The sequence below is a fragment of the Scyliorhinus torazame genome, chromosome 25 (assembly GCF_047496885.1).
Source record: "Scyliorhinus torazame isolate Kashiwa2021f chromosome 25, sScyTor2.1, whole genome shotgun sequence".
Taxonomy (NCBI): Eukaryota; Metazoa; Chordata; class Chondrichthyes; order Carcharhiniformes; family Scyliorhinidae; genus Scyliorhinus; species Scyliorhinus torazame.
Genome location: NC_092731.1, coordinates 292,692 through 360,829, shown reverse-complemented (window position 1 = coordinate 360,829; position 68,138 = coordinate 292,692).

The window sequence follows — 68,138 nt, the reverse complement described above, 5'->3', positions numbered from 1 at the left end:
TGCTCTCTTTCACCCTCCTTTGTATCGCTTCGCCCTCTTTCGCCCTCCTTCGTCTCGTTTTGCTCTCTTTGACCCTCCTTCATCTCGTTTCGCTCTGTTTCACACTCCTCCGTCTCGTTTTGCTCTCTTTCACCCTCCTTTGTCTCGTTTCGCCCTCTTTCACCCTCCTTTGTCTTGTTTCGCTCTCTTTCATGCACCTTCATCTCGTTTCGCTCTCTTTCACCCTCCTTCATCTCGTTTCGCTCTCTTTCACCCTCCTTCGTCTCGTTTCGCTCTCTTTGACCCTCCTTCATCTCGTTTCGCTCTCTTTGAAACTCCTTTGTCTCGTTATGCTCTCTTTCTCCCTCCTTCGTCTAGTTTCGCCCTCTTTCCCCCTCCTTCGTCTCGTTTCGCTCTCTTTGACCCTCCTTCATCTCGTTTCGCTCTCTTTGACCCTCCTTCGTCTCGTTTAGCTCTCTTTCATCCTCCTTCGTCTCGTTTCGCTCTGTTTCACACTCCTCCGTATCGTTTTGCTCTCTTTCAACCTCCTTTGTCTCGTTTTGCCCTCTTTCACCCTCCTTCGTCTTGTTTCGCTCTCTTTCATGCACCTTCATCTCGTTTCGCTCTCTTTCATGCACCTTCATCTCGTTTCGCTCTCTTTCACCCTCCTTCATCTCGTTTCGCCCTCTTTCACACTCCTTCGTCTCGTTTTGCCCTCTTTCACCCTCCTTCGTCTCGTTTCGCTCTTTTTCACCCTCCTTCGTCTCCGTTCGCTCTCTTTCACCCTCCTTCGTCTCCGTTCGCTCTCTTTCACCCTCCTTCATCTCGTTTCGCTCTCATTCACGTTCCTTTGTCTCGTTTCACTGTCTTTCACCCTCCTTCGTCTCGTTTCGCTCTCTTCCACTCTCCTTCATCATGGTTCGCCCTCTTTCACCCTCCTTCCTCTCGTTTCGCTCTCTTTGACCCCACTTCGTCTCGTTTCGCTCTCTTTCACCCTCCTTCGTCTCGTTTTGCATTCTTTCACTGTCCATCGTCTCGTTTCGCTCTCTTTGACCCTCCTTCCTCTCATTTTTCTCTCTTTCACCCTCCTTCGTCTCCTTTCGCTCTCTTTCGCCCTCCTTCAACTCGATCTGCTCTCTTTCACCCTCCTTTGTCTCGCTTCGCCCTCTTTCGCCCTCCTACGTCTCGTTTTGCTCTCTTTGACCCTCCTTCATCTCGTTTCGCTCTGTTTCACACTCCTCCGTCTCGTTTTGCTCTCTTTCACCCTCCTTTGTCTCGTTTCGCCCTCTATCACCCTCCTTTGTCTTGTTTCGCTCTCTTTCATGCACCTTCATCTCGTTTCGCTCTCTTTCACCCTCCTTCATCTCGTTTCGCTCTCTTTCACCCTCCTTCATCTCGTTTCGGTCTCTTTAACCCTCCTTCGACTCCTTTCGCTCTCTTTCACGCTCCTTCATTTCGTTTCGCTCTCTTTCACCCTCCTTCCTCTCGTTTCGCTCTCTTTTACCCTGCATCATCTCGTTTCGCTCTCTTTCATCCTCCTTCGTCTCGTTTCGCTCTCTTTGACACTCCTTCATCTCGTTTCGCTCTCTTTGAAACTCCTTCGTCTCGTTGTGCTCTCTTTCACCCTCCTTCGTCTAGTTTCGCCCTCTTTGACCCTCCTTCGTCTCGTTTCGCTCACTTTCACCCTCCTTCGTCTCTGTTCGCTCTATTTCACCCTCCTTCGTCTCGTTTTGCTCTCTTTCACACTCCTTCGTCTCGTTTTGCCCTCTTTCACCCTCCTTCGTCTCGTTTCGCTCACTTTCACCCTCCTTTGTCTCGCTTCGCCCTCTTTCAGCCTTCTTCATCTCGTTTCGCTCTCTTTGACCCTCGTTCATCTCGTTTCGCTCTCTTTCACCCTCCTTCCTCTCGTTTCGCTCTCTTTTACCCTGCATCGTCTCGTTTCGCTCTCTTTCATCCTCCTTCGTCTCGTTTCGCTCTCTTTGACCCTCCTTCATCTCGTTTCGCTCTCTTTGAAGCTCCTTCATCTCGTTGTGCTCTCTTTCACCCTCCTTCGTCTAGTTTCGCCCTCTTTGACCCTCCGTCGTCTCGTTTCGCTCACTTTCACCCTCCTTCGTCTCTGTTCGCTCTATTTCACCCTCCTTCGTCTCGTTTTGCTCTCTTTGACCTTCCTTCGTCTTGTTTCGCTCTCTTTGACCCTCCTTCATCTCGTTTCGCTCTCTTTCACACTCCTTCGTCTCGTTTTGCCCTCTTTCACCCTCCTTCGTCTCGTTTCGCTCACTTTCACCCTCTTTCGTCTCGCTTCGCCCTCTTTCACCCTCCTTCATCTCGTTTCGCTCTCTTTGACCCTCCTTCATCTCGTTTCGCTCTCTTTGACCCTCCTTCGTCTCGTTTCGCTCTCTTTGTCCCTCCTTCATCTCGTTTCGCTCACTTTCACCCTCCTTCGTCTCGTTTCGCCCTGTTTCACCCTCCTACACCTCGTTTCGCCGTCATTCTCAATACTTCTTCTCGTTTCGCTCTCTTTCACCCTCCTTCATCTCGTTTCGCTCTCTTTCACCCTCCTTCTTCTCGCTTCGATCTCTTTCACCCTCCATCGTCTCGTTTCACTCTCTTTCACCCTCCTTCGTCTCGTTTCGCTCTCTTTGACCCCACTTCGTCTCGTTTCGCTCTCTTTGACCCTCCTTCATCTCGTTACGCTCTCTTTGACCCTCCTTCGTCTCGTTTAGCTCTCTTTCATCCTCCTGCGTCTCGTTTCGCTCTGTTTCACACTCCTCCGTCTCGTTTTGCTCTCTTTCACCCTCCTTTGTCTCGTTTCGCCCTCTTTCACCCTCCTTTGTCTTGTTTCGCTCTCTTTCATGCACCTTCATCTCGTTTCGCTCTCTTTCACCCTCCTTCATCTCGTTTCGCTCTCTTTCACCCTCCTTCATCTCGTTTCGGTCTCTTTAACCCTCCTTCGACTCCTTTCGCTCTCTTTCACGCTCCTTCATCTCGTTTCGCTCTCTTTCATCCTCCTTCCACTCGTTTCCGCTCTCTTTTACCCTCCATCGTCTCGTTTCGCTCTCTTTCATCCTTCTTCGTCTCGTTTCGCTCTCTTTGACCCTCCTTCATCTCGTTTCGCTCTCTTTGAAACTCCTTTGTCTCGTTATGCTCTCTTTCTCCCTCCTTCGTCTAGTTTCGCCCTCTTTCCCCCTCCTTCGTCTCGTTTCGCTCTCTTTGACCCTCCTTCATCTCGTTTCGCTCTCTTTGACCCTCCTTCGTCTCGTTTAGCTCTCTTTCATCCTCCTTTGTCTCGTTTCGCTCTGTTTCACACTCCTCCGTTTCGTTTTGCTCTCTTTCACCCTCCTTTGTCTCGTTTCGCCCTCTTTCACCCTCCTTTGTCTTGTTTCGCTCTCTTTCATGCACCTTCATCTCGTTTCGCTCTCTTTCATGCACCTTCATCTCGTTTCGCTCTCTTCCACCCTCCTTCGTCTCGTTTCACCCTCTTTCACCCTCCTTTGTCTTGTTTCGCTCTCTTTCACCCACCTTCATCTCGTTTCGCTCTCTTTCACCCTCCATCGCCCTGCTTCAGTGTCTTTCATCCTCCTTCGTATCGTTCCGCTCTCTTTCACCCTCCTTCGATTCCTTTCGCTCTCTTTCACCCTCCTTCGCCACGTTTTGCTCTCTTTCACCCTCCTTCGTCTCGTTTCGGTCTCTTTAACCCTCCTTCGTCTCCTTTCGGTCTCTTTCACCCTCCTTCGTCTCGTTCCGCTCTCTTTCACCCTCCTTCGACTCCTTTCGCTCTCTTTCACCCTCCTTCATCTCGTTTCGCTCTCTTTCACCCTCCTTCCTCTCGTTTCGCTCTCTTTTACCCTCCATCGTCTCTTTTCGCTCTCTTTCATCCTCCTTCGTCTCGTTTCGCTCTCTTTGACCCTCCTTCATCTCGTTTTGCTCTCTTTGACACTCCTTCGTCTCGTTATGCTCTCTTTCACCCTCCTTCGTCTTGTTTCGCCCATTTTGACCCTCCTTCATCTCGTTTCGCTCACTTTCACCCTCCTTCATCTCTGTTCGCTCTATTTCACCCTCCTTCGTCTCGTTTCGCTCCCTTTCGCCCTCCTTCGTCTTGTTTCGCTCTCTTTGACCTTCCTTCGTCTCGTTTCGCTCTCTTTGACCCTCCTTCATCTCGTTTCGCTCTCTTTGACCCTCCTTCGTCTCGTTTAGCTATCTTTCATCCTCCTTCGTCTCGTTTCGCTCTGTTTGACACTCCTTCGTCTCGTTTAGCTCTCTTTCACCTTCCTTTGTCTCGATTCTCTCTCTTTCACCCTCCTTTGTCTTGTTTCGCTCTCTTTCATGCACCTTCATCTCGTTTCGCTCTCTTTCACCCTCCTTCATCTCGTTTCGCTCTCTTTCACCCTCCTTCATCTCGTTTCGGTCTCTTTAACCCTCCTTCGACTCCTTTCGCTCTCTTTCACGCTCCTTCATCTCGTTTCGCTCTCTTTCACCCTCCTTCCTCTCGTTTCGCTCTCTTTGAAGCTCCTTCATCTCGTTGTGCTCTCTTTCACCCTCCTTCGTCTAGTTTCGCCCTCTTTGACCCTCCTTCGTCTCGTTTCGCTCACTTTCACCCTCCTTCGTCTCTGTTCGCTCTATTTCACCCTCCTTCGTCTCGTTTTGCTCTCTTTGACCTTCCTTCGTCTTGTTTCGCTCTCTTTGACCCTCCTTCATCTCGTTTCGCTCTCTTTCACACTCCTTCGTCTCGTTTTGCCCTCTTTCACCCTCCTTCGTTTCGTTTCGCTCACTTTCACCCTCCTTCGTCTCGCTTCGCCCTCTTTCACCCTCCTTCATCTCGTTTCGCTCTCTTTGACCCTCCTTCATCTCGTTTCGCTCTCTTTGACCCTCCTTCGTCTCGTTTCGCTCTCTTTGTCCCTCCTTCATCTCGTTTCGCTCTCTTTCACCCTCCTTCGTCTCGTTTCGCCCTGTTTCACCCTCCTACGCCTCGTTTCGCCGTCATTCTCAATACTTCTTCTCGTTTCGCTCTCTTTCACCCTCCTTCATCTCGTTTCGCTCTCTTTCACCCTCCTTCTTCTCGCTTCGATCTCTTTCACCCTCCATCGTCTCGTTTCACTCTCTTTCACCCTCCTTCGTCTCGTTACGCTCTCTTTGACCCTCCTTCGTCTCGTTTAGCTCTCTTTCATCCTCCTGCGTCTCGTTTCGCTCTGTTTCACACTCCTCCGTCTCGTTTTGCTCTCTTTCACCCTCCTTTGTCTCGTTTCGCCCTCTTTCACCCTCCTTTGTCTTGTTTCGCTCTCTTTCATGCACCTTCATCTCGTTTCGCTCTCTTTCACCCTCCTTCATCTCGTTTCGCTCTCTTTCACCCTCCTTCATCTCGTTTCGGTCTCTTTAACCCTCCTTCGACTCCTTTCGCTCTCTTTCACGCTCCTTCATCTCGTTTCGCTCTCTTTCATCCTCCTTCCACTCGTTTCCGCTCTCTTTTACCCTCCATCGTCTCGTTTCGCTCTCTTTCATCCTCCTTCGTCTCGTTTCGCTCTCTTTGACCCTCCTTCATCTCGTTTCGCTCTCTTTGAAACTCCTTTGTCTCGTTATGCTCTCTTTCTCCCTCCTTCGTCTAGTTTCGCCCTCATTCCCCCTCCTTCGTCTCGTTTCGCTCTCTTTGACCCTCCTTCATCTCGTTTCGCTCTCTTTGACCCTCCTTCGGCTCGTTTAGCTCTCTTTCATCCTCCTTCGTCTCGTTTCGCTCTGTTTCACACTCCTCCGTATCGTTTTGCTCTCTTTCACCCTCCTTTGTCTCGTTTTGCCCTCTTTCACCCTCCTTCGTCTTGTTTCGCTCTCTTTCATGCAATCTCATCTCGTTTCGCTCTCTTTCATGCACCTTCATCTCGTTTCGCTCTCTTTCACCCTCCTTCATCTCGTTTCGCCCTCTTTCACACTCCTTCGTCTCGTTTTGCCCTCTTTCACCCTCCTTCGTCTCGTTTCGCTCTTTTTCACCCTCCTTCGTCTCCGTTCGCTCTCTTTCACCCTCCTTCGTCTCCGTTCGCTCTCTTTCACCCTCCTTCATCTCGTTTCGCTCTCATTCACATTCCTTTGTCTCGTTTCACTGTCTTTCACCCTCCTTCGTCTCGTTTCGCTCTCTTCCACTCTCCTTCATCATGGTTCGCCCTCTTTCACCCTCCTTCCTCTCGTTTCGCTCTCTTTGACCCCACTTCGTCTCGTTTCGCTCTCTTTCACCCTCCTTCGTCTCGTTTTGCATTCTTTCACTGTCCATCGTCTCGTTTCGCTCTCTTTGACCCTCCTTCCTCTCATTTTTCTCTCTTTCACCCTCCTTCGTCTCCTTTCGCTCTCTTTCGCCCTCCTTCAACTCGATCTGCTCTCTTTCACCCTCCTTTGTCTCGCTTCGCCCTCTTTCGCCCTCCTTCGTCTCGTTTTGCTCTCTTTGACCCTCCTTCATCTCGTTTCGCTCTGTTTCACACTCCTCCGTCTCGTTTTGCTCTCTTTCACCCTCCTTTGTCTCGTTTCGCCCTCTTTCACCCTCCTTTGTCTTGTTTCGCTCTCTTTCATGCACCTTCATCTCGTTTCGCTCTCTTTCACCCTCCTTCATCTCGTTTCGCTCTCTTTCACCCTCCTTCGTCTCGTTTCGCTCTCTTTGACCCTCCTTCATCTCGTTTCGCTCTCTTTGAAACTCCTTTGTCTCGTTATGCTCTCTTTCTCCCTCCTTCGTCTAGTTTCGCCCTCTTTCCCCCTCCTTCGTCTCGTTTCGCTCTCTTTGACCCTCCTTCATCTCGTTTCGCTCTCTTTGACCCTCCTTCGTCTCGTTTAGCTCTCTTTCATCCTCCTTCGTCTCGTTTCGCTCTGTTTCACACTCCTCCGTATCGTTTTGCTCTCTTTCACCCTCCTTTGTCTCGTTTTGCCCTCTTTCACCCTCCTTCGTCTTGTTTCGCTCTCTTTCATGCACCTTCATCTCGTTTCGCTCTCTTTCATGCACCTTCATCTCGTTTCGCTCTCTTTCACCCTCCTTCATCTCGTTTCGCCCTCTTTCACACTCCTTCGTCTCGTTTTGCCCTCTTTCACCCTCCTTCATCTCGTTTCGCTCTTTTTCACCCTCCTTCGTCTCCGTTCGCTCTCTTTCACCCTCCTTCGTCTCCGTTCGCTCTCTTTCACCCTCCTTCATCTCGTTTCGCTCTCATTCACGTTCCTTTGTCTCGTTTCACTGTCTTTCACCCTCCTTCGTCTCGTTTCGCTCTCTTCCACTCTCCTTCATCATGGTTCGCCCTCTTTCACCCTCCTTCCTCTCGTTTCGCTCTCTTTGACCCCACTTCGTCTCGTTTCGCTCTCTTTCACCCTCCTTCGTCTCGTTTTGCATTCTTTCACTGTCCATCGTCTCGTTTCGCTCTCTTTGACCCTCCTTCCTCTCATTTTTCTCTCTTTCACCCTCCTTCGTCTCGTTCCGCTCTCTTTCACCCTCCTTCGACTCCTTTCGCTCTCTTTCACCCTCCTTCATCTCGTTTCGCTCTCTTTCACCCTCCTTCCTCTCGTTTCGCTCTCTTTTACCCTCCATCGTCTCTTTTCGCTCTCTTTCATCCTCCTTCGTCTCGTTTCGCTCTCTTTGACCCTCCTTCATCTCGTTTTGCTCTCTTTGACACTCCTTCGTCTCGTTATGCTCTCTTTCACCCTCCTTCTTCTTGTTTCGCCCATTTTGACCCTCCTTCATCTCGTTTCGCTCACTTTCACCCTCCTTCATCTCTGTTCGCTCTATTTCACCCTCCTTCGTCTCGTTTCGCTCCCTTTCGCCCTCCTTCGTCTTGTTTCGCTCTCTTTGACCTTCCTTCGTCTCGTTTCGCTCTCTTTGACCCTCCTTCATCTCGTTTCGCTCTCTTTGACCCTCCTTCGTCTCGTTTAGCTATCTTTCATCCTCCTTCGTCTCGTTTCGCTCTGTTTGACACTCCTTCGTCTCGTTTAGCTCTCTTTCACCTTCCTTTGTCTCGATTCTCTCTCTTTCACCCTCCTTTGTCTTGTTTCGCTCTCTTTCATGCACCTTCATCTCGTTTCGCTCTCTTTCACCCTCCTTCATCTCGTTTCGCTCTCTTTCACCCTCCTTCATCTCGTTTCGGTCTCTTTAACCCTCCTTCGACTCCTTTCGCTCTCTTTCACGCTCCTTCATCTCGTTTCGCTCTCTTTCACCCTCCTTCCTCTCGTTTCGCTCTCTTTGAAGCTCCTTCATCTCGTTGTGCTCTCTTTCACCCTCCTTCGTCTAGTTTCGCCCTCTTTGACCCTCCTTCGTCTCGTTTCGCTCACTTTCACCCTCCTTCGTCTCTGTTCGCTCTATTTCACCCTCCTTCGTCTCGTTTTGCTCTCTTTGACCTTCCTTCGTCTTGTTTCGCTCTCTTTGACCCTCCTTCATCTCGTTTCGCTCTCTTTCACACTCCTTCGTCTCGTTTTGCCCTCTTTCACCCTCCTTCGTTTCGTTTCGCTCACTTTCACCCTCCTTCGTCTCGCTTCGCCCTCTTTCACCCTCCTTCATCTCGTTTCGCTCTCTTTGACCCTCCTTCATCTCGTTTCGCTCTCTTTGACCCTCCTTCGTCTCGTTTCGCTCTCTTTGTCCCTCCTTCATCTCGTTTCGCTCTCTTTCACCCTCCTTCGTCTCGTTTCGCCCTGTTTCACCCTCCTACGCCTCGTTTCGCCGTCATTCTCAATACTTCTTCTCGTTTCGCTCTCTTTCACCCTCCTTCATCTCGTTTCGCTCTCTTTCACCCTCCTTCTTCTCGCTTCGATCTCTTTCACCCTCCATCGTCTCGTTTCACTCTCTTTCACCCTCCTTCGTCTCGTTACGCTCTCTTTGACCCTCCTTCGTCTCGTTTAGCTCTCTTTCATCCTCCTGCGTCTCGTTTCGCTCTGTTTCACACTCCTCCGTCTCGTTTTGCTCTCTTTCACCCTCCTTTGTCTCGTTTCGCCCTCTTTCACCCTCCTTTGTCTTGTTTCGCTCTCTTTCATGCACCTTCATCTCGTTTCGCTCTCTTTCACCCTCCTTCATCTCGTTTCGGTCTCTTTAACCCTCCTTCGACTCCTTTCGCTCTCTTTCACGCTCCTTCATCTCGTTTCGCTCTCTTTCATCCTCCTTCCACTCGTTTCCGCTCTCTTTTACCCTCCATCGTCTCGTTTCGCTCTCTTTCATCCTCCTTCGTCTCGTTTCGCTCTCTTTGACCCTCCTTCATCTCGTTTCGCTCTCTTTGAAACTCCTTTGTCTCGTTATGCTCTCTTTCTCCCTCCTTCGTCTAGTTTCGCCCTCTTTCCCCCTCCTTCGTCTCGTTTCGCTCTCTTTGACCCTCCTTCATCTCGTTTCGCTCTCTTTGACCCTCCTTCGGCTCGTTTAGCTCTCTTTCATCCTCCTTCGTCTCGTTTCGCTCTGTTTCACACTCCTCCGTATCGTTTTGCTCTCTTTCACCCTCCTTTGTCTCGTTTTGCCCTCTTTCACCCTCCTTCGTCTTGTTTCGCTCTCTTTCATGCACCTTCATCTCGTTTCGCTCTCTTTCATGCACCTTCATCTCGTTTCGCTCTCTTTCACCCTCCTTCATCTCGTTTCGCCCTCTTTCACACTCCTTCGTCTCGTTTTGCTCTCTTTCACCCTCCTTTGTCTCGTTTTGCCCTCTTTCACCCTCCTTCGTCTTGTTTCGCTCTCTTTCATGCAATCTCATCTCGTTTCGCTCTCTTTCATGCACCTTCATCTCGTTTCGCTCTCTTTCACCCTCCTTCATCTCGTTTCGCCCTCTTTCACACTCCTTCGTCTCGTTTTGCCCTCTTTCACCCTCCTTCGTCTCGTTTCGCTCTTTTTCACCCTCCTTCGTCTCCGTTCGCTCTCTTTCACCCTCCTTCGTCTCCGTTCGCTCTCTTTCACCCTCCTTCATCTCGTTTCGCTCTCATTCACGTTCCTTTGTCTCGTTTCACTGTCTTTCACCCTCCTTCGTCTCGTTTCGCTCTCTTCCACTCTCCTTCATCATGGTTCGCCCTCTTTCACCCTCCTTCCTCTCGTTTCGCTCTCTTTGACCCCACTTCGTCTCGTTTCGCTCTCTTTCACCCTCCTTCGTCTCGTTTTGCATTCTTTCACTGTCCATCGTCTCGTTTCGCTCTCTTTGACCCTCCTTCCTCTCATTTTTCTCTCTTTCACCCTCCTTCGTCTCCTTTCGCTCTCTTTCGCCCTCCTTCAACTCGATCTGCTCTCTTTCACCCTCCTTTGTCTCGCTTCGCCCTCTTTCGCCCTCCTTCGTCTCGTTTTGCTCTCTTTGACCCTCCTTCATCTCGTTTCGCTCTGTTTCACACTCCTCCGTCTCGTTTTGCTCTCTTTCACCCTCCTTTGTCTCGTTTCGCCCTCTTTCACCCTCCTTTGTCTTGTTTCGCTCTCTTTCATGCACCTTCATCTCGTTTCGCTCTCTTTCACCCTCCTTCATCTCGTTTCGCTCTCTTTCACCCTCCTTCGTCTCGTTTCGCTCTCTTTGACCCTCCTTCATCTCGTTTCGCTCTCTTTGAAACTCCTTTGTCTCGTTATGCTCTCTTTCTCCCTCCTTCGTCTAGTTTCGCCCTCTTTCCCCCTCCTTCGTCTCGTTTCGCTCTCTTTGACCCTCCTTCATCTCGTTTCGCTCTCTTTGACCCTCCTTCGTCTCGTTTAGCTCTCTTTCATCCTCCTTCGTCTCGTTTCGCTCTGTTTCACACTCCTCCGTATCGTTTTGCTCTCTTTCACCCTCCTTTGTCTCGTTTTGCCCTCTTTCACCCTCCTTCGTCTTGTTTCGCTCTCTTTCATGCACCTTCATCTCGTTTCGCTCTCTTTCATGCACCTTCATCTCGTTTCGCTCTCTTTCACCCTCCTTCATCTCGTTTCGCCCTCTTTCACACTCCTTCGTCTCGTTTTGCCCTCTTTCACCCTCCTTCGTCTCGTTTCGCTCTTTTTCACCCTCCTTCGTCTCCGTTCGCTCTCTTTCACCCTCCTTCGTCTCCGTTCGCTCTCTTTCACCCTCCTTCATCTCGTTTCGCTCTCATTCACGTTCCTTTGTCTCGTTTCACTCTCTTCCACTCTCCTTCATCATGGTTCGCCCTCTTTCACCCTCCTTCCTCTCGTTTCGCTCTCTTTGACCCCACTTCGTCTCGTTTCGCTCTCTTTCACCCTCCTTCGTCTCGTTTTGCATTCTTTCACTGTCCATCGTCTCGTTTCGCTCTCTTTGACCCTCCTTCCTCTCATTTTTCTCTCTTTCACCCTCCTTCGTCTCGTTCCGCTCTCTTTCACCCTCCTTCGACTCCTTTCGCTCTCTTTCACCCTCCTTCATCTCGTTTCGCTCTCTTTCACCCTCCTTCCTCTCGTTTCGCTCTCTTTTACCCTCCATCGTCTCTTTTCGCTCTCTTTCATCCTCCTTCGTCTCGTTTCGCTCTCTTTGACCCTCCTTCATCTCGTTTTGCTCTCTTTGACACTCCTTCGTCTCGTTATGCTCTCTTTCACCCTCCTTCGTCTTGTTTCGCCCATTTTGACCCTCCTTCATCTCGTTTCGCTCACTTTCACCCTCCTTCATCTCTGTTCGCTCTATTTCACCCTCCTTCGTCTCGTTTCGCTCCCTTTCGCCCTCCTTCGTCTTGTTTCGCTCTCTTTGACCTTCCTTCGTCTCGTTTCGCTCTCTTTGACCCTCCTTCATCTCGTTTCGCTCTCTTTGACCCTCCTTCGTCTCGTTTAGCTATCTTTCATCCTCCTTCGTCTCGTTTCGCTCTGTTTGACACTCCTTCGTCTCGTTTAGCTCTCTTTCACCTTCCTTTGTCTCGATTCTCTCTCTTTCACCCTCCTTTGTCTTGTTTCGCTCTCTTTCATGCACCTTCATCTCGTTTCGCTCTCTTTCACCCTCCTTCATCTCGTTTCGCTCTCTTTCACCCTCCTTCATCTCGTTTCGGTCTCTTTAACCCTCCTTCGACTCCTTTCGCTCTCTTTCACGCTCCTTCATCTCGTTTCGCTCTCTTTCACCCTCCTTCCTCTCGTTTCGCTCTCTTTGAAGCTCCTTCATCTCGTTGTGCTCTCTTTCACCCTCCTTCGTCTAGTTTCGCCCTCTTTGACCCTCCTTCGTCTCGTTTCGCTCACTTTCACCCTCCTTCGTCTCTGTTCGCTCTATTTCACCCTCCTTCGTCTCGTTTTGCTCTCTTTGACCTTCCTTCGTCTGGTTTCGCTCTCTTTGACCCTCCTTCATCTCGTTTCGCTCTCTTTCACACTCCTTCGTCTCGTTTTGCCCTCTTTCACCCTCCTTCGTTTCGTTTCGCTCACTTTCACCCTCCTTCGTCTCGCTTCGCCCTCTTTCACCCTCCTTCATCTCGTTTCGCTCTCTTTGACCCTCCTTCATCTCGTTTCGCTCTCTTTGACCCTCCTTCGTCTCGTTTCGCTCTCTTTGTCCCTCCTTCATCTCGTTTCGCTCTCTTTCACCCTCCTTCGTCTCGTTTCGCCCTGTTTCACCCTCCTACGCCTCGTTTCGCCGTCATTCTCAATACTTCTTCTCGTTTCGCTCTCTTTCACCCTCCTTCATCTCGTTTCGCTCTCTTTCACCCTCCTTCTTCTCGCTTCGATCTCTTTCACCCTCCATCGTCTCGTTTCACTCTCTTTCACCCTCCTTCGTCTCGTTACGCTCTCTTTGACCCTCCTTCGTCTCGTTTAGCTCTCTTTCATCCTCCTGCGTCTCGTTTCGCTCTGTTTCACACTCCTCCGTCTCGTTTTGCTCTCTTTCACCCTCCTTTGTCTCGTTTCGCCCTCTTTCACCCTCCTTTGTCTTGTTTCGCTCTCTTTCATGCACCTTCATCTCGTTTCGCTCTCTTTCACCCTCCTTCATCTCGTTTCGCTCTCTTTCACCCTCCTTCATCTCGTTTCGGTCTCTTTAACCCTCCTTCGACTCCTTTCGCTCTCTTTCACGCTCCTTCATCTCGTTTCGCTCTCTTTCATCCTCCTTCCACTCGTTTCCGCTCTCTTTTACCCTCCATCGTCTCGTTTCGCTCTCTTTCATCCTCCTTCGTCTCGTTTCGCTCTCTTTGACCCTCCTTCATCTCGTTTCGCTCTCTTTGAAACTCCTTTGTCTCGTTATGCTCTCTTTCTCCCTCCTTCGTCTAGTTTCGCCCTCTTTCCCCCTCCTTCGTCTCGTTTCGCTCTCTTTGACCCTCCTTCATCTCGTTTCGCTCTCTTTGACCCTCCTTCGGCTCGTTTAGCTCTCTTTCATCCTCCTTCGTCTCGTTTCGCTCTGTTTCACACTCCTCCGTATCGTTTTGCTCTCTTTCACCCTCCTTTGTCTCGTTTTGCCCTCTTTCACCCTCCTTCGTCTTGTTTCGCTCTCTTTCATGCACCTTCATCTCGTTTCGCTCTCTTTCATGCACCTTCATCTCGTTTCGCTCTCTTTCACCCTCCTTCATCTCGTTTCGCCCTCTTTCACACTCCTTCGTCTCGTTTTGCCCTCTTTCACCCTCCTTCGTCTCGTTTCGCTCTTTTTCACCCTCCTTCATCTCCGTTCGCTCTCTTTCACCCTCCTTCGTCTCCGTTCGCTCTCTTTCACCCTCCTTCATCTCGTTTCGCTCTCATTCACGTTCCTTTGTCTCGTTTCACTGTCTTTCACCCTCCTTCGTCTCGTTTCGCTCTCTTCCACTCTCCTTCATCATGGTTCGCCCTCTTTCACCCTCCTTCCTCTCGTTTCGCTCTCTTTGACCCCACTTCGTCTCGTTTCGCTCTCTTTCACCCTCCTTCGTCTCGTTTTGCATTCTTTCACTGTCCATCGTCTCGTTTCGCTCTCTTTGACCCTCCTTCCTCTCATTTTTCTCTCTTTCACCCTCCTTCGTCTCCTTTCGCTCTCTTTCGCCCTCCTTCAACTCGATCTGCTCTCTTTCACCCTCCTTTGTCTCGCTTCGCCCTCTTTCGCCCTCCTTCGTCTCGTTTTGCTCTCTTTGACCCTCCTTCATCTCGTTTCGCTCTGTTTCACACTCCTCCGTCTCGTTTTGCTCTCTTTCACCCTCCTTTGTCTCGTTTCGCCCTCTTTCACCCTCCTTTGTCTTGTTTCGCTCTCTTTCATGCACCTTCATCTCGTTTCGCTCTCTTTCACCCTCCTTCATCTCGTTTCGCTCTCTTTCACCCTCCTTCGTCTCGTTTCGCTCTCTTTGACCCTCCTTCATCTCGTTTCGCTCTCTTTGAAACTCCTTTGTCTCGTTATGCTCTCTTTCTCCCTCCTTCGTCTAGTTTCGCCCTCTTTCCCCCTCCTTCGTCTCGTTTCGCTCTCTTTGACCCTCCTTCATCTCGTTTCGCTCTCTTTGACCCTCCTTCGTCTCGTTTAGCTCTCTTTCATCCTCCTTCGTCTCGTTTCGCTCTGTTTCACACTCCTCCGTATCGTTTTGCTCTCTTTCAACCTCCTTTGTCTCGTTTTGCCCTCTTTCACCCTCCTTCGTCTTGTTTCGCTCTCTTTCATGCACCTTCATCTCGTTTCGCTCTCTTTCATGCACCTTCATCTCGTTTCGCTCTCTTTCACCCTCCTTCATCTCGTTTCGCCCTCTTTCACACTCCTTCGTCTCGTTTTGCCCTCTTTCACCCTCCTTCGTCTCGTTTCGCTCTTTTTCACCCTCCTTCGTCTCCGTTCGCTCTCTTTCACCCTCCTTCGTCTCCGTTCGCTCTCTTTCACCCTCCTTCATCTCGTTTCGCTCTCATTCACGTTCCTTTGTCTCGTTTCACTGTCTTTCACCCTCCTTCGTCTCGTTTCGCTCTCTTCCACTCTCCTTCATCATGGTTCGCCCTCTTTCACCCTCCTTCCTCTCGTTTCGCTCTCTTTGACCCCACTTCGTCTCGTTTCGCTCTCTTTTACCCTCCATCGTCTCTTTTCGCTCTCTTTCATCCTCCTTCGTCTCGTTTCGCTCTCTTTGACCCTCCTTCATCTCGTTTTGCTCTCTTTGACACTCCTTCGTCTCGTTATGCTCTCTTTCACCCTCCTTCGTCTTGTTTCGCCCATTTTGACCCTCCTTCATCTCGTTTCGCTCACTTTCACCCTCCTTCATCTCTGTTCGCTCTATTTCACCCTCCTTCGTCTCGTTTCGCTCCCTTTCGCCCTCCTTCGTCTTGTTTCGCTCTCTTTGACCTTCCTTCGTCTCGTTTCGCTCTCTTTGACCCTCCTTCATCTCGTTTCGCTCTCTTTGACCCTCCTTCGTCTCGTTTAGCTATCTTTCATCCTCCTTCGTCTCGTTTCGCTCTGTTTGACACTCCTTCGTCTCGTTTAGCTCTCTTTCACCTTCCTTTGTCTCGATTCTCTCTCTTTCACCCTCCTTTGTCTTGTTTCGCTCTCTTTCATGCACCTTCATCTCGTTTCGCTCTCTTTCACCCTCCTTCATCTCGTTTCGCTCTCTTTCACCCTCCTTCATCTCGTTTCGGTCTCTTTAACCCTCCTTCGACTCCTTTCGCTCTCTTTCACGCTCCTTCATCTCGTTTCGCTCTCTTTCACCCTCCTTCCTCTCGTTTCGCTCTCTTTGAAGCTCCTTCATCTCGTTGTGCTCTCTTTCACCCTCCTTCGTCTAGTTTCGCCCTCTTTGACCCTCCTTCGTCTCGTTTCGCTCACTTTCACCCTCCTTCGTCTCTGTTCGCTCTATTTCACCCTCCTTCGTCTCGTTTTGCTCTCTTTGACCTTCCTTCGTCTGGTTTCGCTCTCTTTGACCCTCCTTCATCTCGTTTCGCTCTCTTTCACACTCCTTCGTCTCGTTTTGCCCTCTTTCACCCTCCTTCGTTTCGTTTCGCTCACTTTCACCCTCCTTCGTCTCGCTTCGCCCTCTTTCACCCTCCTTCATCTCGTTTCGCTCTCTTTGACCCTCCTTCATCTCGTTTCGCTCTCTTTGACCCTCCTTCGTCTCGTTTCGCTCTCTTTGTCCCTCCTTCATCTCGTTTCGCTCTCTTTCACCCTCCTTCGTCTCGTTTCGCCCTGTTTCACCCTCCTACGCCTCGTTTCGCCGTCATTCTCAATACTTCTTCTCGTTTCGCTCTCTTTCACCCTCCTTCATCTCGTTTCGCTCTCTTTCACCCTCCTTCTTCTCGCTTCGATCTCTTTCACCCTCCATCGTCTCGTTTCACTCTCTTTCACCCTCCTTCGTCTCGTTACGCTCTCTTTGACCCTCCTTCGTCTCGTTTAGCTCTCTTTCATCCTCCTGCGTCTCGTTTCGCTCTGTTTCACACTCCTCCGTCTCGTTTCGCTCTCTTTCACCCTCCTTCATCTCGTTTCGGTCTCTTTAACCCTCCTTCGACTCCTTTCGCTCTCTTTCACGCTCCTTCATCTCGTTTCGCTCTCTTTCATCCTCCTTCCACTCGTTTCCGCTCTCTTTTACCCTCCATCGTCTCGTTTCGCTCTCTTTCATCCTCCTTCGTCTCGTTTCGCTCTCTTTGACCCTCCTTCATCTCGTTTCGCTCTCTTTGAAACTCCTTTGTCTCGTTATGCTCTCTTTCTCCCTCCTTCGTCTAGTTTCGCCCTCTTTCCCCCTCCTTCGTCTCGTTTCGCTCTCTTTGACCCTCCTTCATCTCGTTTCGCTCTCTTTGACCCTCCTTCGGCTCGTTTAGCTCTCTTTCATCCTCCTTCGTCTCGTTTCGCTCTGTTTCACACTCCTCCGTATCGTTTTGCTCTCTTTCACCCTCCTTTGTCTCGTTTTGCCCTCTTTCACCCTCCTTCGTCTTGTTTCGCTCTCTTTCATGCACCTTCATCTCGTTTCGCTCTCTTTCATGCACCTTCATCTCGTTTCGCTCTCTTTCACCCTCCTTCATCTCGTTTCGCCCTCTTTCACACTCCTTCGTCTCGTTTTGCCCTCTTTCACCCTCCTTCGTCTCGTTTCGCTCTTTTTCACCCTCCTTCATCTCCGTTCGCTCTCTTTCACCCTCCTTCGTCTCCGTTCGCTCTCTTTCACCCTCCTTCATCTCGTTTCGCTCTCATTCACGTTCCTTTGTCTCGTTTCACTGTCTTTCACCCTCCTTCGTCTCGTTTCGCTCTCTTCCACTCTCCTTCATCATGGTTCGCCCTCTTTCACCCTCCTTCCTCTCGTTTCGCTCTCTTTGACCCCACTTCGTCTCGTTTCGCTCTCTTTCACCCTCCTTCGTCTCGTTTTGCATTCTTTCACTGTCCATCGTCTCGTTTCGCTCTCTTTGACCCTCCTTCCTCTCATTTTTCTCTCTTTCACCCTCCTTCGTCTCCTTTCGCTCTCTTTCGCCCTCCTTCAACTCGATCTGCTCTCTTTCACCCTCCTTTGTCTCGCTTCGCCCTCTTTCGCCCTCCTTCGTCTCGTTTTGCTCTCTTTGACCCTCCTTCATCTCGTTTCGCTCTGTTTCACACTCCTCCGTCTCGTTTTGCTCTCTTTCACCCTCCTTTGTCTCGTTTCGCCCTCTATCACCCTCCTTTGTCTTGTTTCGCTCTCTTTCATGCACCTTCATCTCGTTTCGCTCTCTTTCACCCTCCTTCATCTCGTTTCGCTCTCTTTCACCCTCCTTCGTCTCGTTTCGCTCTCTTTGACCCTCCTTCATCTCGTTTCGCTCTCTTTGAAACTCCTTTGTCTCGTTATGCTCTCTTTCTCCCTCCTTCGTCTAGTTTCGCCCTCTTTCCCCCTCCTTCGTCTCGTTTCGCTCTCTTTGACCCTCCTTCATCTCGTTTCGCTCTCTTTGACCCTCCTTCGTCTCGTTTAGCTCTCTTTCATCCTCCTTCGTCTCGTTTCGCTCTGTTTCACACTCCTCCGTATCGTTTTGCTCTCTTTCAACCTCCTTTGTCTCGTTTTGCCCTCTTTCACCCTCCTTCGTCTTGTTTCGCTCTCTTTCATGCACCTTCATCTCGTTTCGCTCTCTTTCATGCACCTTCATCTCGTTTCGCTCTCTTTCACCCTCCTTCATCTCGTTTCGCCCTCTTTCACACTCCTTCGTCTCGTTTTGCCCTCTTTCACCCTCCTTCGTCTCGTTTCGCTCTTTTTCACCCTCCTTCGTCTCCGTTCGCTCTCTTTCACCCTCCTTCGTCTCCGTTCGCTCTCTTTCACCCTCCTTCATCTCGTTTCGCTCTCATTCACGTTCCTTTGTCTCGTTTCACTGTCTTTCACCCTCCTTCGTCTCGTTTCGCTCTCTTCCACTCTCCTTCATCATGGTTCGCCCTCTTTCACCCTCCTTCCTCTCGTTTCGCTCTCTTTGACCCCACTTCGTCTCGTTTCGCTCTCTTTCACCCTCCTTCGTCTCGTTTTGCATTCTTTCACTGTCCATCGTCTCGTTTCGCTCTCTTTGACCCTCGTTCCTCTCATTTTTCTCTCTTTCACCCTCCTTCGTCTCCTTTCACTCTCTTTCGCCCTCCTTCAACTCGATCTGCTCTCTTTCACCCTCCTTTGTCTCGCTTCGCCCTCTTTCGCCCTCCTTCGTCTCGTTTTGCTCTCTTTGACCCTCCTTCATCTCGTTTCGCTCTGTTTCACACTCCTCCGTCTCGTTTTGCTCTCTTTCACCCTCCTTTGTCTCGTTTCGCCCTCTATCACCCTCCTTTGTCTTGTTTCGCTCTCTTTCATGCACCTTCATCTCGTTTCGCTCTCTTTCACCCTCCTTCATCTCGTTTCGCTCTCTTTCACCCTCCTTCATCTCGTTTCGGTCTCTTTAACCCTCCTTCGACTCCTTTCGCTCTCTTTCACGCTCCTTCATTTCGTTTCGCTCTCTTTCACCCTCCTTCCTCTCGTTTCGCTCTCTTTTACCCTGCATCATCTCGTTTCGCTCTCTTTCATCCTCCTTCGTCTCGTTTCGCTGTCTTTGACACTCCTTCATCTCGTTTCGCTCTCTTTGAAACTCCTTCGTCTCGTTGTGCTCTCTTTCACCCTCCTTCGTCTAGTTTCGCCCTCTTTGACCCTCCTTCGTCTCGTTTCGCTCACTTTCACCCTCCTTCGTCTCTGTTCGCTCTATTTCACCCTCCTTCGTCTCGTTTTGCTCTCTTTCACACTCCTTCGTCTCGTTTTGCCCTCTTTCACCCTCCTTCGTCTCGTTTCGCTCACTTTCACCCTCCTTCGTCTCGCTTCGCCCTCTTTCAGCCTTCTTCATCTCGTTTCGCTCTCTTTGACCCTCCTTCATCTCGTTTCGCTCTCTTTGACCCTCCTTCGTCTCGTTTCGCTCTCTTTGTCCCTCCTTCATCTCGTTTCGCTCTCTTTCACCCTCCTTCGTCTCGTTTCGCCCTGTTTCACCCTCCTACGCCTCGTTTCGCTCACTTTCACCCTCCTTCGTCTCGCTTCGCCCTCTTTCAGCCTCCTTCGTCTTGTTTCGCTCTCTTTGACCCTCCTTCGTCTCGTTTCGCTCTCTTTCACCCTCCTTCGTCTCGTCTCGCTCTCTTCCACCCTCCTTCGTCTCGTTTCACCCTCTTTCACCCTCCTTTGTCTTGTTTCGCTCTCTTTCACCCACCTTCATCTCGTTTCGCTCTCTTTCACCCTCCATCACCCTGCTTCAGTGTCTTTCATCCTCCTTCGTATCGTTCCGCTCTCTTTCACCCTCCTTCGATTCCTTTCGCTCTCTTTCACCCTCCTTCGCCACGTTTTGCTCTCTTTCACCCTCCTTCGTCTCGTTTCGGTCTCTTTAACCCTCCTTCGTCTCCTTTCGGTCTCTTTCACCCTCCTTCGTCTCGTTCCGCTCTCTTTCACCCTCCTTCGACTCCTTTCGCTCTCTTTCACCCTCCTTCATCTCGTTTCGCTCTCTTTCACCTTCCTTCGTCTCGTTTCGCTCACTTTCACCCTCCTTCGTCTCGCTTCGCCCTCTTTCAGCCTTCTTCATCTCGTTTCGCTCTCTTTGACCCTCCTTCATCTCGTTTCGCTCTCTTTGACCCTCCTTCGTCTCGTTTCGCTCTCTTTGTCCCTCCTTCATCTCGTTTCGCTCTCTTTCACCCTCCTTCGTCTCGTTTCGCCCTGTTTCACCCTCCTACGCCTCGTTTCGCTCACTTTCACCCTCCTTCGTCTCGCTTCGCCCTCTTTCAGCCTCCTTCGTCTTGTTTCGCTCTCTTCCACCCTCCTTCGTCTCGTTTCACCCTCTTTCACCCTCCTTTGTCTCGTTTCGCTCTCTTCCACCCTCCTTCATCTCGTTTCGCCTTCTTTCACCCTCCTTCGTCTCGTTTCGCTCTCTTTCACCTTCCTTCGCCTCATTTCGCTCTCTTTCACCCTCCTTCGTCTCGTTTCGCTCTCTTTTACCCTCCTTCGTCTCGTTTCACTCTCTTTGACCCTTCTTCGTCTCGTTTAGCTATCTTTCACCCTCCTTCGTCTCATTTCACTCTCTTTCACTCTCCTTCGTCTCGCTTCGCCCTCTTTCAGCCTCCTTCGTCTCGTTTCGCTCTCTTCCACCCTCCTTCGTCTCGTTTCACCCTCTTTCACCCTCCTTTGTCTTGTTTCGCTCTCTTTCACCCACCTTCATCTCGTTTCGCTCTCTTTCACCCTCCATCGCCCTGCTTCAGTGTCTTTCATCCTCCTTCGTATCGTTCCGCTCTCTTTCACCCTCCTTCGATTCCTTTCGCTCTCTTTCACCCTCCTTCGCCACGTTTTGCTCTCTTTCACCCTCCTTCGTCTCGTTTCGGTCTCTTTAACCCTCCTTCGTCTCCTTTCGGTCTCTTTCACCCTCCTTCGTCTCGTTCCGCTCTCTTTCACCCTCCTTCGACTCCTTTCGCTCTCTTTCACCCTCCTTCATCTCGTTTCGCTCTCTTTCACCCTCCTTCCTCTCGTTTCGCTCTCTTTTACCCTCCATCGTATCTTTTCGCTCTCTTTCATCCTCCTTCGTCTCGTTTCGCTCTCTTTGACTCTCCTTCATCTCGTTTTGCTCTCTTTGACACTCCTTCATCTCGTTATGCTCTCTTTCACCCTCCTTCGTCTCGTTTCGCCCTTTTTGACCCTCCTTCATCTCGTTTCGCTCACTTTCACCCTCCTTCATCTCTGTTCGCTCTATTTCACCCTCCTTCGTCTCGTTTCGCTCCCTTTCGCCCTGCTTCGTCTTGTTTCGCTCTCTTTGACCTTCCTTCGTCTCGTTTCGCTCTCTTTGACCCTCCTTCATCTCGTTTCGCTCTCTTTGACCCTCCTTCGTCTCGTTTAGCTATCTTTCATCCTCCTTCGTCTCGTTTCGCTCTGTTTGACACTCCTTCGTCTCGTTTAGCTCTCTTTCACCTTCCTTTGTCTCGATTCTCTCTCTTTCACCCTCCTTTGTCTTGTTTCGCTCTCTTTCATGCACCTTCATCTCGTTTCGCTCTCTTTCACCCTCCTTCATCTCGTTTCGCTCTCTTTCACCCTCCTTCATCTCGTTTCGGTCTCTTTAACCCTCCTTCGACTCCTTTCGCTCTCTTTCACGCTCCTTCATCTTGTTTCGCTCTCTTTCACCCTCCTTCCTCTCGTTTCGCTCTCTTTTACCCTGCATCGTCTCGTTTCGCTCTCTTTCATCCTCCTTCGTCTCGTTTCGCTCTCTTTGACCCTCCTTCATCTCGTTTCGGTCTCTTTAACCCTCCTTCGACTCCTTTCGCTCTCTTTCACGCTCCTTCATCTCGTTTCGCTCTCTTTCACCCTCCTTCCTCTCGTTTCGCTCTCTTTTACCCTGCATCGTCTCGTTTCGCTCTCTTTCATCCTCCTTCGTCTCGTTTCGCTCTCTTTGACACTCCTTCATCTCGTTTCGCTCTCTTTGAAACTCCTTCGTCTCGTTGTGCTCTCTTTCACCCTCCTTCGTCTAGTTTCGCCCTCTTTGACCCTTCTTCGTCTCGTTTCGCTCACTTTCACCCTCCTTCGTCTCTGTTCGCTCTATTTCACCCTCCTTCGTCTCGTTTTGCTCTCATTGACCTTCCTTCGTCTTGTTTCGCTCTCTTTGACCCTCCTTCATCTCGTTTCGCTCTCTTTCACACTCCTTCGTCTCGTTTTGCCCTCTTTCACCCTCCTTCGTCTCGTTTCGCTCACTTTCACCCTCCTTCGTCTCGCTTCGCCCTCTTTCACCCTCCTTCATCTCGTTTCGCTCTCTTTGACCCTCCTTCATCTCGTTTCGCTCTCTTTGACCCTCCTTCGTCTCGTTTCGCTCTCTTTGTCCCTCCTTCATCTCGTTTCGCTCTCTTTCACCCTCCTTCGTCTCGTTTCGCCCTGTTTCACCCTCCTACGCCTCGTTTCGCTCACTTTCACCCTCCTTCGTCTCGCTTCGCCCTCTTTCAGCCTCCTTCGTCTTGTTTCGCTCTCTTTGACCCTCCTTCGTCTCGTTTCGCTCTCTTTCACCCTCCTTCGTCTCGTTTCGCTCTCTTCCACCCTCCTTCGTCTCGTTTCACCCTCTTTCACCCTCCTTTGTCTTGTTTCGCTCTCTTTCACCCACCTTCATCTCGTTTCGCTCTCTTTCACCCTCCATCGCCCTGCTTCAGTGTCTTTCATCCTCCTTCGTATCGTTCCGCTCTCTTTCACCCTCCTTCGATTCCTTTCGCTCTCTTTCACCCTCCTTCGCCACGTTTTGCTCTCTTTCACCCTCCCTCGTCTCGTTTCGGTCTCTTTAACCCTCCTTCGTCTCCTTTCGGTCTCTTTCACCCTCCTTCGTCTCGTTCCGCTCTCTTTCACCCTCCTTCGACTCCTTTCGCTCTCTTTCACCCTCCTTCATCTCGTTTCGCTCTCTTTCACCCTCCTTCCTCTCGTTTCGCTCTCTTTTACCCTCCATCGTCTCTTTTCGCTCTCTTTCATCCTCCTTCGTCTCGTTTCGCTCTCTTTGACCCTCCTTCATCTCGTTTTGCTCGCTTTGACACTCCTTCGTCTCGTTATGCTCTCTTTCACCCTCCTTCGTCTCGTTTCGCCCTTTTTGACCCTCCTTCATCTCGTTTCGCTCACTTTCACCCTCCTTCATCTCTGTTCGCTCTATTTCACCCTCCTTCGTCTTGTTTCGCTCCCTTTCACCCTCCTTCGTCTTGTTTCGCTCTCTTTGACCTTCCTTCGTCTCGTTTCGCTCTCTTTGCCCCTCCTTCATCTCGTTTCGCTCTCTTTGACCCTCCTTCGTCTCGTTTAGCTATCTTTCATCCTCCTTCGTCTCGTTTCGCTCTGTTTGACACTCCTTCGTCTCGTTTAGCTCTCTTTCACCTTCCTTTGTCTCGATTCTCTCTCTTTCACCCTCTTTGGTCTCGTTTCGCTCTCTTTCACCTTCCTTCGTCTCGATTCACTCGCTTTCACCCTCCTTCGTCTCGTTTAGCTCTCTTCCACCCTCCTTCGTCTCGTTTTGCCCTCTTTGTCCCTCCTTCATCTCGTTTCGCTCTCTTTCACCCTCCTTCGTCTCGTTTCGCCCTCTTTCACCCTCCTTCGCCTCGTTTCGCTCACTTTCACCCTCCTTCGTCTCGCTTCGCCCTCTTTCAGCCTCCTTCGTCTTGTTTCGCTCTCTTTGACCCTCCTTCGTCTCGTTTCGCTCTCTTCCACCCTCCTTCGTCTCGTTTCACCCTCTTTCACCCTCCTTTGTCTTGTTTCGCTCTCTTTCACCCACCTTCATCTCGTTTCGCTCTCTTTCACCCTCCATCGCCCTGCTTCAGTGTCTTTCATCCTCCTTCGTATCGTTCCGCTCTCTTTCACCCTCCTTCGATTCCTTTCGCTCTCTTTCACCCTCCTTCGCCACGTTTTGCTCTCTTTCACCCTCCTTCGTCTCGTTTCGGTCTCTTTAACCCTCCTTCGTCTCCTTTCGGTCTCTTTCACCCTCCTTCGTCTCGTTCCGCTCTCTTTCACCCTCCTTCGACTCCTTTCGCTCTCTTTCACCCTCCTTCATCTCGTTTCGATCTCTTTCACCCTCCTTCCTCTCGTTTCGCTCTCTTTTACCCTCCATCGTCTCTTTTCGCTCTCTTTCATCCTCCTTCGTCTCGTTTCGCTCTCTTTGACCCTCCTTCATCTCGTTTTGCTCTCTTTGACACTCCTTCGTCTCGTTATGCTCTCTTTCACCCTCCTTCGTCTCGTTTTGCCCTTTTTGACCCTCCTTCATCTCGTTTCGCTCACTTTCACCCACCTTCATCTCTGTTCGCTCTATTTCACCCTCCTTCGTCAAGTTTCGCTCTCTTTCGCCCTCCTTCGTCTTGTTTCGCTCTCTTTGACCTTCCTTCGTCTCGTTTCGCTCTCTTTGACCCTCCTTCATCTCGTTTCGCTCTCTTTGACCCTCCTTCGTCTCGTTTAGCTATCTTTCATCCTCCTTCATCTCGTTTCGCTCTGTTTGACACTCCTTCGTCTCGTTTAGCTCTCTTTCACCTTCCTTTGTCTCGATTCTCTCTCTTTCACCCTCCTTTGTCTTGTTTCGCTCTCTTTCATGCACCTTCATCTCGTTTCGCTCTCTTTCACCCTCCTTCATCTCGTTTCGCTCTCTTTCACCCTCCTTCATCTCGTTTCGGTCTCTTTAACCCTCCTTCGACTCCTTTCGCTCTCTTTCATGCTCCTTCATCTCGTTTCGCTCTCTTTCACCCTCCTTCCTCTCGTTTCGCTCTCTTTTACCCTGCATCGTCTCGTTTCGCTCTCTTTCATCCTCCTTCATCTCGTTTCGCTCTCTTTGACCCTCCTTCATCTCGTTTCGCTCTCTTTGAAGCTCCTTCATCTCGTTGTGCTCTCTTTCACCCTCCTTCGTCTAGTTTCGCCCTCTTTGACCCTCCTTCGTCTCGTTTCGCTCACTTTCACCCTCCTTCGTCTCTGTTCGCTCTATTTCACCCTCCTTCGTCTCGTTTTGCTCTCTTTGACCTTCCTTCGTCTTGTTTCGCTCTCTTTGACCCTCCTTCATCTCGTTTCGCTCTCTTTCACACTCCTTCGTCTCGTTTTGCCCTCTTTCACCCTCCTTCGTCTCGTTTCGCTCACTTTCACCCTCCTTCGTCTCGCTTCGCCCTCTTTCACCCTCCTTCATCTCGTTTCGCTCTCTTTGACCCTCCTTCATCTCGTTTCGCTCTCTTTGACCCTCCTTCATCTCGTTTCGCTCTCTTTGTCCCTCCTTCATCTCGTTTCGCTCTCTTTCACCCTCCTTCGTCTCGTTTCGCCCTGTTTCACCCTCCTACGCCTCGTTTCGCCGTCATTCTCAATACTTCTTCTCGTTTCGCTCTCTTTCACCCTCCTTCATCTCGTTTCGCTCTCTTTCACCCTGCTTCTTCTCGCTTCGATCTCTTTCACCCTCCATCGTCTCGTTTCACTCTCTTTCACCCTCCTTCGTCTCGTTTCGCTCTCTTTGACCCCACTTCGTCTCGTTTCGCTCTCTTTGACCCTCCTTCGTCTCGTTACGCTCTCTTTGACCCTCCTTCGTCTCGTTTAGCTCTCTTTCATCCTCCTGCGTCTCGTTTCGCTCTTTTTCACACTCCTCCGTCTCGTTTTGCTCTCTTTCACCCTCCTTTGTCTCGTTTCGCCCTCTTTCACCCTCCTTTGTCTTGTTTCGCTCTCTTTCATGCACCTTCATCTCGTTTCGCTCTCTTTCACCCTCCTTCATCTCGTTTCGCTCTCTTTCACCCTCCTTCATCTCGTTTCGGTCTCTTTAACCCTCCTTCGACTCCTTTCGCTCTCTTTCACGCTCCTTCATCTCGTTTCGCTCTCTTTCATCCTCCTTCCACTCGTTTCCGCTCTCTTTTACCCTCCATCGTCTCGTTTCGCTCTCTTTCATCCTCCTTCGTCTCGTTTCGCTCTCTTTGACCCTCCTTCATCTCGTTTCGCTCTCTTTGAATCTCCTTTGTCTCGTTATGCTCTCTTTCTCCCTTCTTCGTCTAGTTTCGCCCTCTTTCCCCCTCCTTCGTCTCGTTTCGCTCTCTTTGACCCTCCTTCATCTCGTTTCGCTCTCTTTGACCCTCCTTCGTCTCGTTTAGCTCTCTTTCATCCTCCTTCGTCTCGTTTCGCACTGTTTCACACTCCTCCGTATCGTTTTGCTCTCTTTCACCCTCCTTTGTCTCGTTTCGCCCTCTTTCACCCTCCTTTGTCTTGTTTCGCTCTCTTTCATGCACCTTCATCTCGTTTCGCTCTCTTTCATGCACCTTCATCTCGTTTCGCTCTCTTTCACCCTCCTTCATCTCGTTTCGCCCTCTTTCACACTCCTTCGTCTCGTTTTGCCCTCTTTCACCCTCCTTCGTCTCGTTTCGCTCTTTTTCACCCTCCTTCGTCTCCGTTCGCTCTCTTTCACCCTCCTTCGTCTCCGTTCGCTCTCTTTCACCCTCCTTCATCTCGTTTCGCTCTCATTCACGTTCCTTTGTCTCGTTTCACTGTCTTTCACCCTCCTTCGTCTCGTTTCGCTCTCTTCCACTCTCCTTCATCATGGTTCGCCCTCTTTCACCCTCCTTCCTCTCGTTTCGCTCTCTTTGACCCCACTTCGTCTCGTTTCGCTCTCTTTGACCCTCCTTCGTCTCGTTTTGCATTCTTTCACTGTCAATCGTCTCGTTTCGCTCTCTTTGACCCTCCTTCCTCTCATTTTTCTCTCTTTCACCCTCCTTCGTCTCCTTTCGCTCTCTTTCGCCCTCCTTCAACTCGATCTGCTCTCTTTCACCCTCCTTTGTCTCGCTTCGCCCTCTTTCGCCCTCCTTCGTCTCGTTTTGCTCTCTTTGACCCTCCTTCATCTCGTTTCGCTCTCTTTCACCCTCCTTCATCTCGTTTCGGTCTCTTTAACCCTCCTTCGACTCCTTTCGCTCTCTTTCACGGTCCTTCATCTTGTTTCGCTCTCTTTCACCCTCCTTCCTCTCGTTTCGCTCTCTTTTACCCTGCATCGTCTCGTTTCGCTCTCTTTCATCCTCCTTCGTCTCGTTTCGCTCTCTTTGACACTCCTTCATCTCGTTTCGCTCTCTTTGAAACTCCTTCGTCTCGTTGTGCTCTCTTTCACCCTCCTTCGTCTAGTTTCGCCCTCTTTGACCCACCTTCGTCTCGTTTCGCTCACTTTCACCCTCCTTCGTCTCTGTTCGCTCTATTTCACCCTCCTTCGTCTCGTTTTGCTCTCTTTGACCTTCCTTCGTCTTGTTTCGCTCTCTTTGACCCTCCTTCATCTCGTTTCGCTCTCTTTCACACTCCTTCGTCTCGTTTTGCCCTCTTTCACCCTCCTTCGTCTCGTTTCGCTCACTTTCACCCTCCTTCGTCTCGCTTCGCCCTCTTTCACCCTCCTTCATCTCGTTTCGCTCTCTTTGACCCTCCTTCATCTCGTTTCGCTCTCTTTGACCCTCCTTCGTCTCGTTTCGCTCTCTTTGTCCCTCCTTCATCTCGTTTCGCTCTCTTTCACCCTCCTTCGTCTCGTTTCGCCCTGTTTCACCCTCCTACGCCTCGTTTCTCTCACTTTCACCCTCCTTCGTCTCGCTTCGCCCTCTTTCAGCCTCCTTCGTCTTGTTTCGCTCTCTATGACCCTTCTTCGTCTCGTTTCGCTCTCTTTCACCCTCCTTCGTCTCGTTTCGCTCTCTTCCACCCTCCTTCGTCTCGTTTCACCCTCTTTCACCCTCCTTCGACTCCTTTCGCTCTCTTTCACCCTCCTTCATCTCGTTTCGCTCTCTTTCACCCTCCTTCCTCTCGTTTCGCTCTCTTTTACCCTCCATCGTCTCTTTTCGCTCTCTTTCATCCTCCTTCGTCTCGTTTCGCTCTCTTTGACCCTCCTTCATCTCGTTTTGCTCGCTTTGACACTCCTTCGTCTCGTTATGCTCTCTTTCACCCTCCTTCGTCTCGTTTCGCCCTTTTTGACACTCCTTCATCTCGTTTCGCTCACTTTCACCCTCCTTCATCTCTGTTCGCTCTATTTCACCCGCCTTCGTCTCGTTTCGCTCCCTTTCACCCTCCTTCATCTTGTTTCGCTCTCTTTGACCTTCCTTCGTCTCGTTTCGCTCTCTTTGACCCTCCTTCATCTCGTTTCGCTCACTTTGACCCTCCTTCGTCTCGTTTAGCTATCTTTCATCCTCCTTCGTCTCGTTTCGCTCTGTTTGACACTCCTTCGTCTCGTTTAGCTCTCTTTCACCTTCCTTCGTCTCGATTCACTCGCTTTCACCCTCCTTCGTCTCGTTTCGCTCTCTTCCACGCTCCTTCGTCTCGTTTCGCCCTCTTTGTCCCTCCTTCATCTCGTTTCGCTCTCTTTCACCCTCCTTCGTCTCGTTTCGCCCTCTTTCACCCTCCTTCGCCTCGTTTCGCTCACTTTCACCCTCCTTCGTCTCGCTTCGCCCTCTTTCAGCCTCCTTCGTCTTGTTTCGCTCTCTTTGACCCTCCTTCGTCTCGTTTCACCCTCTTTCACCCTCCTTTGTCTTGTTTCGCTCTCTTTCACCCACCTTCATCTCGTTTCGCTCTCTTTCACCCTCCATCGCCCTGCTTCAGTGTCTTTCATCCTCCTTCGTATCGTTCCGCTCTCTTTCACCCTCCTTCGATTCCTTTCGCTCTCTTTCACCCTCCTTCGCCACGTTTTGCTCTCTTTCACCCTCCTTCGTCTCGTTTCGGTCTCTTTAACCCTCCTTCGTCTCCTTTCGGTCTCTTTCACCCTCCTTCGTCTCGTTCCGCTCTCTTTCACCCTCCTTCGACTCCTTTCGCTCTCTTTCACCCTCCTTCATCTCGTTTCGCTCTCTTTCACCCTCCTTCCTCTCGTTTCGCTCTCTTTTACCCTCCATCGTCTCCTTTCGCTCTCTTTCATCCTCCTTCGTCTCGTTTCGCTCTCTTTAACCCTCCTTCATCTCGTTTTGCTCTCTTTGACACTCCTTCGTCTCGTTATGCTCTCTTTCACACTCCTTCGTCTCGTTTCGCCCTCTTTGACCCTCCTTCATCTCGTTTCGCTCACTTTCACCCTCCTTCATCTCTGTTCGCTCTATTTCACCCTCCTTCGTCTCGTTTCGCTCCCTTTCACCCTCCTTCGTCTTGTTTCGCTCTCTTTGACCTTCCTTCGTCTCGTTTCGCTCTCTTTGACCCTCCTACATCTCGTTTCGCTCTCTTTGACCCTCCTTCGTCTCGTTTAGCTATCTTTCATCCTCCTTCGTCTCGTTTCGCTCTTTTTCACACTCCTCCGTCTCGTTTTGCTCTCTTTCACCCTCCTTTGTCTCGTTTCGCCCTCTTTCACCCTCCTTTGTCTTGTTTCGCTCTCTTTCATGCACCTTCATCTCGTTTCGCTCTCTTTCACCCTCCTTCATCTCGTTTCGCTCTCTTTCACCCTCCTTCATCTCGTTTCGGTCTCTTTAACCCTCCTTCGACTCCTTTCGCTCTCTTTCACGCTCCTTCATCTCGTTTCGCTCTCTTTCATCCTCCTTCCACTCGTTTCCGCTCTCTTTTACCCTCCATCGTCTCGTTTCGCTCTCTTTCATCCTCCTTCGTCTCGTTTCGCTCTCTTTGACCCTCCTTCATCTCGTTTCGCTCTCTTTGAATCTCCTTTGTCTCGTTATGCTCTCTTTCTCCCTTCTTCGTCTAGTTTCGCCCTCTTTCCCCCTCCTTCGTCTCGTTTCGCTCTCTTTGACCCTCCTTCATCTCGTTTCGCTCTCTTTGACCCTCCTTCGTCTCGTTTAGCTCTCTTTCATCCTCCTTCGTCTCGTTTCGCACTGTTTCACACTCCTCCGTATCGTTTTGCTCTCTTTCACCCTCCTTTGTCTCGTTTCGCCCTCTTTCACCCTCCTTTGTCTTGTTTCGCTCTCTTTCATGCACCTTCATCTCGTTTCGCTCTCTTTCATGCACCTTCATCTCGTTTCGCTCTCTTTCACCCTCCTTCATCTCGTTTCGCCCTCTTTCACACTCCTTCGTCTCGTTTTGCCCTCTTTCACCCTCCTTCGTCTCGTTTCGCTCTTTTTCACCCTCCTTCGTCTCCGTTCGCTCTCTTTCACCCTCCTTCGTCTCCGTTCGCTCTCTTTCACCCTCCTTCATCTCGTTTCGCTCTCATTCACGTTCCTTTGTCTCGTTTCACTGTCTTTCACCCTCCTTCGTCTCGTTTCGCTCTCTTCCACTCTCCTTCATCATGGTTCGCCCTCTTTCACCCTCCTTCCTCTCGTTTCGCTCTCTTTGACCCCACTTCGTCTCGTTTCGCTCTCTTTGACCCTCCTTCGTCTCGTTTTGCATTCTTTCACTGTCAATCGTCTCGTTTCGCTCTCTTTGACCCTCCTTCCTCTCATTTTTCTCTCTTTCACCCTCCTTCGTCTCCTTTCGCTCTCTTTCGCCCTCCTTCAACTCGATCTGCTCTCTTTCACCCTCCTTTGTCTCGCTTCGCCCTCTTTCGCCCTCCTTCGTCTCGTTTTGCTCTCTTTGACCCTCCTTCATCTCGTTTCGCTCTCTTTCACCCTCCTTCATCTCGTTTCGGTCTCTTTAACCCTCCTTCGACTCCTTTCGCTCTCTTTCACGGTCCTTCATCTTGTTTCGCTCTCTTTCACCCTCCTTCCTCTCGTTTCGCTCTCTTTTACCCTGCATCGTCTCGTTTCGCTCTCTTTCATCCTCCTTCGTCTCGTTTCGCTCTCTTTGACACTCCTTCATCTCGTTTCGCTCTCTTTGAAACTCCTTCGTCTCGTTGTGCTCTCTTTCACCCTCCTTCGTCTAGTTTCGCCCTCTTTGACCCACCTTCGTCTCGTTTCGCTCACTTTCACCCTCCTTCGTCTCTGTTCGCTCTATTTCACCCTCCTTCGTCTCGTTTTGCTCTCTTTGACCTTCCTTCGTCTTGTTTCGCTCTCTTTGACCCTCCTTCATCTCGTTTCGCTCTCTTTCACACTCCTTCGTCTCGTTTTGCCCTCTTTCACCCTCCTTCGTCTCGTTTCGCTCACTTTCACCCTCCTTCGTCTCGCTTCGCCCTCTTTCACCCTCCTTCATCTCGTTTCGCTCTCTTTGACCCTCCTTCATCTCGTTTCGCTCTCTTTGACCCTCCTTCGTCTCGTTTCGCTCTCTTTGTCCCTCCTTCATCTCGTTTCGCTCTCTTTCACCCTCCTTCGTCTCGTTTCGCCCTGTTTCACCCTCCTACGCCTCGTTTCTCTCACTTTCACCCTCCTTTGTCTCGCTTCGCCCTCTTTCAGCCTCCTTCGTCTTGTTTCGCTCTCTATGACCCTTCTTCGTCTCGTTTCGCTCTCTTTCACCCTCCTTCGTCTCGTTTCGCTCTCTTCCACCCTCCTTCGTCTCGTTTCACCCTCTTTCACCCTCCTTCGACTCCTTTCGCTCTCTTTCACCCTCCTTCATCTCGTTTCGCTCTCTTTCACCCTCCTTCCTCTCGTTTCGCTCTCTTTTACCCTCCATCGTCTCTTTTCGCTCTCTTTCATCCTCCTTCGTCTCGTTTCGCTCTCTTTGACCCTCCTTCATCTCGTTTTGCTCGCTTTGACACTCCTTCGTCTCGTTATGCTCTCTTTCACCCTCCTTCGTCTCGTTTCGCCCTTTTTGACACTCCTTCATCTCGTTTCGCTCACTTTCACCCTCCTTCATCTCTGTTCGCTCTATTTCACCCGCCTTCGTCTCGTTTCGCTCCCTTTCACCCTCCTTCATCTTGTTTCGCTCTCTTTGACCTTCCTTCGTCTCGTTTCGCTCTCTTTGACCCTCCTTCATCTCGTTTCGCTCACTTTGACCCTCCTTCGTCTCGTTTAGCTATCTTTCATCCTCCTTCGTCTCGTTTCGCTCTGTTTGACACTCCTTCGTCTCGTTTAGCTCTCTTTCACCTTCCTTCGTCTCGATTCACTCGCTTTCACCCTCCTTCGTCTCGTTTCGCTCTCTTCCACGCTCCTTCGTCTCGTTTCGCCCTCTTTGTCCCTCCTTCATCTCGTTTCGCTCTCTTTCACCCTCCTTCGTCTCGTTTCGCCCTCTTTCACCCTCCTTCGCCTCGTTTCGCTCACTTTCACCCTCCTTCGTCTCGCTTCGCCCTCTTTCAGCCTCCTTCGTCTTGTTTCGCTCTCTTTGACCCTCCTTCGTCTCGTTTCACCCTCTTTCACCCTCCTTTGTCTTGTTTCGCTCTCTTTCACCCACCTTCATCTCGTTTCGCTCTCTTTCACCCTCCATCGCCCTGCTTCAGTGTCTTTCATCCTCCTTCGTATCGTTCCGCTCTCTTTCACCCTCCTTCGATTCCTTTCGCTCTCTTTCACCCTCCTTCGCCACGTTTTGCTCTCTTTCACCCTCCTTCGTCTCGTTTCGGTCTCTTTAACCCTCCTTCGTCTCCTTTCGGTCTCTTTCACCCTCCTTCGTCTCGTTCCGCTCTCTTTCACCCTCCTTCGACTCCTTTCGCTCTCTTTCACCCTCCTTCATCTCGTTTCGCTCTCTTTCACCCTCCTTCCTCTCGTTTCGCTCTCTTTTACCCTCCATCGTCTCCTTTCGCTCTCTTTCATCCTCCTTCGTCTCGTTTCGCTCTCTTTAACCCTCCTTCATCTCGTTTTGCTCTCTTTGACACTCCTTCGTCTCGTTATGCTCTCTTTCACACTCCTTCGTCTCGTTTCGCCCTCTTTGACCCTCCTTCATCTCGTTTCGCTCACTTTCACCCTCCTTCATCTCTGTTCGCTCTATTTCACCCTCCTTCGTCTCGTTTCGCTCCCTTTCACCCTCCTTCGTCTTGTTTCGCTCTCTTTGACCTTCCTTCGTCTCGTTTCGCTCTCTTTGACCCTCCTACATCTCGTTTCGCTCTCTTTGACCCTCCTTCGTCTCGTTTAGCTATCTTTCATCCTCCTTCGTCTCGTTTCGCTCTGTTTGACACTCCTTCGTCTCGTTTAGCTCTCTTTCACCTTCCTTTGTCTCGATTCTCTCTCTTTCACCCTCTTTGGTCTCGTTTCGCTCTCTTTGACCTTCCTTCGTCTCGTTTCGCTCTCTTTGACCCTCCTTCATCTCGTTTCGCTCTCTTTGACCCTCCTTCGTCTCGTTTAGCTATCTTTCATCCTCCTTCGTCTCATTTCGCTCTGTTTGACACTCCTTCGTCTCGTTTAGCTCTCTTTCACCTTCCTTTGTCTCGATTCTCTCTCTTTCACCCTCTTTGGTCTCGTTTCGCTCTCTTTCACCTTCCTTCGTCTCGATTCACTCGCTTTCACCCTCCTTCGTCTCGTTTCGCTCTCTTCCACCCTCCTTCGTCTCGTTTCGCCCTCTTTGTCCCTCCTTCATCTCGTTTCGCTCTCTTTCACCCTCCTTCGTCTCGTTTCGCCCTCTTTCACCCTCCTTCGCCTCGTTTCGCTCACTTTCACCCTCCTTCGTCTCGCTTCGCCCTCTTTCAGCCTCCTTCGTCTTGTTTCGCTCTCTTTGACCCTCCTTCGTCTCGTTTCACCCTCTTTCACCCTCCTTTGTCTTGTTTCGCTCTCTTTCACCCACCTTCATCTCGTTTCGCTCTCTTTCACCCTCCCTCGCCCTGCTTCAGTGTCTTTCATCCTCCTTCGTATCTTTCCGCTCTCTTTCACCCTCCTTCGATTCCTTTCGCTCTCTTTCACCCTCCTTCGCCACGTTTTGCTCTCTTTCACCCTCCTTCGTCTCGTTTCGGTCTCTTTAACCCTCCTTCGTCTCCTTTCGGTCTCTTTCACCCTCCTTCGTCTCGTTCCGCTCTCTTTCACCCTCCTTCGACTCCTTTCGCTCTCTTTCACCCTCCTTCATCTCGTTTCGCTCTCTTTCACCCTCCTTCCTCTCGTTTCGCTCTCTTTTACCCTCCATCGTCTCCTTTCGCTCTCTTTCATCCTCCTTCGTCTCGTTTCGCTCTCTTTGACCCTCCTTCATCTCGTTTTGCTCTCTTTGACACTCCTTCGTCTCGTTATGCTCTCTTTCACACTCCTTCGTCTCGTTTCGCCCTCTTTGACCCTCCTTCATCTCGTTTCGCTCACTTTCACCCTCCTTCATCTCTGTTCGCTCTATTTCACCCTCCTTCGTCTCGTTTCGCTCCCTTTCACCCTCCTTCGTCTTGTTTCGCTCTCTTTGACCTTCCTTCGTCTCGTTTCGCTCACTTTGACCCTCCTACATCTCGTTTCGCTCTCTTTGACCCTCCTTCGTCTCGTTTAGCTATCTTTCATCCTCCTTCGTCTCGTTTCGCTCTGTTTGACACTCCTTCGTCTCGTTTAGCTCTCTTTCACCTTCCTTTGTCTCGATTCTCTCTCTTTCACCCTCTTTGGTCTCGTTTCGCTCTCTTTCACCTTCCTTCGTCTCGATTCACTCGCTCTCACCCACCTTCGTCTCGTTTCGCTCTCTTCCACCCTCCTTTGTCTCGTTTCGCCCTCTTTGTCCCTCCTTCATCTCGTTTCGCTCTCTTTCACCCTCCTTCGTCTCGTTTCGCCCTCTTTCACCCTCCTTCGCCTCGTTTCGCTCACTTGCACCCTCCTTCGTCTCGCTTCGCCCTCTTTCAGCCTCCTTCGTCTTGTTTCGCTCTCTTTGACCCTCCTTCGTCTCGTTTCGCTCTCTTTCACCCTCCTTCGTCTCGTTTCGCTCTCTTCCACCCTCCTTTTTCTCGTTTCACCCTCTTTCACCCTCCTTTGTCTTGTTTCGCTCTCTTTCACCCACCTTCATCTCGTTTCGCTCTCTTTCACCCTCCATCGCCCTGCTTCAGTGTCTTTCATCCTCCTTCGTATCGTTCCGCTCTCTTTTACCCTCCTTCGATTCCTTTCGCTCTCTTTAACCCTCCTTCGCCAAGTTTCGCTCTCTTTCACCCTCCTTCGTCTCGTTTCGGTCTCTTTAAGCCTCCTTCGTCTCCTTTCGGTCTCTTTCACCCTCCTTCGTCTCGTTCCGCTCTCTTTCACCCTCCTTCGACTCCTTTCGCTCTCTTTCACCCTCCTTCGTCTCTGTTCGCTCTATTTCACCCTCCTTCGTCTCGTTTCGCTCTCTTTGACCTTCCTTCGTCTTGTTTCGCTCTCTTTGACCCTCCTTCATCTCGTTTCGCTGTCTTTCACCCTCCTTCGTCTCGTTTCGGTCTCTTTAACCCTCCTTCGTCTCCTTTCGGTCTCTTTCACCCTCCTTCATCTCGTTTCGCTCTCTTTCACCCTCCTTCCTCTCGTTTCGCTCACTTTCACCCTCCTTCGTCTCTGTTCGCTCTATTTCACCCTCCTTCGTCTCGTTTCGCTCTCTTTGACCCTCCTTCATCTCGTTTCGCTCTCTTTCACCCTCCTTCGTCTCGTTTCGCTCTTTTTCACCCTCCTTCGTCTCCGTTCGCTCTCTTTCACCCTCCTTCATCTCGTTTCGCTCTAATTCACGTTCCATTGTCTCGTTTCACTGTCTTTCACCCTCCTTCGTCTCGTTTCGCTCTCTTCCACTCTCCTTCATCATGGTTCGCCCTCTTTCACCCTCCTTCGTCTCGTTTCGCTCTCTTTGACCCCACTTCGTCTCGTTTCGCTCTCTTTGACCCTCCTTCGTCTCGTTTTGCATTCTTTCACTGTCCATCGTCTCGTTTCGCTCTCTTTGACCCTCCTTCCTCTCATTTTTCTCTCTTTCACCCTCCTTCGTCTCCTTTCGCTCTCTTTCGCCCTCCTTCAACTCGATCTGCTCTCTTTCACCCTCCTTTGTCTCGCTTCGCCCTCTTTCGCCCTCCTTCGTCTCGTTTTGCTCTCTTTGACCCTCCTTCATCTCGTTTCGCTCTCTTTGACCCTCCTTCGTCTCGTTTAGCTCTCTTTCATCCACCTTCGTCTCGTTTCGCTCTGTTTCACACTCCTCCGACTCGTTTTGCTCTCTTTCACCCTCCTTTGTCTCGTTTCGCCCTCTTTCACCCTCCTTTGTCATGTTTCGCTCTCTTTCATGCACCTTCATCTCGTTTCGCTCTCTTTCACCCTCCTTCATCTCGTTTCGCTCTCTTTCACCCTCCTTCATCTCGTTTCGGTCTCTTTAACCCTCCTTCGACTCCTTTCGCTCTCTTTCACGCTCCTTCATCTCGTTTCGCTCTCTTTCACCCTCCTTCCTCTCGTTTCGCTCTCTTTTACCCTCCATCGTCTCGTTTCGCTCTCTTTCGTCCTCCTTCGTCTCGTTTCGCTCTCTTTGACCCTCCTTCATCTCGTTTCGCTCTCTTTGAAACTCCTTCGTCTCGTTATGCTCTCTTTCACCCTCCTTCGTCTAGTTTCGCCCTCTTTGACCCTCCTTCGTCTCGTTTCGCTCACTTTCACCCTCCTTCGTCTCTGTTCGCTCTATTTCACCCTCCTTCGTCTCGTTTCGCTCTCTTTGACCTTCCTTCGTCTTGTTTCGCTCTCTTTGACCCTCCTTCATCTCGTTTCGCTCTCTTTCACACTCCTTTGTCTCGTTTTGCCTTCTTTCACCCTCCTTCGTCTCGTTTCGCTCACTTTCACCCTACTTCGTCTCGCTTCGCCCTCTTTCACCCTCCTTCATCTCGTTTTGCTCTCTTTGACCCTCCTTCATCTCGTTTCGCTCTCTTTGACCCTCCTTCGTCTCGTTTCGCTCTCTTTGTCCCTCCTTCATCTCGTTTCGCTCTCTTTCACCCTCCTTCGTCTCGTTTCGCCCTCTTTCACCCTCCTTTGCCTCGTTTCGCTCACTTTCACCCTCCTTCGTTTCGCTTCGCCCTCTTTCAGCCTCCTACATCTTGTTTCGCTCTCTTTGACCCTCCTTCGTCTCGTTTCGCTCTCTTTCACCCTCCTTCGTCTCGTTTCGCTCTCTTCCACCCTCCTTCGTCTCGTTTCACCCTCTTTCACCCTCCTTTGTCTTGTTTCGCTCTCTTTCACCCACCTTCATCTCGTTTCGCTCTCTTTCACCCTCCATCGCCCTGCTTCAGTGTCTTTCATCCTCCTTCGTATTGTTCCGCTCTCTTTCACCCTCCTTCGATTCCTTTCGCTCTCTTTCACCCTCCTTCACCACGTTTCGCTTTCTTTCACCCACCTTCGTCTCGTTTCGGTCTCTTTAACCCTCCTTCGTCTCTTTCGGTCTCTTTCACCCTCCTTCGTCTCGTTCCGCTCTCTTTCACCCTCCTTCGACTCCTTTCGCTCTCTTTCACCCTCCTTCATCTCGTTTCGCTCTCTTTCACCCTCCTTCCTCTCGTTTCGCTCTCTTTTACCCTCCATCGTCTCTTTTCGCTCTCTTTCATCCTCCTTCGTCTCGTTTCGTTCTCTTTGACCCTCCTTCATCTCGTTTTGCTCTCTTTGACACTCCTTCGTCTCGTTATGCTCTCTTTCACCCTCCTTCGTCTCGTTTCGCCCTCTTTGACCCTCCTTCATCTCGTTTCGCTCACTTTCACCCTCCTTCATCTCTGTTCGCTCTATTTCACCCTCCTTCGTCTCGTTTCGCTCCCTTTCACCCTCCTTCGTCTCGTTTCGCTCTCTTTGACCTTCCTTCGTCTCGTTTCGCTCTCTTTGACCCTCCTTCGTCTCGTTTCGCTCTCTTTGACCCTCCTTCGTCTCATTTGGCTATCTTTAATCCTCCTTCGTCTCGTTTCACTCTGTTTGACACTCCTTCGTCTCTTTAGCTCTCTTTCACCTTCCTTTGTCTCGATTCTCTCTCTTTCACCCTCTTTGGTCTCGTTTCGCTCTCTTTCACCTTCCTTCGTCTCGATTCACTCGCTTTCACCCTCCTTCATCTCGTTTCGCTCTCTTCCACCCTCCTTCGTCTCGTTTCGCCCTCTTTGCCCCTCCTTCATCTCGTTTCGCTCTCTTTCACCCTCCTTCGTCTCGTTTCGCCCTCTTTCACCCTCCTTCGCCTCGTTTCGCTCTCTTCCACCCTCCTTCGTCTCGTTTCACCCTCTTTCACCCTCCTTTGTCTTGTTTCGCTCTCTTTCACCCACCTTCATCTCGTTTCGCTCTCTTTCACCCTCCATCGCCCTGCTTCAGTGTCTTTCATCCTCCTTCATATCGTTCCGCTCTCTTTCACCCTCCTTCGATTCCTTTCGCTCTCTTTCACCCTCCTTCGCCACGTTTCGCTCTCTTTCACCCTCCTTCGTCTCGTTTCGGTCTCTTTAACCCTCCTTCGTCTCCTTTCGGCCTCTTTCACCCTCCTTCATCTCGTTTCGCTCTCTTTCACACTCCTTTGTCTCGTTTTGCCTTCTTTCACCCTCCTTCGTCTCGTTTCGCTCACTTTCACCCTACTTCGTCTCGCTTCGCCCTCTTTCACCCTCCTTCATCTCGTTTTGCTCTCTTTGACCCTCCTTCATCTCGTTTCGCTCTCTTTGACCCTCCTTCGTCTCGTTTCGCTCTCTTTGTCCCTCCTTCATCTCGTTTCGCTCTCTTTCACCCTCCTTCGTCTCGTTTCGCTCTCTTTGACCCTCCTTCATCTCGTTTCGCTCTCTTTGAAACTCCTTCGTCTCGTTATGCTCTCTTTCACCCTCCTTCGTCTAGTTTCGCCCTCTTTGACCCTCCTTCGTCTCGTTTCGCTCACTTTCACCCTCCTTCGTCTCTGTTCGCTCTATTTCACCCTCCTTCGTCTCGTTTCGCTCTCTTTGACCTTCCTTCGTCTTGTTTCGCTCTCTTTGACCCTCCTTCATCTCGTTTCGCTCTCTTTCACACTCCTTTGTCTCGTTTTGCCTTCTTTCACCCTCCTTCGTCTCGTTTCGCTCACTTTCACCCTACTTCGTCTCGCTTCGCCCTCTTTCACCCTCCTTCATCTCGTTTTGCTCTCTTTGACCCTCCTTCATCTCGTTTCGCTCTCTTTGACCCTCCTTCGTCTCGTTTCGCTCTCTTTGTCCCTCCTTCATCTCGTTTCGCTCTCTTTCACCCTCCTTCGTCTCGTTTCGCCCTCTTTCACCCTCCTTTGCCTCGTTTCGCTCACTTTCACCCTCCTTCGTTTCGCTTCGCCCTCTTTCAGCCTCCTACATCTTGTTTCGCTCTCTTTGACCCTCCTTCGTCTCGTTTCGCTCTCTTTCACCCTCCTTCGTCTCGTTTCGCTCTCTTCCACCCTCCTTCGTCTCGTTTCACCCTCTTTCACCCTCCTTTGTCTTGTTTCGCTCTCTTTAAACCCACCTTCATCTCGTTTCGCTCTCTTTCACCCTCCATCGCCCTGCTTCAGTGTCTTTCATCCTCCTTCGTATTGTTCCGCTCTCTTTCACCCTCCTTCGATTCCTTTCGCTCTCTTTCACCCTCCTTCACCACGTTTCGCTCTCTTTCACCCACCTTCGTCTCGTTTCGGTCTCTTTAACCCTCCTTCGTCTCTTTCGGTCTCTTTCACCCTCCTTCGTCTCGTTCCGCTCTCTTTCACCCTCCTTCGACTCCTTTCGCTCTCTTTCACCCTCCTTCATCTCGTTTCGCTCTCTTTCACCCTCCTTCCTCTCGTTTCGCTCTCTTTTACCCTCCATCGTCTCTTTTCGCTCTCTTTCATCCTCCTTCGTCTCGTTTCGTTCTCTTTGACCCTCCTTCATCTCGTTTTGCTCTCTTTGACACTCCTTCGTCTCGTTATGCTCTCTTTCACCCTCCTTCGTCTCGTTTCGCCCTCTTTGACCCTCCTTCATCTCGTTTCGCTCACTTTCACCCTCCTTCATCTCTGTTCGCTCTATTTCACCCTCCTTCGTCTCGTTTCGCTCCCTTTCACCCTCCTTCGTCTCGTTTCGCTCTCTTTGACCTTCCTTCGTCTCGTTTCGCTCTCTTTGACCCTCCTTCGTCTCGTTTCGCTCTCTTTGACCCTCCTTCGTCTCATTTGGCTATCTTTAATCCTCCTTCGTCTCGTTTCACTCTGTTTGACACTCCTTCGTCTCTTTAGCTCTCTTTCACCTTCCTTTGTCTCGATTCTCTCTCTTTCACCCTCTTTGGTCTCGTTTCGCTCTCTTTCACCTTCCTTCGTCTCGATTCACTCGCTTTCACCCTCCTTCATCTCATTTCGCTCTCTTCCACCCTCCTTCGTCTCGTTTCGCCCTCTTTGTCCCTCCTTCATCTCGTTTCGCTCTCTTTCACCCTCCTTCGTCTCGTTTCGCCCTCTTTCACCCTCCTTCGCCTCGTTTCGCTCTCTTCCACCCTCCTTCGTCTCGTTTCACCCTCTTTCACCCTCCTTTGTCTTGTTTCGCTCTCTTTCACCCACCTTCATCTCGTTTCGCTCTCTTTCACCCTCCATCGCCCTGCTTCAGTGTCTTTCATCCTCCTTCATATCGTTCCGCTCTCTTTCACCCTCCTTCGATTCCTTTCGCTCTCTTTCACCCTCCTTCGCCACGTTTCGCTCTCTTTCACCCTCCTTCGTCTCGTTTCGGTCTCTTTAACCCTCCTTCGTCTCCTTTCGGTCTCTTTCACCCTCCTTCGTCTCGTTCCGCTCTCTTTCACCCTCCTTCGACTCGTTTCGCTCTCTTTGAAACTCCTTCGTCTCGTTATGCTCTCTTTCACCCTCCTTCGTCTAGTTTCGCCCTCTTTGACCCTCCTTCGTCTCGTTTCGCTCACTTTCACCCTCCTTCGTCTCTGTTCGCTCTATTTCACCCTCCTTCGTCTCGTTTCGCTCTCTTTGACCTTCCTTCGTCTTGTTTCGCTCTCTTTCACCCTCCTTCGTCTCGTTTCGCCCTCTTTCACCCTCCTTCGCCTCGTTTCGCTCACTTTCACCCTCCTTCGTTTCGCTTCGCCCTCTTTCAGCCTCCTACATCTTGTTTCGCTCTCTTTGACCCTCCTTCGTCTCGTTTCGCTCTCTTTCACCCTCCTTCGTCTCGTTTCGCTCTCTTCCACCCTCCTTCGTCTCGTTTCACCCTCTTTCACCCTCCTTTGTCTTGTTTCGCTCTCTTTCACCCACCTTCATCTCGTTTCGCTCTCTTTCACCCTCCATCGCCCTGCTTCAGTGTCTTTCATCCTCCTTCGTATTGTTCCGCTCTCTTTCACCCTCCTTCGATTCCTTTCGCTCTCTTTCACCCTCCTTCACCACGTTTCGCTCTCTTTCACCCACCTTCGTCTCGTTTCGGTCTCTTTAACGCTCCTTCGTCTCTTTCGGTCTCTTTCACCCTCCTTCGTCTCGTTCCGCTCTCTTTCACCCTCCTTCGACTCCTTTCGCTCTCTTTCACCCTCCTTCATCTCGTTTCGCTCTCTTTCACCCTCCTTCCTCTCGTTTCGCTCTCTTTTACCCTCCATCGTCTCTTTTCGCTCTCTTTCATCCTCCTTCGTCTCGTTTCGTTCTCTTTGACCCTCCTTCATCTCGTTTTGCTCTCTTTGACACTCCTTCGTCTCGTTATGCTCTCTTTCACCCTCCTTCGTCTCGTTTCGCCCTCTTTGACCCTCCTTCATCTCGTTTCGCTCACTTTCACCCTCCTTCATCTCTGTTCGCTCTATTTCACCCTCCTTCGTCTCGTTTCGCTCCCTTTCACCCTCCTTCGTCTCGTTTCGCTCTCTTTGACCTTCCTTCGTCTCGTTTCGCTCTCTTTGACCCTCCTTCGTCTCGTTTCGCTCTCTTTGACCCTCCTTCGTCTCATTTGGCTATCTTTAATCCTCCTTCGTCTCGTTTCACTCTGTTTGACACTCCTTCGTCTCTTTAGCTCTCTTTCACCTTCCTTTGTCTCGATTCTCTCTCTTTCACCCTCTTTGGTCTCGTTTCGCTCTCTTTCACCTTCCTTCGTCTCGATTCACTCGCTTTCACCCTCCTTCATCTCGTTTCGCTCTCTTCCACCCTCCTTCGTCTCGTTTCGCCCTCTTTGTCCCTCCTTCATCTCGTTTCGCTCTCTTTCACCCTCCTTCGTCTCGTTTCGCCCTCTTTCACCCTCCTTCGCCTCGTTTCGCTCTCTTCCACCCTCCTTCGTCTCGTTTCACCCTCTTTCACCCTCCTTTGTCTTGTTTCGCTCTCTTTCACCCACCTTCATCTCGTTTCGCTCTCTTTCACCCTCCATCGCCCTGCTTCAGTGTCTTTCATCCTCCTTCATATCGTTCCGCTCTCTTTCACCCTCCTTCGATTCCTTTCGCTCTCTTTCACCCTCCTTCGCCACGTTTCGCTCTCTTTCACCCTCCTTCGTCTCGTTTCGGTCTCTTTAACCCTCCTTCGTCTCCTTTCGGTCTCTTTCACCCTCCTTCGTCTCGTTCCGCTCTCTTTCACCCTCCTTCGACTCGTTTCGCACTCTTTGAAACTCCTTCGTCTCGTTATGCTCTCTTTCACCCTCCTTCGTCTAGTTTCGCCCTCTTTGACCCTCCTTCGTCTCGTTTCGCTCACTTTCACCCTCCTTCGTCTCTGTTCGCTCTATTTCACCCTCCTTCGTCTCGTTTCGCTCTCTTTGACCTTCCTTCGTCTTGTTTCGCTCTCTTTGACCCTCCTTCATCTCGTTTCGCTCTCTTTCACACTCCTTTGTCTCGTTTTGCCTTCTTTCACCCTCCTTCGTCTCGTTTCGCTCACTTTCACCCTACTTCGTCTCGCTTCGCCCTCTTTCACCCTCCTTCATCTCGTTTTGCTCTCTTTGACCCTCCTTCATCTCGTTTCGCTCTCTTTGACCCTCCTTCGTCTCGTTTCGCTCTCTTTGTCCCTCCTTCATCTCGTTTCGCTCTCTTTCACCCTCCTTCGTCTCGTTTCGCCCTCTTTCACCCTCCTTCGCCTCGTTTCGCTCACTTTCACCCTCCTTCGTTTCGCTTCGCCCTCTTTCAGCCTCCTACATCTTGTTTCGCTCTCTTTGACCCTCCTTCGTCTCGTTTCGCTCTCTTTCACCCTCCTTCGTCTCGTTTCGCTCTCTTCCACCCTCCTTCGTCTCGTTTCACCCTCTTTCACCCTCCTTTGTCTTGTTTCGCTCTCTTTCACCCACCTTCATCTCGTTTCGCTCTCTTTCACCCTCCATTGCCCTGCTTCAGTGTCTTTCATCCTCCTTCGTATCGTTCCGCTCTCTTTCACCCTCCTTCGATTCCTTTCGCTCTCTTTCACCCTCCTTCACCACGTTTCGCTCTCTTTCACCCACCTTCGTCTCGTTTCGGTCTCTTTAACCCTCCTTCGTCTCTTTCGGTCTCTTTCACCCTCCTTCGTCTCGTTCCGCTCTCTTTCACCCTCCTTCGACTTCTTTCGCTCTCTTTCACCCTCCTTCATCTCGTTTCGCTCTCTTTCACCCTCCTTCCTCTCGTTTCGCTCTCTTTTACCCTCCATCGTCTCTTTTCGCTCTCTTTCATCCTCCTTCGTCTCGTTTCGTTCTCTTTGACCCTCCTTCATCTCGTTTTGCTCTCTTTGACACTCCTTCGTCTCGTTATGCTCTCTTTCACCCTCCTTCGTCTCGTTTCACCCTCTTTGACCCTCCTTCATCTCGTTTCGCTCACTTTCACCCTCCTTCATCTCTGTTCGCTCTATTTCACCCTCCTTCGTCTCGTTTCGCTCCCTTTCACCCTCCTTCGTCTCGTTTCGCTCTCTTTGACCTTCCTTCGTCTCGTTTCGCTCTCTTTGACCCTCCTTCGTCTCGTTTCGCTCTCTTTGACCCTCCTTCGTCTCATTTGGCTATCTTTAATCCTCCTTCGTCTCGTTTCACTCTGTTTGACACTCCTTCGTCTCTTTAGCTCTCTTTCACCTTCCTTTGTCTCGATTCTCTCTCTTTCACCCTCTTTGGTCTCGTTTCGCTCTCTTTCACCTTCCTTCGTCTCGATTCACTCGCTTTCACCCTCCTTCATCTCGTTTCGCTCTCTTCCACCCTCCTTCGTCTCGTTTCGCCCTCTTTGTCCCTCCTTCATCTCGTTTCGCTCTCTTTCACCCTCCTTCGTCTCGTTTCGCCCTCTTTCACCCTCCTTCGCCTCGTTTCGCTCTCTTCCACCCTCCTTCGTCTCGTTTCACCCTCTTTCACCCTCCTTTGTCTTGTTTCGCTCTCTTTCACCCACCTTCATCTCGTTTCGCTCTCTTTCACCCTCCATCGCCCTGCTTCAGTGTCTTTCATCCTCCTTCGTATCGTTCCGCTCTCTTTCACCCTCCTTCGATTCCTTTCGCTCTCTTTCACCCTCCTTCGCCACGTTTCGCTCTCTTTCACCCTCCTTCGTCTCGTTTCGGTCTCTTTAACCCTCCTTCGTCTCCTTTCGGTCTCTTTCACCCTCCTTCGTCTCGTTCCGCTCTCTTTCACCCTCCTTCGACTCCTTTCGCTCTCTTTCACCCTCCTTCATCTCGTTTCGCTCTCTTTCACCCTCCTTCCTCTCGTTTCGCTCTCTTTTACCCTCCATCGTCTCTTTTCGCTCTCTTTCATCCTCCTTCGTCTCGTTTCGCTCTCTTTGACCCTCCTTCGTCTCGTTTTGCTCTCTTTGACACTCCTTCGTCTCGTTATGCTCTCTTTCACCCTCCTTCGTCTGGTTTCGCCCTCTTTGACCCTCCTTCATCTCGTTTCGCTCACTTTCACCCTCCTTCGTCTCTGTTCGCTCTATTTCACCCTCCTTCGTCTCGTTTCGTTCCCTTTCACCCTCCTTCGTCTCGTTTCGCTCTCTTTGACCTTCCTTCGTCTCGTTTCACTCCCTTTGACCCTCCTTCATCTCGTTTCGCTCTCTTTGACCCTCCTTCGTCTCGTTTAGCTATCTTTCACCCTCCTTCGTCTCGTTCCGCTCTCTTTCACCCTCCTTCGACTCCTTTCGCTCTCTTTCACCCTCCTTCATCTCGTTTCGCTCTCTTTCACCCTCCTTCCTCTCGTTTCGCTCTCTTTTACCCTCCATCGTCTCTTTTCGCTCTCTTTCATCCTCCTTCGTCTCGTTTCGCTCTCTTTGACCCTCCTTCGTCTCGTTTTGCTCTCTTTGACACTCCTTCGTCTCGTTATGCTCTCTTTCACCCTCCTTCGTCTGGTTTCGCCCTCTTTGACCCTCCTTCATCTCGTTTCGCTCACTTTCACCCTCCTTCGTCTCTGTTCGCTCTATTTCACCCTCCTTCGTCTCGTTTCGTTCCCTTTCACCCTCCTTCGTCTCGTTTCGCTCTCTTTGACCTTCCTTCGTCTCGTTTCACTCCCTTTGACCCTCCTTCATCTCGTTTCGCTCTCTTTGACCCTCCTTCGTCTCGTTTAGCTCTCTTTCACCTTCCTTTGTCTCGATTCTCTCTCTTTCACCCTCTTTGGTCTCGTTTCACTCTCTTTCACCTTCCTTCGTCTCGATTCACTCGCTTTCACATTCCTTCGTCTCGTTTCGCTCTCTTCCACCCTCCTTCATCTCGTTCCGCTCTCTTTCACCCTCCTTCGTCTCGCTTCGCTCTTTTTCACCCTTCTTCGTTTCGTTTCACTCTCTTTGACCCTCCTTCATCTCGTTTCGCTTTCTTTGACACTCCTTCATCTCGTTTAGCTCTCTTTCATCCTCCTTCGTCTCGTATCGCTCTGTTTCACACTCCTTCATCTCGTTTTGCTCTCTTTCACGCTCCTTCGTCTCGTTTTGCTCTCTTTCACCCCCCTTCATCTTGTTTCGCTCTGTTCCACCTGCCTTCGTCTTGTATTGTCCTCTTTCACCCTCCTTCATCTCGTTTCGCTCTCTTTCACCCTCCTTCGTCTCGTTTTGCTCTCCTTCACCCTCCTTCATCTCGTTTCGCTCCCTTTCACCCACCTTTGTCTCGTTTCGCTCTCTTTCACCCTCCTTCGTCTCGCTTCGCTCTCTTCCACCCTCCTTCGTATCGTTTCGCCCTCTTTCACCCTCCTTTGTCTTGTTTCGCTCTCTTTCACCCACCTTCATCTCGTTACGCTCTCTTCCACCCTCCTTCGTCTCGTTTCGCCCTCTTTGACCCTCCTTCGTCTCGTTTCGCTCTTTTTCACCCTCCTTCGTCTCCGTTCGCTCTCTTTCACCCTCCTTCATCTCGTTTCGCTCTCTTTCACTCTCCTTCGTCTCGTTTCGCTCTCTTTCACCCTCCTTCGTCTCGTTTCGCCGTCATTCACAATACTTCTTCTCGTTTCGCTCTCTTTCACCCTCCTTCATCTCGTTTTGCTCTCTTTCACCCTCCTTCTTCTCGCGTCGCTCTCTTTCACCCTCCATCGTCTCGTTTCACTCTCTTTCACCCTCCTTCGTCTCATTTCGCTCTCTTTGACCCCACTTCGTCACGTTTCGCTCTCTTTGACCCTCCTTCGTCTCGCTTCGCCCTCTTTCACCCTCCTTCGTCTCGTTTCGCTCTCTTTGACCCTCCTTCATCTCGTTTCGATCTCTTTGACCCTCCTTCGTCTCGTTTAGCTCTCTTTCATCCTCCTTCGTCTCGTTTCGCTGTTTCACACTCCTCCGTCTTGTTTTGCTCTCTTTCACCCTCCTTCGTCTCGTTTCGCTCTGTTCCACCCGCCTTCGTCTCGTTTCACCCTCTTTCACCCTCCTTCATCTCGTTTCGCTCTCTTTCACCCTCCTTCGTCTCGTTCCGCTCTCTTTCACCCTCCTTCGACTCCTTTTGCTCTCTTTCACCCTCCTTCGCCTCGTTTCGCTCACTTTCACCCTCCTTCGTCTCGCTTCGCCCTCTTTCAGCCTCCTTCGTCTTGTTTCGCTCTCTTTGACCCTCCTTCATCTCGTTTCGCTCCCTTTCACCCACCTTTGTCTTGTTTCGCTCTCTTTCACCCTCCTTCATCTCGTTTCGCTCTCTTTCACCCTCCTTCGTCTCGTTTCGCTCTCTTTCACCCTCCTTCGTCTCGCTTCGCTCTCTTCCACCCTCCTTCGTCTCGTTTCGCCCTCTTTCACCCTCCTTTGTCTTGTTTCGCTCTCTTTCACCCACCTTCATCTCGTTACGCTCTCTTCCACCCTCCTTCGTCTCGTTTCGCCCTCTTTGACCCTCCTTCGTCTCATTTCGCTCTTTTTCACCCTCCTTCGTCTCCGTTCGCTCTCTTTGACCCTCCTTCATCTCGTTTCGCTCTCTTTGACCCTCCTTCGTCTCGTTTAGCTCTCTTTCATCCTCCTTCGTCTCGTTTCGCTCTGTTTCACACTCCTCCGTCTCGTTTTGCTCTCTTTCACCCTCCTTTGTCTCGTTTCGCCCTCTTTCACCCTCCTTTGTCATGTTTCGCTCTCTTTCATGCACCTTCATCTCGTTTCGCTCTCTTTCACCCTCCTTCATCTCGTTTCGTTCTCTTTCACCCTCCTTCATCTCGTTTCGGTCTCTTTAACCCTCCTTCGACTCCTTTCGCTCTCTTTCACGCTCCTTCATCTCGTTTCGCTCTCTTTCACCCTCCTTCCTCTCGTTTCGCTCTCTTTTACCCTCCATCGTCTCGTTTCGCTCTCTTTCGTCCTCCTTCGTCTTGTTTCGCTCTCTTTGACCCTCCTTCATCTCGTTTCGCTCTCTTTGAAACTCCTTCGTCTCGTTATGCTCTCTTTCACCCTCCTTCGTCTAGTTTCGCCCTCTTTGACCCTCCTTCGTCTCGTTTCGCTCACTTTCACCCTCCTTCGTCTCTGTTCGCTCTATTTCACCCTCCTTCGTCTCGTTTCGCTCTCTTTGACCTTCCTTCGTCTTGTTTCGCTCTCTTTGACCCTCCTTCATCTCGTTTCGCTCTCTTTGACCCTCCTTCGTCTCGTTTAGCTCTCTTTCATCCTCCTTCGTCTCGTTTCGCTCTGTTTCACACTCCTCCGTCTCGTTTTGCTCTCTTTCACCCTCCTTTGTCTCGTTTCGCCCTCTTTCACCCTCCTTTGTCATGTTTCGCTCTCTTTCATGCACCTTCATCTCGTTTCGCTCTCTTTCACCCTCCTTCATCTCGTTTCGTTCTCTTTCACCCTCCTTCATCTCGTTTCGGTCTCTTTAACCCTCCTTCGACTCCTTTCGCTCTCTTTCACCCTCCTTCATCTCGTTTTGCTCTCTTTCACCCTCCTTCTTCTCGCGTCGCTCTCTTTCACCCTCCATCGTCTCGTTTCACTCTCTTTCACCCTCCTTCGTCTCATTTCGCTCTCTTTGACCCCACTTCGTCACGTTTCGCTCTCTTTGACCCTCCTTCGTCTCGCTTCGCCCTCTTTCACCCTCCTTCGTCTCGTTTCGCTCTCTTTGACCCTCCTTCATCTCGTTTCGATCTCTTTGACCCTCCTTCGTCTCGTTTAGCTCTCTTTCATCCTCCTTCGTCTCGTTTCGCTGTTTCACACTCCTCCGTCTTGTTTTGCTCTCTTTCACCCTCCTTCGTCTCGTTTCGCTCTGTTCCACCCGCCTTCGTCTCGTTTCACCCTCTTTCACCCTCCTTCATCTCGTTTCGCTCTCTTTCACCCTCCTTCGTCTCGTTCCGCTCTCTTTCACCCTCCTTCGACTCCTTTTGCTCTCTTTCACCCTCCTTCGCCTCGTTTCGCTCACTTTCACCCTCCTTCGTCTCGCTTCGCCCTCTTTCAGCCTCCTTCGTCTTGTTTCGCTCTCTTTGACCCTCCTTCATCTCGTTTCGCTCCCTTTCACCCACCTTTGTCTTGTTTCGCTCTCTTTCACCCTCCTTCATCTCGTTTCGCTCTCTTTCACCCTCCTTCGTCTCGTTTCGCTCTCTTTCACCCTCCTTCGTCTCGCTTCGCTCTCTTCCACCCTCCTTCGTCTCGTTTCGCCCTCTTTCACCCTCCTTTGTCTTGTTTCGCTCTCTTTCACCCACCTTCATCTCGTTACGCTCTCTTCCACCCTCCTTCGTCTCGTTTCGCCCTCTTTGACCCTCCTTCGTCTCATTTCGCTCTTTTTCACCCTCCTTCGTCTCCGTTCGCTCTCTTTGACCCTCCTTCATCTCGTTTCGCTCTCTTTGACCCTCGTTCGTCTCGTTTAGCTCTCTTTCATCCTCCTTCGTCTCGTTTCGCTCTGTTTCACACTCCTCCGTCTCGTTTTGCTCTCTTTCACCCTCCTTTGTCTCGTTTCGCCCTCTTTCACCCTCCTTTGTCATGTTTCGCTCTCTTTCATGCACCTTCATCTCGTTTCGCTCTCTTTCACCCTCCTTCATCTCGTTTCGTTCTCTTTCACCCTCCTTCATCTCGTTTCGGTCTCTTTAACCCTCCTTCGACTCCTTTCGCTCTCTTTCACGCTCCTTCATCTCGTTTCGCTCTCTTTCACCCTCCTTCCTCTCGTTTCGCTCTCTTTTACCCTCCATCGTCTCGTTTCGCTCTCTTTCGTCCTCCTTCGTCTCGTTTCGCTCTCTTTGACCCTCCTTCATCTCGTTTCGCTCTCTTTGAAACTCCTTCGTCTCGTTATGCTCTCTTTCACCCTCCTTCGTCTAGTTTCGCCCTCTTTGACCCTCCTTCGTCTCGTTTCGCTCACTTTCACCCTCCTTCGTCTCTGTTCACTCTATTTCACCCTCCTTCGTCTCGTTTCGCTCTCTTTGACCTTCCTTCGTCTTGTTTCGCTCTCTTTGACCCTCCTTCATCTCGTTTCGCTCTCTTTCACACTCCTTTGTCTCGTTTTGCCTTCTTTCACCCTCCTTCGTCTCGTTTCGCTCACTTTCACCCTACTTCGTCTCGCTTCGCCCTCTTTCACCCTCCTTCATCTCGTTTTGCTCTCTTTGACCCTCCTTCATCTCGTTTCGCTCTCTTTGACCCTCCTTCGTCTCGTTTCGCTCTCTTTGTCCCTCCTTCATCTCGTTTCGCTCTCTTTCACCCTCCTTCGTCTCGTTTCGCCCTCTTTCACCCTCCTTCGCCTCGTTTCGCTCACTTTCACCCTCCTTCGTTTCGCTTCGCCCTCTTTCAGCCTCCTACATCTTGTTTCGCTCTCTTTGACCCTCCTTCGTCTCGTTTCGCTCTCTTTCACCCTCCTTCATCTCGTTTCGCTCTCTTCCACCCTCCTTCGTCTCGTTTCACCCTCTTTCACCCTCCTTTGTCTTGTTTCGCTCTCTTTCACCCACCTTCATCTCGTTTCGCTCTCTTTCACCCTCCATCGCCCTGCTTCAGTGTCTTTCATCCTCCTTCGTATCGTTCCGCTCTCTTTCACCCTCCTTCGATTCCTTTCGCTCTCTTTCACCCTCCTTCACCACGTTTCGCTCTCTTTCACCCACCTTCGTCTCGTTTCGGTCTCTTTAACCCTCCTTCGTCTCTTTCGGTCTCTTTCACCCTCCTTCGTCTCGTTCCGCTCTCTTTCACCCTCCTTCGACTCCTTTCGCTCTCTTTCACCCTCCTTCATCTCGTTTCGCTCTCTTTCACCCTCCTTCCTCTCGTTTCACCCTCCATCGTCTCTTTTCGCTCTCTTTCATCCTCCTTCGTCTCGTTTCGTTCTCTTTGACCCTCCTTCATCTCGTTTTGCTCTCTTTGACACTCCTTCGTCTCGTTATGCTCTCTTTCACCCTCCTTCGTCTCGTTTCGCCCTCTTTGACCCTCCTTCATCTCGTTTCGCTCACTTTCACCCTCCTTCATCTCTGTTCGCTCTATTTCACCCTCCTTCGTCTCGTTTCGCTCCCTTTCACCCTCCTTCGTCTCGTTTCGCTCTCTTTGACCTTCCTTCGTCTCGTTTCACTCTGTTTGACACTCCTTCGTCTCTTTAGCTCTCTTTCACCTTCCTTTGTCTCGATTCTCTCTCTTTCACCCTCTTTGGTCTCGTTTCGCTCTCTTTCACCTTCCTTCGTCTCGATTCACTCGCTTTCACCCTCCTTCATCTCGTTTCGCTCTCTTCCACCCTCCTTCGTCTCGTTTCGCCCTCTTTGTCCCTCCTTCATCTCGTTTCGCTCTCTTTCACCCTCCTTCGTCTCGTTTCGCCCTCTTTCACCCTCCTTCGCCTCGTTTCGCTCTCTTCCACCCTCCTTCGTCTCGTTTCACCCTCTTTCACCCTCCTTTGTCTTGTTTCGCTCTCTTTCACCCACCTTCATCTCGTTTCGCTCTCTTTCACCCTCCATCGCCCTGCTTCAGTGTCTTTCATCCTCCTTCGTATCGTTCCGCTCTCTTTCACCCTCCTTCGATTCCTTTCGCTCTCTTTCACCCTCCTTCGCCACGTTTCGCTCTCTTTCACCCTCCTTCGTCTCGTTTCGGTCTCTTTAACCCTCCTTCGTCTCCTTTCGGTCTCTTTCACCCTCCTTCGTCTCGTTCCGCTCTCTTTCACCCTCCTTCGACTCGTTTCGCTCTCTTTGAAACTCCTTCGTCTCGTTATGCTCTCTTTCACCCTCCTTCGTCTAGTTTCGCCCTCTTTGACCCTCCTTCGTCTCGTTTCGCTCACTTTCACCCTCCTTCGTCTCTGTTCGCTCTATTTCACCCTCCTTCGTCTCGTTTCGCTCTCTTTGACCTTCCTTCGTCTTGTTTCGCTCTCTTTGACCCTCCTTCATCTCGTTTCGCTCTCTTTCACACTCCTTTGTCTCGTTTTGCCTTCTTTCACCCTCCTTCGTCTCGTTTCGCTCACTTTCACCCTACTTCGTCTCGCTTCGCCCTCTTTCACACTCCTTCATCTCGTTTTGCTCTCTTTGACCCTCCTTCATCTCGTTTCGCTCTCTTTGACCCTCCTTCGTCTCGTTTCGCTCTCTTTGTCCCTCCTTCATCTCGTTTCGCTCTCTTTCACCCTCCTTCGCCTCGTTTCGCTCACTTTCACCCTCCTTCGTTTCGTTTCACCCTCTTTCACCCTCCTTTGTCTTGTTTCGCTCTCTTTCACCCACCTTCATCTCGTTTCGCTCTCTTTCACCCTCCATCGCCCTGCTTCAGTGTCTTTCATCCTCCTTCGTATCGTTCCGCTCTCTTTCACCCTCCTTCGATTCCTTTCGCTCTCTTTCTCCCTCCTTCACCACGTTTCGCTCTCTTTCACCCACCTTCGTCTCGTTTCGGTCTCTTTAACCCTCCTTCGTCTCTTTCGGTCTCTTTCACCCTCCTTCGTCTCGTTCCGCTCTCTTTCACCCTCCTTCGACTCCTTTCGCTCTCTTTCACCCTCCTTCATCTCGTTTCGCTCTCTTTCACCCTCCTTCCTCTCGTTTCGCTCTCTTTTACCCTCCATCGTCTCTTTTCGCTCTCTTTCAACCTCCTTCGTCTCGTTTCGTTCTCTTTGACCCTCCTTCATCTCGTTTTGCTCTCTTTGACACTCCTTCGTCTCGTTATGCTCTCTTTCACCCTCCTTCGTCTCGTTTCGCCCTCTTTGACCCTCCTTCATCTCGTTTCGCTCACTTTCACCCTCCTTCATCTCTGTTCGCTCTATTTCACCCTCCTTCGTCTCGTTTCGCTCCCTTTCACCCTCCTTCGTCTCGTTTCGCTCTCTTTGACCTTCCTTCGTCTCGTTTCGCTCTCTTTGACCCTCCTTCGTCTCGTTTCGCTCTCTTTGACCCTCCTTCGTCTCATTTGGCTATCTTTAATCCTCCTTCGTCTCGTTTCACTCTGTTTGACACTCCTTCGTCTCTTTAGCTCTCTTTCACCTTCCTTTGTCTCGATTCTCTCTCTTTCACCCTCTTTGGTCTCGTTTCGCTCTCTTTCACCTTCCTTCGTCTCGATTCACTCGCTTTCACCCTCCTTCATCTCGTTTCGCTCTCTTCCACCCTCCTTCGTCTCGTTTCGCCCTCTTTGTCCCTCCTTCATCTCGTTTCGCTCTTTTTCACCCTCCTTCGTCTCGTTTCGCCCTCTTTCACCCTCCTTCGCCTCGTTTCGCTCTCTTCCACCCTCCTTCGTCTCGTTTCACCCTCTTTCACCCTCCTTTGTCTTGTTTCGCTCTCTTTCACCCACCTTCATCTCGTTTCGCTCTCTTTCACCCTCCATCGCCCTGCTTCAGTGTCTTTCATCCTCCTTCGTATCGTTCCGCTCTCTTTCACCCTCCTTCGATTCCTTTCGCTCTTTTTCACCCTCCTTCGCCACGTTTCGCTCTCTTTCACCCTCCTTCGTCTCGTTTCGGTCTCTTTAACCCTCCTTCGTCTCCTTTCGGTCTCTTTCACCCTCCTTCGTCTCGTTCCGCTCTCTTTCACCCTCCTTCGACTCCTTTCGCTCTCTTTCACCCTCCTTCATCTCGTTTCGCTCTCTTTCACCCTCCTTCCTCTCGTTTCGCTCTCTTTTACCCTCCATCGTCTCTTTTCGCTCTCTTTCATCCTCCTTCGTCTCGTTTCGCTCTCTTTGACCCTCCTTCGTCTCGTTTTGCTCTCTTTGACACTCCTTCGTCTCGTTATGCTCTCTTTCACCCTCCTTCGTCTGGTTTCGCCCTCTTTGACCCTCCTTCATCTCGTTTCGCTCACTTTCACCCTCCTTCGTCTCTGTTCGCTCTATTTCACCCTCCTTCGTCTCGTTTCGTTCCCTTTCACCCTCCTTCGTCTCGTTTCGCTCTCTTTGACCTTCCTTCGTCTCGTTTCGCTCCCTTTGACCCTCCTTCATCTCGTTTCGCTCTCTTTGACCCTCCTTCGTCTCGTTTAGCTATCTTTCATCCTCCTTCGTCTCGTTTCACTCTGTTTGACACTCCTTCGTCTCGTTTAGCTCTCTTTCACCTTCCTTTGTCTCGATTCTCTCTCTTTCACCCTCTTTGGTCTCGTTTCACTCTCTTTCACCTTCCTTCGTCTCGATTCACTCGCTTTCACATTCCTTCGTCTCGTTTCGCTCTCTTCCACCCTCCTTCGTCTCGTTCCGCTCTCTTTCACCCTCCTTCGTCTCGCTTCGCTCTTTTTCACCCTTCTTCGTTTCGTTTCGCTCTCTTTGACCCTCCTTCATCTCGTTTCGCTTTCTTTGACACTCCTTCATCTCGTTTAGCTCTCTTTCATCCTCCTTCGTCTCGTATCGCTCTGTTTCACACTCCTTCATCTCGTTTTGCTCTCTTTCACGCTCCTTCGTCTCGTTTTGCTCTCTTTCACCCCCCTTCATCTTGTTTCGCTCTGTTCCACCTGCCTTCGTCTTGTATTGTCCTCTTTCACCCTCCTTCATCTCGTTTCGCTCTCTTTCACCCTCCTTCGTCTCGTTTTGCTCTCCTTCACCCTCCTTCATCTCGTTTCGCTCCCTTTCACCCACCTTTGTCTCGTTTCGCTCTCTTTCACCCTCCTTCGTCTCGCTTCGCTCTCTTCCACCCTCCTTCGTCTCGTTTCGCCCTCTTTCACCCTCCTTTGTCTTGTTTCGCTCTCTTTCACCCACCTTCATCTCGTTACGCTCTCTTCCACCCTCCTTCGTCTCGTTTCGCCCTCTTTGACCCTCCTTCGTCTCGTTTCGCTCTTTTTCACCCTCCTTCGTCTCCGTTCGCTCTCTTTCACCCTCCTTCATCTCGTTTCGCTCTCTTTCACTCTCCTTCGTCTCGTTTCGCTCTCTTTCACCCTCCTTCGTCTCGTTTCGCCGTCATTCACAATACTTCTTCTCGTTTCGCTCTCTTTCACCCTCCTTCATCTCGTTTTGCTCTCTTTCACCCTCCTTCTTCTCGCGTCGCTCTCTTTCACCCTCCATCGTCTCGTTTCACTCTCTTTCACCCTCCTTCGTCTCATTTCGCTCTCTTTGACCCCACTTCGTCACGTTTCGCTCTCTTTGACCCTCCTTCGTCTCGCTTCGCCCTCTTTCACCCTCCTTCGTCTCGTTTCGCTCTCTTTGACCCTCCTTCATCTCGTTTCGATCTCTTTGACCCTCCTTCGTCTCGTTTAGCTCTCTTTCATCCTCCTTCGTCTCGTTTCGCTGTTTCACACTCCTCCGTCTTGTTTTGCTCTCTTTCACCCTCCTTCGTCTCGTTTCGCTCTGTTCCACCCGCCTTCGTCTCGTTTCACCCTCTTTCACCCTCCTTCATCTCGTTTCGCTCTCTTTCACCCTCCTTCGTCTCGTTCCGCTCTCTTTCACCCTCCTTCGACTCCTTTTGCTCTCTTTCACCCTCCTTCGCCTCGTTTCGCTCACTTTCACCCTCCTTCGTCTCGCTTCGCCCTCTTTCAGCCTCCTTCGTCTTGTTTCGCTCTCTTTGACCCTCCTTCATCTCGTTTCGCTCCCTTTCACCCACCTTTGTCTTGTTTCGCTCTCTTTCACCCTCCTTCATCTCGTTTCGCTCTCTTTCACCCTCCTTCGTCTCGTTTTGCTCTCTTTCACCCTCCTTCGTCTCGCTTCGCTCTCTTCCACCCTCCTTCGTCTCGTTTCGCCCTCTTTCACCCTCCTTTGTCTTGTTTCGCTCTCTTTCACCCACCTTCATCTCGTTACGCTCTCTTCCACCCTCCTTCGTCTCGTTTCGCCCTCTTTGACCCTCCTTCGTCTCGTTTCGCTCTTTTTCACCCTCCTTCGTCTCCGTTCGCTCTCTTTCACCCTCCTTCATCTCGTTTCGCTCTCTTTCACTCTCCTTCGTCTCGTTTCGCTCTCTTTCACCCTCCTTCGTCTCGTTTCGCCGTCATTCACAATACTTCTTCTCGTTTCGCTCTCTTTCACCCTCCTTCATCTCGTTTTGCTCTCTTTCACCCTCCTTCTTCTCGCGTCGCTCTCTTTCACCCTCCATCGTCTCGTTTCACTCTCTTTCACCCTCCTTCGTCTCGTTTCACTCTCTTTGACCCCACTTCGTCACGTTTCGCTCTCTGTGACCCTCCTTCGTCTCGCTTCGCCCTCTTTCACCCTCCTTCGTCTCGTTTCGCTCTCTTTGACCCTCCTTCATCTCGTTTCGATCTCTTTGACCCTCCTTCGTCTCGTTTAGCTCTCTTTCATCCTCTTTCGTCTCGTTTCGCTGTTTCACACTCCTCCGTCTCGTTTTGCTCTCTTTCACCCTCCTTCGTCTCGTTTCGCTCTCTTTCACCCTCCTTCGTCTTGTTTCGCTCTGTTCCACCCACCTTCGTCTCGTTTCACCCTCTTCCACCCTCCTTCATCTCGTTTCGCCCTCTTTCACCCTCCTTCGTCTCGTTCCGCTCTCTTTCACCCTCCTTCGACTCCTTTTGCTCTCTTTCACCCTCCTTCGCCTCGTTTCGCTCACTTTCACCCTCCTTCGTCTCGCTTCGCCCTCTTTCAGCCTCCTTCGTCTTGTTTCGCTCTCCTTGTCCCTCCTTCGTCTCGTTCCGCTCTCTTTCACCCTCCTTCGACTCCTTTTGCTCTCTTTCACCCTCCTTCGCCTCGTTTCGCTCACTTTCACCCTCCTTCGTCTCGCTTCGCCCTCTTTCAGCCTCCTTCGTCTTGTTTCGCTCTCTTTGACCCTCCTTCGTCTCGTTTCGCTCTCTTTCACCCTCCTTCGACTCGTTTCGCTCTCTTCCAACCTCCTTCGTCGTGTTTCGCTCTCTTTCACCCACCTTCATCTCTTTTCGCTCTCTTTCACCCTCCATTGCCCTGCTTCAGTGTCTTTCACCCTCCTTCGTATCGTTCTGCTCTCTTTCACCCTCCTTCGATTCCTTTCGCTCTCTTTCACCCTCCTTCGCCACGTTTCGCTCTCTTTCACCCTCCTTCGTCTCGTTTCGGTCTCTTTAACCCTCCTTCGTCTCCTTTCGGTCTCTTTCACCCTCCTTCGTCTCGTTCCGCTCTCTTTCACCCTCCTTCGACTCCTTTCGCTCTCTTTCACCCTCCTTCATCTCGTTTCGCTCTCTTTCACCCTCCTTCGTCTCGTTTCGCTCACTTTCACCCTCCTTCGTCTCGCTTCGCCCTCTTTCAGCCTTCTTCATCTCGTTTCGCTCTCTTTGACCCTCCTTCATCTCGTTTCGCTCTCTTTGACCCTCCTTCGTCTCGTTTCGCTCTCTTTGTCCCTCCTTCATCTCGTTTCGCTCTCTTTCACCCTCCTTCGTCTCGTTTCGCCCTGTTTCACCCTCCTACGCCTCGTTTCGCTCACTTTCACCCTCCTTCGTCTCGCTTCGCCCTCTTTCACCCTCCTTCGTCTCGTTTCGCTCTCTTTGACCCTCCTTCATCTCGTTTCGATCTCTTTGACCCTCCTTCGTCTCGTTTAGCTCTCTTTCATCCTCCTTCGTCTCGTTTCGCTGTTTCACACTCCTCCGTCTTGTTTTGCTCTCTTTCACCCTCCTTCGTCTCGTTTCGCTCTGTTCCACCCGCCTTCGTCTCGTTTCACCCTCTTTCACCCTCCTTCATCTCGTTTCGCTCTCGTTCACCCTCCTTCGTCTCGTTCCGCTCTCTTTCACCCTCCTTCGACTCCTTTTGCTCTCTTTCACCCTCCTTCGCCTCGTTTCGCTCACTTTCACCCTCCTTCGTCTCGCTTCGCCCTCTTTCAGCCTCCTTCGTCTTGTTTCGCTCTCTTTGACCCTCCTTCATCTCGTTTCGCTCCCTTTCACCCACCTTTGTCTTGTTTCGCTCTCTTTCACCCTCCTTCATCTCGTTTCGCTCTCTTTCACCCTCCTTCGTCTCGTTTCGCTCTCTTTCACCCTCCTTCGTCTCGCTTCGCTCTCTTCCACCCTCCTTCGTCTCGTTTCGCCCTCTTTCACCCTCCTTTGTCTTGTTTCGCTCTCTTTCACCCACCTTCATCTCGTTACGCTCTCTTCCACCCTCCTTCGTCTCGTTTCGCCCTCTTTGACCCTCCTTCGTCTCATTTCGCTCTTTTTCACCCTCCTTCGTCTCCGTTCGCTCTCTTTGACCCTCCTTCATCTCGTTTCGCTCTCTTTGACCCTCCTTCGTCTCGTTTAGCTCTCTTTCATCCTCCTTCGTCTCGTTTCGCTCTGTTTCACACTCCTCCGTCTCGTTTTGCTCTCTTTCACCCTCCTTTGTCTCGTTTCGCCCTCTTTCACCCTCCTTTGTCATGTTTCGCTCTCTTTCATGCACCTTCATCTCGTTTCGCTCTCTTTCACCCTCCTTCATCTCGTTTCGCTCTCTTTCACCCTCCTTCATCTCGTTTCGGTCTCTTTAACCCTCCTTCGACTCCTTTCGCTCTCTTTCACGCTCCTTCATCTCGTTTCGCTCTCTTTCACCCTCCTTCCTCTCGTTTCGCTCTCTTTTACCCTCCATCGTCTCGTTTCGCTCTCTTTCGTCCTCCTTCGTCTCGTTTCGCTCTCTTTGACCCTCCTTCATCTCGTTTCGCTCTCTTTGAAACTCCTTCGTCTCGTTATGCTCTCTTTCACCCTCCTTCGTCTAGTTTCGCCCTCTTTGACCCTCCTTCGTCTCGTTTCGCTCACTTTCACCCTCCTTCGTCTCTGTTCGCTCTATTTCACCCTCCTTCGTCTCGTTTCGCTCTCTTTGACATTCCTTCGTCTTGTTTCGCTCTCTTTGGCCCTCCTTCATCTCGTTTCGCTCTCTTTCACACTCCTTTGTCTCGTTTTGCCTTCTTTCACCCTCCTTCGTCTCGTTTCGCTCACTTTCACCCTACTTCGTCTCGCTTCGCCCTCTTTCACCCTCCTTCATCTCGTTTTGCTCTCTTTGACCCTCCTTCATCTCGTTTTGCTCTCTTTGACCCTCCTTCGTCTCGTTTCGCTCTCTTTGTCCCTCCTTCATCTCGTTTCGCTCTCTTTCACCCTCCTTCGTCTCGTTTCGCCCTCTTTCACCCTCCTTCGCCTCGTTTCGCTCACTTTCACCCTCCTTCGTTTCGCTTCGCCCTCTTTCAGCCTCCTACATCTTGTTTCGCTCTCTTTGACCCTCCTTCGTCTCGTTTCGCTCTCTTTCACCCTCCTTCATCTCGTTTCGCTCTCTTCCACCCTCCTTCGTCTCGTTTCACCCTCTTTCACCCTCCTTTGTCTTGTTTCGCTCTCTTTCACCCACCTTCATCTCGTTTCGCTCTCTTTCACCCTCCATCGCCCTGCTTCAGTGTCTTTCATCCTCCTTCGTATCGTTCCGCTCTCTTTCACCCTCCTTCGATTCCTTTCGCTCTCTTTCACCCTCCTTCACCACGTTTCGCTCTCTTTCACCCACCTTCGTCTCGTTTCGGTCTCTTTAACCCTCCTTCGTCTCTTTCGGTCTCTTTCACCCTCCTTCGTCTCGTTCCGCTCTCTTTCACCCTCCTTCGACTCCTTTCGATCTCTTTCACCCTCCTTCATCTCGTTTCGCTCTCTTTCACCCTCCTTCCTCTCGTTTCACCCTCCATCGTCTCTTTTCGCTCTCTTTCATCCTCCTTCGTCTCGTTTCGTTCTCTTTGACCCTCCTTCATCTCGTTTTGCTCTCTTTGACACTCCTTCGTCTCGTTATGCTCTCTTTCACCCTCCTTCGTCTCGTTTCGCCCTCTTTGACCCTCCTTCATCTCGTTTCGCTCACTTTCACCCTCCTTCATCTCTGTTCGCTCTATTTCACCCTCCTTCGTCTCGTTTCGCTCCCTTTCACCCTCCTTCGTCTCGTTTCGCTCTCTTTGACCTTCCTTCGTCTCGTTTCGCTCTCTTTGACCCTCCTTCATCTCGTTTCGCTCTCTTTGACCCTCCTTCGTCTCATTTGGCTATCTTTAATCCTCCTTCGTCTCGTTTCACTCTGTTTGACACTCCTTCGTCTCTTTAGCTCTCTTTCACCTTCCTTTGTCTCGATTCTCTCTCTTTCACCCTCTTTGGTCTCGTTTCGCTCTCTTTCACCTTCCTTCGTCTCGATTCACTCGCTTTCACCCTCCTTCATCTCGTTTCGCTCTCTTCCACCCTCCTTCGTCTCGTTTCGCCCTCTTTGTCCCTCCTTCATCTCGTTTCGCTCTCTTTCACCCTCCTTCGTCTCGTTTCGCCCTCTTTCACCCTCCTTCGCCTCGTTTCGCTCTCTTCCACCCTCCTTCGTCTCGTTTCACCCTCTTTCACCCTCCTTTGTCTTGTTTCGCTCTCTTTCACCCACCTTCATCTCGTTTCGCTCTCTTTCACCCTCCATCGCCCTGCTTCAGTGTCTTTCATCCTCCTTCGTATCGTTCCGCTCTCTTTCACCCTCCTTCGATTCCTTTCGCTCTCTTTCACCCTCCTTCGCCACGTTTCGCTCTCTTTCACCCTCCTTCGTCTCGTTTCGGTCTCTTTAACCCTCCTTCGTCTCCTTTCGGTCTCTTTCACCCTCCTTCGTCTCGTTCCGCTCTCTTTCACCCTCCTTCGACTCGTTTCGCTCTCTTTGAAACTCCTTCGTCTCGTTATGCTCTCTTTCACCCTCCTTCGTCTAGTTTCGCCCTCTTTGACCCTCCTTCGTCTCGTTTCGCTCACTTTCACCCTCCTTCGTCTCTGTTCGCTCTATTTCACCCTCCTTCGTCTCGTTTCGCTCTCTTTGACCTTCCTTCGTCTTGTTTCGCTCTCTTTGACCCTCCTTCATCTCGTTTCACTCTCTTTCACACTCCTTTGTCTCGTTTTGCCTTCTTTCACCCTCCTTCGTCTCGTTTCGCTCACTTTCACCCTACTTCGTCTCGCTTCGCCCTCTTTCACCCTCCTTCATCTCGTTTTGCTCTCTTTGACCCTCCTTCATCTCGTTTCGCTCTCTTTGACCCTCCTTCGTCTCGTTTCGCTCTCTTTGTCCCTCCTTCATCTCGTTTCGCTCTCTTTCACCCTCCTTCGTCTCGTTTCGCCCTCTTTCACCCTCCTTCGCCTCGTTTCGCTCACTTTCACCCTCCTTCGTTTCGCTTCGCCCTCTTTCAGCCTCCTACATCTTGTTTCGCTCTCTTTGACCCTCCTTCGTCTCGTTTCGCTCTCTTTCACCCTCCTTCGTCTCGTTTCGCTCTCTTCCACCCTCCTTCGTCTCGTTTCACCCTCTTTCACCCTCCTTTGTCTTGTTTCGCTCTCTTTCACCCACCTTCATCTCGTTTCGCTCTCTTTCACCCTCCATCGCCCTGCTTCAGTGTCTTTCATCCTCCTTCGTATCGTTCCGCTCTCTTTCACCCTCCTTCGATTCCTTTCGCTCTCTTTCACCCTCCTTCACCACGTTTCGCTCTCTTTCACCCACCTTCGTCTCGTTTCGGTCTCTTTAACCCTCCTTCGTCTCTTTCGGTCTCTTTCACCCTCCTTCGTCTCGTTCCGCTCTCTTTCACCCTCCTTCGACTCCTTTCGCTCTCTTTCACCCTCCTTCATCTCGTTTCGCTCTCTTTCACCCTCCTTCCTCTCGTTTCGCTCTCTTTTACCCTCCATCGTCTCTTTTCGCTCTCTTTCATCCTCCTTCGTCTCGTTTCGTTCTCTTTGACCCTCCTTCATCTCGTTTTGCTCTCTTTGACACTCCTTCGTCTCGTTATGCTCTCTTTCACCCTCCTTCGTCTCGTTTCGCCCTCTTTGACCCTCCTTCATCTCGTTTCGCTCACTTTCACCCTCCTTCATCTCTGTTCGCTCTATTTCACCCTCCTTCGTCTCGTTTCGCTCCCTTTCACCCTCCTTCGTCTCGTTTCGCTCTCTTTGACCTTCCTTCGTCTCGTTTCGCTCTCTTTGACCCTCCTTCGTCTCGTTTCGCTCTCTTTGACCCTCCTTCGTCTCATTTGGCTATCTTTAATCCTCCTTCGTCTCGTTTCACTCTGTTTGACACTCCTTCGTCTCTTTAGCTCTCTTTCACCTTCCTTTGTCTCGATTCTCTCTCTTTCACCCTCTTTGGTCTCGTTTCGCTCTCTTTCACCTTCCTTCGTCTCGATTCACTCGCTTTCACCCTCCTTCATCTCGTTTCGCTCTCTTCCACCCTCCTTCGTCTCGTTTCGCCCTCTTTGTCCCTCCTTCATCTCGTTTCGCTCTTTTTCACCCTCCTTCGTCTCGTTTCGCCCTCTTTCACCCTCCTTCGCCTCGTTTCGCTCTCTTCCACCCTCCTTCGTCTCGTTTCACCCTCTTTCACCCTCCTTTGTCTTGTTTCGCTCTCTTTCACCCACCTTCATCTCGTTTCGCTCTCTTTCACCCTCCATCGCCCTGCTTCAGTGTCTTTCATCCTCCTTCGTATCGTTCCGCTCTCTTTCACCCTCCTTCGATTCCTTTCGCTCTCTTTCACCCTCCTTCGCCACGTTTCGCTCTCTTTCACCCTCCTTCGTCTCGTTTCGGTCTCTTTAACCCTCCTTCGTCTCCTTTCGGTCTCTTTCACCCTCCTTCGTCTCGTTCCGCTCTCTTTCACCCTCCTTCGACTCCTTTCGCTCTCTTTCACCCTCCTTCATCTCGTTTCGCTCTCTTTCACCCTCCTTCCTCTCGTTTCGCTCTCTTTTACCCTCCATCGTCTCTTTTCGCTCTCTTTCATCCTCCTTCGTCTCGTTTCGCTCTCTTTGACCCTCCTTCGTCTCGTTTTGCTCTCTTTGACACTCCTTCGTCTCGTTATGCTCTCTTTCACCCTCCTTCGTCTGGTTTCGCCCTCTTTGACCCTCCTTCATCTCGTTTCGCTCACTTTCACCCTCCTTCGTCTCTGTTCGCTCTATTTCACCCTCCTTCGTCTCGTTTCGTTCCCTTTCACCCTCCTTCGTCTCGTTTCGCTCTCTTTGACCTTCCTTCGTCTCGTTTCGCTCCCTTTGACCCTCCTTCATCTCGTTTCGCTCTCTTTGACCCTCCTTCGTCTCGTTTAGCTATCTTTCATCCTCCTTCGTCTCGTTTCACTCTGTTTGACACTCCTTCGTCTCGTTTAGCTCTCTTTCACCTTCCTTTGTCTCGATTCTCTCTCTTTCACCCTCTTTGGTCTCGTTTCACTCTCTTTCACCTTCCTTCGTCTCGATTCACTCGCTTTCACATTCCTTCGTCTCGTTTCGCTCTCTTCCACCCTCCTTCATCTCGTTCCGCTCTCTTTCACCCTCCTTCGTCTCGCTTCGCTCTTTTTCACCCTTCTTCGTTTCGTTTCGCTCTCTTTGACCCTCCTTCATCTCGTTTCGCTTTCTTTGACACTCCTTCATCTCGTTTAGCTCTCTTTCATCCTCCTTCGTCTCGTATCGCTCTGTTTCACACTCCTTCATCTCGTTTTGCTCTCTTTCACGCTCCTTCGTCTCGTTTTGCTCTCTTTCACCCCCCTTCATCTTGTTTCGCTCTGTTCCACCTGCCTTCGTCTTGTATTGTCCTCTTTCACCCTCCTTCATCTCGTTTCGCTCTCTTTCACCCTCCTTCGTCTCGTTTTGCTCTCCTTCACCCTCCTTCATCTCGTTTCGCTCCCTTTCACCCACCTTTGTCTCGTTTCGCTCTCTTTCACCCTCCTTCGTCTCGCTTCGCTCTCTTCCACCCTCCTTCGTCTCGTTTCGCCCTCTTTCACCCTCCTTTGTCTTGTTTCGCTCTCTTTCACCCACCTTCATCTCGTTACGCTCTCTTCCACCCTCCTTCGTCTCGTTTCGCCCTCTTTGACCCTCCTTCGTCTCGTTTCGCTCTTTTTCACCCTCCTTCGTCTCCGTTCGCTCTCTTTCACCCTCCTTCATCTCGTTTCGCTCTCTTTCACTCTCCTTCGTCTCGTTTCGCTCTCTTTCACCCTCCTTCGTCTCGTTTCGCCGTCATTCACAATACTTCTTCTCGTTTCGCTCTCTTTCACCCTCCTTCATCTCGTTTTGCTCTCTTTCACCCTCCTTCTTCTCGCGTCGCTCTCTTTCACCCTCCATCGTCTCGTTTCACTCTCTTTCACCCTCCTTCGTCTCATTTCGCTCTCTTTGACCCCACTTCGTCACGTTTCGCTCTCTTTGACCCTCCTTCGTCTCGCTTCGCCCTCTTTCACCCTCCTTCGTCTCGTTTCGCTCTCTTTGACCCTCCTTCATCTCGTTTCGATCTCTTTGACCCTCCTTCGTCTCGTTTAGCTCTCTTTCATCCTCCTTCGTCTCGTTTCGCTGTTTCACACTCCTCCGTCTTGTTTTGCTCTCTTTCACCCTCCTTCGTCTCGTTTCGCTCTGTTCCACCCGCCTTCGTCTCGTTTCACCCTCTTTCACCCTCCTTCATCTCGTTTCGCTCTCTTTCACCCTCCTTCGTCTCGTTCCGCTCTCTTTCACCCTCCTTCGACTCCTTTTGCTCTCTTTCACCCTCCTTCGCCTCGTTTCGCTCACTTTCACCCTCCTTCGTCTCGCTTCGCCCTCTTTCAGCCTCCTTCGTCTTGTTTCGCTCTCTTTGACCCTCCTTCATCTCGTTTCGCTCCCTTTCACCCACCTTTGTCTTGTTTCGCTCTCTTTCACCCTCCTTCATCTCGTTTCGCTCTCTTTCACCCTCATTCGTCTCGTTTCGCTCTCTTTCACCCTCCTTCGTCTCGCTTCGCTCTCTTCCACCCTCCTTCGTCTCGTTTCGCCCTCTTTCACCCTCCTTTGTCTTGTTTCGCTCTCTTTCACCCACCTTCATCTCGTTACGCTCTCTTCCACCCTCCTTCGTCTCGTTTCGCCCTCTTTGACCCTCCTTCGTCTCGTTTCGCTCTTTTTCACCCTCCTTCGTCTCCGTTCGCTCTCTTTCACCCTCCTTCATCTCGTTTCGCTCTCTTTCACTCTCCTTCGTCTCGTTTCGCTCTCTTTCACCCTCCTTCGTCTCGTTTCGCCGTCATTCACAATACTTCTTCTCGTTTCGCTCTCTTTCACCCTCCTTCATCTCGTTTTGCTCTCTTTCACCCTCCTTCTTCTCGCGTCGCTCTCTTTCACCCTCCATCGTCTCGTTTCACTCTCTTTCACCCTCCTTCGTCTCGTTTCACTCTCTTTGACCCCACTTCGTCACGTTTCGCTCTCTGTGACCCTCCTTCGTCTCGCTTCGCCCTCTTTCACCCTCCTTCGTCTCGTTTCGCTCTCTTTGACCCTCCTTCATCTCGTTTCGATCTCTTTGACCCTCCTTCGTCTCGTTTAGCTCTCTTTCATCCTCTTTCGTCTCGTTTCGCTGTTTCACACTCCTCCGTCTCGTTTTGCTCTCTTTCACCCTCCTTCGTCTCGTTTCGCTCTCTTTCACCCTCCTTCGTCTTGTTTCGCTCTGTTCCACCCGCCTTCGTCTCGTTTCACCCTCTTCCACCCTCCTTCATCTCGTTTCGCCCTCTTTCACCCTCCTTCGTCTCGTTCCGCTCTCTTTCACCCTCCTTCGACTCCTTTTGCTCTCTTTCACCCTCCTTCGCCTCGTTTCGCTCACTTTCACCCTCCTTCGTCTCGCTTCGCCCTCTTTCAGCCTCCTTCGTCTTGTTTCGCTCTCCTTGACCCTCCTTCGTCTCGTTCCGCTCTCTTTCACCCTCCTTCGACTCCTTTTGCTCTCTTTCACACTCCTTCGCCTCGTTTCGCTCACTTTCACCCTCCTTCGTCTCGCTTCGCCCTCTTTCAGCCTCCTTCGTCTCGTTTCGCTCTCTTTCACCCTCCTTCGACTCGTTTCGCTCTCTTCCAACCTCCTTCGTCGTGTTTCGCTCTCTTTCACCCACCTTCATCTCTTTTCGCTCTCTTTCACCCTCCATTGCCCTGCTTCAGTGTCTTTCACCCTCCTTCGTATCGTTCTGCTCTCTTTCACCCTCCTTCGATTCCTTTCGCTCTCTTTCACCCTCCTTCGCCACGTTTCGCTCTCTTTCACCCTCCTTCGTCTCGTTTCGGTCTCTTTAACCCTCCTTCGTCTCCTTTCGGTCTCTTTCACCCTCCTTCGTCTCGTTCCGCTCTCTTTCACCCTCCTTCGACTCCTTTCGCTCTCTTTCACCCTCCTTCATCTCGTTTCGCTCTCTTTCACCCTCCTTCCTCTCGTTTCGCTCCCTTTTACCCTCCATCGTCTCTTTTCGCTCTCTTTCATCCTCCTTCGTCTCGTTTCGCTCTCTTTGACCCTCCTTCGTCTGGTTTTGCTCTCTTTGACACTCCTTCGTCTCGTTATGCTCTCTTTCACCCTCCTTCGTCTGGTTTCGCCCTCTTTGACCCTCCTTCATCTCGTTTCGCTCACTTTCACCCTCCTTCGTCTCTGTTCGTTCCCTTTCACCCTCCTTCGTCTCGTTTCGCTCTCTTTGACCTTCCTTCGTCTCGTTTCGCTCTCTTTGACGCTCCTTCATCTCGTTTCGCTCTCTTTGCCCCTCCTTCGTCTCGTTTAGCTATCTTTCATCCTCCTTCGTCTCGTTTTGCTCTGTTTGACACTCCTTCGTCTCGTTTAGCTCTCTTTCACCTTCCTTTGTCTCGATTCTCTCTCTTTCACCCTCTTTGGTCTCGTTTCGCTCTCTTTCACCTTCCTTCGTCTCGATTCACTCGCTTTCACATTTCTTCGTCTCGTTTCGCTCTCTTCCACCCTCCTTCATCTCGTTCCGCTCTCTTTCACCCTCCTTCGTCTCGCTTCGCTCTTTTTCCCCCTTCTTCGTTTCGTTTCGCTCTCTTTGACCCTCCTTCATCTCGTTTCGCTTTCTTTGACACTCCTTCATCTCGTTTAGCTCTCTTTCATCCTCCTTCGTCTCGTATCGCTCTGTTTCACACTCCTTCATCTCGTTTTGTTCTCTTTCACGCTCCTTCGTCTCGTTTTGCTCTCTTTCACCCTCCTTCATCTTGTTTCGCTCTGTTCCACCTGCCTTCGTCTTGTATTGTCCTCTTTCACCCTCCTTCGTCTCGTTTCGCTCTCTTTCACCCTCCTTCGTCTCGTTTTGCTCTCTTTCACCCTCCTTCATCTCGTTTCGCTCTCTTCCACCCTCCTTCGTCTCGTTTCGCCCTCTTTCACCCTCCTTTGTCTTGTTTCGCTCTCTTTCACCCACCTTCATCTCGTTTCGCTTTCTTTCACCCACCTTCGCCCTGCTTCAGTGTCTTTCATCCTCCTTCGTATCGTTCCGCTGTCTTTTACCCTCCTTCGATTCCTTTCGCTCTCTTTCACCCTCCTTCGCCTCGTTTCGCTCTCTTTCACCCTCCTTCGTCTCGTTTCGGTCTCTTTAACCCTCCTTCGTCTCCTTTCGGTCTCTTTCACCCTCCTTCGTCTCGTTCCGCTATCTTTCACCCTCCTTCAACTAATTTCGCTCTCTTTCACCCTCCTTCGTCTCGTTTCGCTCCCTTTGACCGAACTTCGTCTCGTTTCGCTCTCTTTGACCCTCCTTCGTCTTGTTACGCTCTCTTCCACCCTCCTTCGTCTCGTTTCGCCCTCTTTGACCCTCCTTCGTCTCGTTTCGCTCTTTTTCACCCTCCTTCGTCTCCGTTCGCTCTCTTTCACCCTCCTTCATCTTGTTTAGCTCTCTTTCACTCTCCTTCGTCTCGTTTCACTCTCTTTCACCCTCCTTCGTCTCGTTCCGCTCTCTTTCACCCTCCTTCGACTCCTTTCGCTCTCTTTCACCCTCCTTCATCTCGTTTCGCTCTCTTTCACCCTCCTTCCTCTCGTTTCGCTCTCTTTTACCCTCCATCGTCTCTTTTCGCTCTCTTTCATCCTCCTTCGTCTCGTTTCGTTCTCTTTGACCCTCCTTCATCTCGTTTTGCTCTCTTTGACACTCCTTCGTCTCGTTATGCTCTCTTTCACCCTCCTTCGTCTCGTTTCGCCCTCTTTGACCCTCCTTCATCTCGTTTCGCTCACTTTCACCCTCCTTCATCTCTGTTCGCTCTATTTCACCCTCCTTCGTCTCGTTTCGCTCCCTTTCACCCTCCTTCGTCTCGTTTCGCTCTCTTTGACCTTCCTTCGTCTCGTTTCGCTCTCTTTGACCCTCCTTCGTCTCGTTTCGCTCTCTTTGACCCTCCTTCGTCTCATTTGGCTATCTTTAATCCTCCTTCGTCTCGTTTCACTCTGTTTGACACTCCTTCGTCTCTTTAGCTCTCTTTCACCTTCCTTTGTCTCGATTCTCTCTCTTTCACCCTCTTTGGTCTCGTTTTGCTCTCTTTCACCTTCCTTCGTCTCGATTCACTCGCTTTCACCCTCCTTCATCTCGTTTCGCTCTCTTCCACCCTCCTTCGTCTCGTTTCGCCCTCTTTGTCCCTCCTTCATCTCGTTTCGCTCTTTTTCACCCTCCTTCGTCTCGTTTCGCCCTCTTTCACCCTCCTTCGCCTCGTTTCGCTCTCTTCCACCCTCCTTCGTCTCGTTTCACCCTCTTTCACCCTCCTTTGTCTTGTTTCGCTCTCTTTCACCCACCTTCATCTCGTTTCGCTCTCTTTCACCCTCCATCGCCCTGCTTCAGTGTCTTTCATCCTCCTTCGTATCGTTCCGCTCTCTTTCACCCTCCTTCGATTCCTTTCGCTCTCTTTCACCCTCCTTCGCCACGTTTCGCTCTCTTTCACCCTCCTTCGTCTCGTTTCGGTCTCTTTAACCCTCCTTCGTCTCCTTTCGGTCTCTTTCACCCTCCTTCGTCTCGTTCCGCTCTCTTTCACCCTCCTTCGACTCCTTTCGCTCTCTTTCACCCTCCTTCATCTCGTTTCGCTCTCTTTCACCCTCCTTCCTCTCGTTTCGCTCTCTTTTACCCTCCATCGTCTCTTTTCGCTCTCTTTCATCCTCCTTCGTCTCGTTTCGCTCTCTTTGACCCTCCTTCGTCTCGTTTTGCTCTCTTTGACACTCCTTCGTCTCGTTATGCTCTCTTTCACCCTCCTTCGTCTGGTTTCGCCCTCTTTGACCCTCCTTCATCTCGTTTCGCTCACTTTCACCCTCCTTCGTCTCTGTTCGCTCTATTTCACCCTCCTTCGTCTCGTTTCGCCGTCATTCACAATACTTCTTCTCGTTTCGCTCTCTTTCACCCTCCTTCATCTCGTTTTGCTCTCTTTCACCCTCCTTCTTCTCGCGTCGCTCTCTTTCACCCTCCATCGTCTCGTTTCACTCTCTTTCACCCTCCTTCGTCTCATTTCGCTCTCTTTGACCCCACTTCGTCACGTTTCGCTCTCTTTGACCCTCCTTCGTCTCGCTTCGCCCTCTTTCACCCTCCTTCGTCTCGTTTCGCTCTCTTTGACCCTCCTTCATCTCGTTTCGATCTCTTTGACCCTCCTTCGTCTCGTTTAGCTCTCTTTCATCCTCCTTCGTCTCGTTTCGCTGTTTCACACTCCTCCGTCTTGTTTTGCTCTCTTTCACCCTCCTTCGTCTCGTTTCGCTCTGTTCCACCCGCCTTCGTCTCGTTTCACCCTCTTTCACCCTCCTTCATCTCGTTTCGCTCTCTTTCACCCTCCTTCGTCTCGTTCCGCTCTCTTTCACCCTCCTTCGACTCCTTTTGCTCTCTTTCACCCTCCTTCGC